This window comes from Gossypium arboreum, chromosome 4 (assembly GCF_025698485.1).
Source record: "Gossypium arboreum isolate Shixiya-1 chromosome 4, ASM2569848v2, whole genome shotgun sequence".
Taxonomy (NCBI): domain Eukaryota; kingdom Viridiplantae; phylum Streptophyta; class Magnoliopsida; order Malvales; family Malvaceae; genus Gossypium; species Gossypium arboreum.
The window spans coordinates 115,937,977-116,010,065 of NC_069073.1; the positions used below are offsets into that span (position 1 = coordinate 115,937,977).

Below are 72,089 nucleotides of genomic sequence, written 5' to 3' on the forward strand. Positions count from 1 at the left end.
ATCGTACAGGATTCAAATGATGTTCTCGTTTAATTATATTGAAAATAGACTCATTTATAATTCTAAGCATATAAACTTAAGCCCATAATTATTTTTCTCCAATTTTTTATTATTTTCCAAAATCAGAATAGAGGAACCCAAAATCATTCTGACCTTGTCTAACTAAATTTGTTATATCTCACAATTTACAATTTCATTGCTTACACCGTTTCTTCTATGAAAATATAGACTCAATAAAATTTAATTTCAAATTTTTATTCAACTTCTGATTCGATTTCCACAATTTTTGGTGATTTTTCAAAGTTCGACCACTGCTGTTGTCCAAAACTGTTTTAGTGCAAGACATTAATTTCCATGTTTATAATACCCCTATTTTCTTTCTCTACACTATTTCTCATCACTTTCTCTTATTTTCTCTTCACTAACATATCAATAACATAGGACCATATGTAAGGAAACTCTATATTAACATCAATCCCATGCTTTTTCAATAATATCAAACTTAAAAATATATTGGAATCCTGATGTTCTTACCTTGTTCTATTGATTTCAATTCTTCATCTTGATTTTCTCTCTCCTTCAGCTTCCATTTCTTGAATCTAACTTAATATTCTAACTTCCCACAGTCTCCTTAACATTTTTCTCTCTGGGTAGCTACGGAAATTCTTTTGATTTTTGGGTGAAAATGGTGAATTTTTTGTAGAAGGACCAAATTGTAAAGAAATAAAAACTTCTTTTATTCTTCTTCTTCTCATGTTGGTTTTGCATGGGAAAGATGGATGAGAATTCCTCATCTTTCTTTCTTTATATACTAATAAAATAATAATAAAATATCTTATTAAAATATTAATAAAATAATATTTATCTAATTAAATAATTATAAAATATCAAAATATCTCTAGCATCATTATTGCCTTCTAGAATTCTCTCTCTTTCCAATTGACCATTTTGCCCTTTATGATCTTTTAAAATTCCATCATTGAGTCATCATTTAAATTTGGTAAAATTACAATCTAGTCCCTCATAATTCTTCACCTATTTAATTTGGTCCTAATTCATCCATTTTTCTTAGTTTCTAGATCATTCCACCCTTAAAATATTTGCACTATTAGTCCCTCAAATTTTTCATATTTACACTTTAACCCCTTAAATTTTGAGTATTTACTCTTATGCAACAAAATTTTTCTCACTTTTACAATTTAGTCCTTTCTTAAATTAATATATCATAATATACTTCCCAATATTGACATAACTCAAAATTTCCCTTTTTGTTACTAAATTTCCTTATTTTACTATATCAAGGATAATATCTTACTGTAAAAAAAATTTCGAGATATTACAATACTCACATGTCGTGATATCCGTATCTTAGCTATTCCTAAGGTTCAACCGGGATTTTTGAGACGCCAACTTTTGTCGAGTCGTCATTGAGACATCATGAATCAATTTCATAAAGAGAAATGCATATACATATAAATTTCATGCAATATTTAAGCATTAAACATATAATAATAACATGTTGCATTATTTTCATACAAACTTACCTCGATACTAAAAATGCCGAAAAGAGAACTAACCGTTAAATACTCGTTTTCCCTCTTTCTAAGTCCATATCTCATTTTTCTTGATCTATAATATCACATTAAGCTTATTTATTAGTCACATTATTCAATTTGATCCAAAAATCACATTATGACAAAATTATGTTTTGGCCCCTAAAGTTCCACATATTTACACTTTTACCCTTAGGCTCGTAAAATGATTTTCATTCAATTTATTTGTTCTTTAAGCCTAGCTGAATCATTTTCATAAATATATAAGATCACAATTTCCACTGAATCACACTTTTATGACAAATTTTATAACTTTTACAAATTAGTCCCTTTTACATGCAACAAACATTCATGTTCCTCCCTTAAACATCAAAATACACACATGTAGAATGGGTAAATTTTTAAACATCAACCCTAGCTCATATAAATGGTAGAAATAGATAGATCTTGTTACGGGGATTGCAAAAATGTAAAAAGAATTAAAAACGAGGCTAGAACGGACTTACAATCGAGCTTGGAAGCTTGAAAAACCCTAGCCATGGTTTCTCTTTGCAATTTTCGACCGTAGCTTGAAGATGGAAAAAAATTAGCTTTTAATTTTGTTTTTAATTCATTTTAATTACTAAATGACCAAAATGCCCCTAACTTAAAAATATTTTATTTCACCTATTTCATGTCCATTTTTGTCCAAAAAATAAACCAATGGCCTAATTACCATATAAGGACCTCCAATTTAAAATTTCATAACAATTGGACACCTCTAGCATGTAGAACTCAACTTTTGCACTTTTTACGATTTAGTTATTTTGGCTAAATTGAGTGTCCAAACGTCAAAGTTTTCAAACGAAATTTTCAAAAAATCATTTCGTGAAATTTTAGACCATAAAAATATAATAAAAATAAATTTTCTTATGTTAGATTTGTTGTCTCGAAACCACTGTTCCGACTAGGCCCAAAATCGGGCTGTTACATCAGCTATGAATTTTGGGTTCCAAAATTGTATTTCAAAAAGAATTGGTTTTACAAATAATTTGAATAATTTGAGAAAGCATGTGGTATACCGAGTCTCTGGTGCCGATCCTATAAATATTTCTAAATTTAGATAGAAAACTCTGAAAACATTATAGTTAGTACTTTCTGAAACTGTACTGAAATAATTAGATACTGGAACCTCTGAAAAACATTTTTGAACTTCTGATAAATTATGCATAAAATATCTGCTAATAAATACTGGAACTGATGCATAAAATTTTAAAATGTAAATAAAATCTAAATTATTCAATGAGCACTCGTAGAACTCGTGGACTTGATATTCGTGCCTGTGGTAGAGGCCGTAAGAGGGCTCGAACTGAGTCTTCTTCTCTAGGTAGCATACCAAATTTAGACATGAGTGACACCGATTTCACCTGCTACTGAAACTGAGTCTCAAAGCCATTCGGTTGGGGACCCCATTCTGGATCTGGGGGCCGTGGGTCTGTAACTGAACAACTTTGGTCCAATGGTGCTGAGCTGTTTAGGGGTATTTCTAGAGTCACCCCTACTGTGGCGAGTATTGCTTAAAGGTCACTGAGAGGATCATGAATGATTTAGACTATACTCTCGAACAGAAACTGAAGGGTGTTGTCTCTTTGCTTCGTGACGAGGCATATCAGTGGTAGTTAACGGTTGAGAAGGGTACTCAGCTTGATCATCTGAACTTGGATTTCTTTAAGACCATCTTCCACGGTAAGTACATGAGGGCGAGCTATGTAGATGCTCGTAGGCATGAGTTCATGAACTTCACGCAAGGTGATAGATCAGTGGCCGAGTATAAGGCTGAGTTTTTGAGGTTGAGCCACTACGCGAGTGGCATGGTGGCGTCTGAGTATAAGAAGTGTGTCCTTTCTTAGGACGGTTTGAGGGACAGTTTAACGGTTCTGATTGCTCCACAGAGGGAGCAAGAGTTTGCAGTTCTGGTTGATAAGGCGAAGATCGCCGAAGAGGTTAAGCGCATAAAGCACTAGAATAGGGACAGTGAGAGAGGTAAGAATAAGAGAGAGTCGGAACCATCTAGTTCTGTTCAGAGGCCTAAGAAAAAGGCCAGACCCAATGTGCTGGTTAGAGTGGGGGTTCCTGTTGCTCCTACTGGGATTCAACCGTGAAAAGATTGTGGTAAGCGCCATTCGGGCGAGTGTTGGAGGAGGTTAGGGGCTTGCCTTATGTGTAGGTCAATAAAGCATCAGATTCCAGAGTGTCTACAGTGAGCTGATCAGATGAAAGCTTCGGGACCGGGTTCTATACAACTTCAAAAGCCAGTTCAGCAGCCACGTAGAGGTTATGGACCAGCTAGGGGTGGTAATGGTATGGGCCGAGGGTAGAGAGCACCGGACAGAGATGCAAGTCAGATTGAGGCGAGGTACCCTACACTGGTTTATGCTGCACGACGCCGAGAAAATAGAGATACTCCTAATGTTATTACTGTTACGTTCTTTATTTTTGATGTACCTTACACTACTCTGATAAATATAGGTTCTACACACTCTTATGTAGCTAGTATTGTATCTTAAAACTTGGGGATTTCTATTGAGCACACTTCTAGTGAGATTATTATACTGAGTCCATTGAGGCAAATTGTTCGGGTTATTAAACTTTATGGAGATGTTCTGTTAGAGGTACAAAGGACTATATTTTTGACAAATCTGATAAAGCTTTCGTTTGGGGAGTTCGACTTAATTCTGGGTATGGACTATTTAGTTGAGCACCGAGTAAGCTTGAATTGCGCAACTAAGAGGGTTATTCTGAGGACCGAGGATGACAGGAAGGTGGTTGTGATCAATGAGCATCGAGATTATCTATCCAATGTAATCTCCGCTCTTGTGGCTGAGAAACTAGTTTAGAAAGGGTGTGAGGCGTATTTGACTTACATCGATGTTTCTGTTTCTGAGGACTCTTCTATTAAGGATATTAGAACAGTGAGAGATTTTTCAGATGTATTTCCTAAAGAGTTATCGAGTTTACCTCTGAATCGAGAAGTTGAGCTCAACATTGAGCTTTTACAGGGTACAGCTCCGGTGTCCATTGCTCCCTATTGAATGGCACCAATGGAGCTTACAAAGCTTAAGACTCAACTTCAAAAACTTTTGAATCGTGGTTTCATTCGCCCTAGTGTGTCTCTATGGGGGGCACTGGTTCTGTTTGTAAAGAAGAAGGATGAGACCATGAGGATATGTATTGATTTTCGGCAACTCAATAAGCTGACAGTGAAGAACAAGTATCCACTTCAGAGGATCGACGATCTGTTTGATCAGCTCCGAGGGGCTTTAGTGTTCTCAAATATTGATATTTGTTCTGGATATCATCAGCTTAGAGTAAAGGAAGCTGATGTTCATAAGACTACTTTTAGGACTCGTTATAGACACTATGAGTTCCTAGTTATGCCTTTAGGTTTGACGAATGCTCTAGTTGTATTCATGGATCTAATGAACCGAGTCTTTCAGCCATATATAGATCAGTTTGTCGTGGTTTTCATTGATGATATTTTCGTTTACTCTAACACCGAGGATGAGCATGATAAATATCTTAGACTAGTGCTTCAGATTCTTCATGAGAAACAGCTCTACACTAAGTTGAGCAAGTGTGAGTTCTGGTTGCGTGAGGTGACTTTTCTAGGGCACGTAGTTTTTGCTGAGGGGATCCGAGTTGATCCAAGGAAGATTGAGGCTGTGCTTAATTGGAAATAGCCTAAGAACGTATCTGAAATTTGTAATTTTCTGGGTCTTGCAGGTTATTATTGGAAGTTTGTCGAGGGGTTCTCCCTGATTGCAGCTTATTTGACTTAGCTTTTGTGTAAGGGTGTTCCTTTTGTCTAGACTGATATGCAAAAATCGAGCTTCAAGAAGCTCAAGTCTATTGACTCAAGCTCCTGTGCCGATACAGTCTATTAACTCAAGCTCGAGGCATTACCAGACTTAACCATACATATAGACGAAAATCGGGCCATAAAATTTCATTTAATTCAAAACTTTTCGAACACATGCATAGACTCATATTTAAAGACATATAACGTGGCATAAATGAGCACTTACACATCCATAATCATGCAATAACATGTCATTCACTTTAAACATATTTGCTTACCATCCTGTATATAATATACATTCTTACATTAACTAGAACTAGACATGCTAAATCTTATTCTCATTGTATACCATCATAACGTAGTTACCAATTTGTCCATTAAACATCCATATTCAAGGCAACATTACTCATTTCAATTTAATTCATGATCCACTAGCCTGCATTTAACTTACCTGATGTATTACCAATCATGCATAACAAACAAAGCTAACTATATCATCACATCAAAACATAGGAAACGGCATGATTAATTAAACTTATAAACCATAATGGATAATGACCACATCTCATGATCATATACGATATCTCAATGCAAACTAATATGTATGGTCAAAATCATAATACTAATACATATCACAAACCAACTTCCTATACATGCCACTCACTTGATATTTCTAATATTTGAATTAATTCTCCCAAAAATAATAGTTTGATAGTGTGATTTTGCCTCCGATGATCTCCAACCCCGAGCCGACCTGCCAATACTAAATAAATGGAGAGGATGGGTAAGCTTTACGCTTAGTAAGTCCATATGAAATTAATAAGCAATTACTAACATACTTTTCAAGATAAAACACTATAATTGTACAATTACACATGTTCAGGTTAAGTTGTTTTATCGAGTTATAGTTACTAAATCATTCATATCTGAAGCTACAAAACTCCAAATTTAGTTTTGTTAATTTTCCTTGAAACTAGACTCATATAACTTTCTCTCATAAAATTTCCAGAATTTTTGGTTCATCCAATTAGTACATTTTATTCATTAAATTTTCCCCTATTTTGCTGTCTAACAGTTCTAACCTCTCTTCACTAGAAATTATTTATCTCATATTTCGGGACTCAGATAATGTTCCCATCCATTCTTCCTTAAAGTAGACTCATTTTAGATTCTATTCATATAAATTATAACTCATAATTATTTTTTTACAATTTTTAACAATTTTTCGAAGTCAGAACAGGGGATCTCTAATTCATTCTGACACTGTCTCATAAAAATTAGAATATCACATAATATAGAACTCTTTTGCTCCCTCTATTTCTTTTATATGAAAATAGGCTCATTAATATTTAATTCCATCATTTTTTTTAAATTTAATTCAACTTACACAATTTTTGGTGAATTTTCAAAATCACGCAACTGCTTCTGTCCAACACTGTTTTACTACTAAAATTCACTCTTACATAATTTCACTTAATCCATTTTGTCTTATCGAAGTTCACTCAAATATCAAGCACATTGCTCATAATTTTCATAAACATATACCTGTACCTATTCATCATATAATCATGTTCACATGTATTTTAACTTAATCGATTTTCCCGTTGAACTCTTCGGAATAATAAATGATACTCAGTTGCCTGCACATATTTTCACACTTGTAGACAAGGCTATCTAGTACGCATAGTAGCCTGCACTTAGTACTACACATGCGACCAATTATCTGGTACATGTATAGCCTGCACTTAGTACTACGTACGTGACCTAACCATCTGATACACATAGTAGCTTGCACTTAATACTACACACATGATCGAAGTTATCAGGTACGCATAGTAGCCTGCACTTAGTACTACACATGCGACCAATTATCTGGTACACGTAGTAGCCTGTAACGCCCCAATTTTCGGGAATTCTGTGAATGTTGACAAAATTTCATGCTTTGATTTTGTCATTTGTGAGTGAAATTATGAAATAGGACCTATGTGAAAATGTTTGAAAATGCTATAGGCTAAATTGAAGTGGCCAAATAAATAGGAGTGCAAATTAGGAGGATTTGCATGATAAACCTCCCATTTTACATGAAATGGCCAGCCATCATGTTGTTGTAGACAAGATGTACACTTGATATCCATAATTTATGGTACAAATTGATACAAATTGATAATGGGTTAGGTAAATGTTTCATGACAATGGATTAGGTAAATATTCCATGATAATGGGTTAGGTAAATGTTTCATGATAATGGGTTAGGTAAATGTTTCATGATAAGAATTTCATGTCTTTTGTATTAAAGAATTAAATGGATGAATTATGAAATTTTATTAAAAGAAAAAGGGGTGAAAAGAACAAAGTTTTGTCCATCTTTGTTCATCATAGCTGAAAGTTAGAGAAGAGAAAGGAGAGGAGAAAGCTCTTGAGTATTCGGTCATTAGGAGGAGGAAAATTGAAGGTAAGTTCTTGGTACCTTGCTTCTATTTTGAGGTTCATGAGTTCTTCTTGATTCTACCTTAACTCTTGAAGTATATTTTGATTTTTAGTTGTGTTGTGAGCATTTAGTCATGAATTAAAATGAAGGAAATGGTTGTTGTTTCATGTTCTTTTGATGAAAAATGGAAGATAGGTGAAGTTGAGCCAAACAAATGAGCATGCATGTGCCTTAGATGCTAAAGGGAAAAATCGGCTAACATGTTGTGCTTTAAAATGATGAAATGGAGATTATACTTAAGTAAAATCATAGATATGTGATGATTGATTGGTGATATACATGTTTAAATAACAAGCATGCAAGATAGGTGTATGAAAGAGTGATTTGGTAATAAATCTGCTTGGGACAACAGCAGTAACGTGACTTTGGAAAATCACCATAAATTGTGGGAGATGAATTAGAAGCTGAATAAATTATGTAATTAAAGCTTATTGAGTCTAGTTTCTAATGAAATAAACAAGAACATATTTTTGAATTCTTTATAATGAGAAATTTGATTCGTAATGAAGAGTGGTCAGATTAGTCAAACAGTGAAACATGGGAAACTTTGAGAAAAATCTGGTATTGATTGGCTAAACCAAAAATTCTGAAAATTTTATGGATAGAAGATATATGAGTCTATTTTCAGGAAAATTAACGGAACTTGATTTGGAGTTTCGTAGCTCCAGTTATAAATAATTTAGTGACTGTTGCTCAGGAAGACAGCTTGCAGTGAAATTATGATTATGTGGTAAACATTGACAAAAATTTGTTAATGAGTTGCTTATTGATTTCTTATAAGCTTACTATGATCTGTAGGTGTGGTTGGCCAAATATTGTAAGGGGTTAATCGTAGTTTGTATTTGAATAGTTAGATTAACGTGTTAGTAATCCAATTGTAGGCGGTTCGTGTGTGGATTTAAATCAACATATCGTCGCAAAGCGGTGTGTAACTAACACCCTCTTTCTTAGTCGGATCGGCAAAAGTCGAAAAGCGAAATGCTGAAAAGCGGTATTTTGTAGATTTGCGAGTGTCGCGAATGCTCGTGAGGTAAATCGATTAATGTTTTTGGTAAACTGCAAAATTTGGATTGCAAAGTGCATGATTTCTGTGCCCTCGATATTTTTGGGCTTAATGGGCCAAAATTGGAATGATGGGCCAACGGGCCTAATTCGGTAAGAACCCTCGGTACGTGATTCTGTAGTACGTGAAAGGTAGGAATATGCATGAAAAACCCTAAAATAGATAAATTATTGAAATACCTTTAAAAGTGGAAAATTTACGCTTTATCCCTAGGAGATAAATTAAAATACCCCCAGGGTTAAATTGACCTAAATGCATGTTTGATTGTTGTTATTTATCGCATGCCATGTTATTATCGATGCATGGGATGGGATATTGACGGAGGAAGTCTGAAAGTAGCTTGTCCACGTCTTGGAGGCTTTGCCTCAATTCTTTGATAATCGAGCAAGCAATCTTTCAAGCTGTGGAGTGTTAAATTTGGGTGGGTTGAGCTATCCCCACATGGAGTGTATGGTAATGCGGGTGGAGTGTAGTGGTTGGTGGGTTGAGTAGTCTCCCAAATGGGCTTGCATATGTTATTAATGTTGCATGTATTTTGAAATGGGCCTATGGGCCATATTGTTATCTGAATAAGGGCTAAGGCCGGTTTATTGTAATTTGAAAAGGGCTCGCCCAGATACCCTTTATTACTGAATGGGCTTAGGCCCAAAAGGCTTGAGTGACTTGGACTTTGAATGGGTTTTCCTTACACACTGAGTTTCCCCAAACTCACCCTTTTATTTTCATCCACGCAGAAATCCCCAACCATAGTGGGCTTGGAGCTGTGAGGGAATTCGGAGTGGCCACCCGTTCTGAAAGTTTGATTTTCTTCTGGTGAACTGGACATCCTTTTATTTACGTTTGAAGTTTTTAGGCTTTTAAATGTAATAAGGCCGCTTAATTATTTTTTTATGGTTTTAATATGTATTACTAAGATAGGTAATACTTATTTTAACTGTTGAAATTGGATAGCTTTAGTAGCGTTTTCAAAAACAACAATTGATTTCAAAATAACACGACAACAAGCAAAGCTTCCGCAATGAAAGTATTTTCCAAAATTAATCACTTTTCCTAAAAATAACTTAATCAAATCGGTTTCCTAGAAATATCCATGACGTTAAGGTGTGGCAATGGCGGTATGCATGTCTAGGATTGGATCCGAAGGGAGCTTGGTACTTAAGCGATCCGATGGACTCACCACCTCTTTTCGGTTTCCTACGGTGCCTGACTTTCATTCACTTTAACCTTTAATGAATTAATCTTTTGAACATCAAGTACGATTTTCTGGACTTAGAATGGATTTTTTTTTTTACGTTTTTAATGTGGCATGCCGGATCCGGCCATAACTTCTGGGCCAGGTTTGGGGTGCTACATAGCCTGCACTTAGTACTACACACGTGACCTCACAATAGATCATTCATATCGTTTCTATTCTGAAGGCTCAATCGGGAAATTCCTCACTTCCAACATGTTACAAATTTATTCATAATCCTTTTTCAATTTGCAATTTACATCAAATAGTCATTCTATAGGCAGCCACATTTCATATGATAACAAAATATAATAAAATAAAAGAATCGATAAATTATTTACGTATAAACTTGTCGAAATCTCATCAGGTACAACCGTGTAGCAATTCATACAACCCAGGTAATAGTAATTTAACACTCAATTCATGTAACAATAATTTGCCATTCAATTTCACATCACACAACAAGCATTACATTTTTCCATATCATACATACCATCCATCAACTTCTCTTAAACATATTAAATCATATAATTTATGCCATATCAATAGAGAATTACAATTCATGCATGGTATTGCATTATTATTAACACACGAACTTACCTCGATCCAGAAACGACAATTTACCATTTTAGCCCATAACCTTATATTTTTCCGATTTAAGCCCGAATCTCGATTTCCTTCATCTATAATATCACATTTAGCCTAATAATTAGTCACATTATTCATACGGGTCCAAAAATCATATTTTTACAAATTTACATTTTGACCTCTAAACTTTTGCATATTTTCACTTTTGCCCTAAGGTTCAGAAATTAAACTTCATCCTATTTTCTTATGTTTTATGACATGCTGGTCATTTTTCCCTTCTATGGAAACATCAAATTCTCACTCTAACATGTACTTATGAACATTAGGTATTTTTACATTATGCTGTTTTACTCGTTTTCACATAAAATCACTTAGCAAAAGTTGTTTAACACAATTTCAACCTTCATATTCTACCATTAAACATTAAAATACATGTATATCATTCATGGGTAAATTTTTAAACACAAACCCTAGCTCAAAATAATGGTAGAAATAGCTAGAACATGTTACCGGGACTTCAAAAATGTAAAGAACATTAAAAATGGGGCTCGGGATCACATAAAAATGAGCTTGGAAAGCTTGAAAACCCTAGCCATGGTGTTTTTCATGAAAAATTCGTCCATGAGGAAAAAGATGAGCAAATTTTGCTTATTTTGGCATTTTTAATTCATTTAATTATCAATTTACTAAAATACCCTTAACGAAAAACTTTTAAAAACCTATCATACCATGTCCATTTTTATCCAAAAACTTCAAAATGGTCTAATTACCATTTAAGGACCTTTAATTTAAAAACTCATAACAATTAGACACTTCTAACATGTAGAACTCAACTTTTGCACTTTTTATAATTTAGTCCTTTTAACCAAATTGAGTGCCCAAATGTCAAAATTTTTGAACAAAATTTTCACGAAATCATTCCGTGAAATTTTAGACCATAAAAATATAATAAAAATGAATTTTCCTCATCAGATTTGTGGTCCTGAAACCACTGTTCCGATTAAGCCCTAAATTAGGATGTTACACTATGCCTCCCTTCAGCTTAAGACACATGAAATGAACTATCCGATGCATGATCTCGAGTTGGCTGCTGTGGTTTTTGCGTTGAAAATCTGAAGGCACTATTTGTATGGTGAGAGGTGTATTATCTACACTAATCATAAGAGCCTCAAGTATCTTTTTACCCAGAAGAAGTTGAATTTTAGATAGCGTCAATGGATTGAGCTGCTTAAAGATTATAACTGCACGATAGAGTATCATCCTAGTAAGGCCAATGTGGTAATCAATGCTCTAAGTCATAAAGCGATGACTGATTTGAGAGCAATGTTCTCTCGTCTTAGTCTATTCGATGATGGAGATTTGTTAGTCGAGTTGCAAGTTAAGCCGACTTGGATTGATCAGATTCTGGTTAAGCAGTTAGGGGATGAGTCTTTGGGTTTGCGGTTTCGTCAGATTGAGAGTGGTAGCACTTTAGAATTTGGGCTGAATAATGATGGTGTTCTGTGTTTTTGATGTCGGATATGTGTACCTAATGATTCTAATTTGAGGCAGTTTATTCTGAGGGAGGATCATTGTAGGCATTATGTTATGCATCCCGGTGGTAATAAGATGTATCATGATCTTCGTGAGTTGTACTGGTGGCTGGGTTTGAAGCATGAGGTTACGAATTTCGTTACTCGTTATCTGACGTGCCAACAAGTTAAGGCTGAGCATCAGTTTCCTTTGGGATTACTATAACCCATTAACATTCCCTTGTGGAAATGGGAAAGAGTAACAATAGATTTCGTTAGTGGCTTGCCCTTGACATCCACTAAGAAGGATTCTGTTTGGGTCATCATGGATCGATTGACCAAATCTGCTTATTTTATTCTAGTTCGGATGGATTACTCTCTGCAAAAGTTAGCGAAGCTGTATATCTATGAGATTGTAAGACTGCATGGGGTTTCTATTTTGATTATTTCTGATAGAGATCCTCATTTCACTTCTCGGTTCTGGAAGAAATTACAGGAAACTCTAGATTTAAGATTGGACTTCAGTACTGCATTCTATCCCTAGATCGATGGACAATTGGAGAAGGAGATTTAGATACTAGATGATATACTTCGAAGTTGTGTGATTAATTTCCAAGGTAGTTGAGAGGATTATCTGTTGCTAGCTGAGTTTGCCTACAATAACAGTTTCCAGACTAGCATCTAGATGGCACCTTACGAGGCTTTGTATTGTCGTAAGTGTCGAACTCCGTTATGTTGGATTGTGTTGGGTGAGCGTCAGGTTTTGGGTCCTAAGTTGGTTTCTAAGACCGAAGATAGGGTTAGACTGATTCTGGATCATTTAAAAGCGGTTTCTGATAGACAGAAATCCTATGCAGATCTGAAGCTGAGAGATATTGAGTACTCTATAGGTGACTTTGTGTTTCTCAAGGTTTCTCCGTGGAAGAAAGTTTTGAGATTTGGTCGTAATGGCAAGATGAGCTCTAGGTTTATTGACCCGTACCAAATTCTGAAGCATGTGGAACCGGTAGCTTATCAGTTAGAGTTACCTCTAGAGTTGGATCGTATCCACAATGTATTTTATGTCTCGATGATGAGGAGATAACGGTCTGATCCATCTCATGTTATTTTTGTCGAGGAGATCAAGATTAGATCGGATTTGACTTTTAATGATGAGCCAATTCAAATTCTAGATCCAGATGTTAAGGATCTGAAGAGGAAGTCCATTCCGTTAGTGAAGGTTTTGTGGCAGAATCATGGTACTGAGGAAGCCACTTGAGAGCCTGAGGACGCGATGCGTCAACAGTATCCTCATATGTTCTGATTAGGTAAATTTCGAGGTCGAAATTTCTTTTAGGGGGTAGAGTTGTAACGCCCTGATAAATTTATTTTTGTTTCTATAAATATTTGACAACTGTGTATCTGCTTTTGTGGTTAAGTGTTTTGGATGTGTGTGTGAGGTATTGGGTCCATCCCCATTTTGGCAAAACTTTGTTATTTTAGGTACAAGCTTTACCTTTGATGAGTGGGCTTATATAAAATTATCTGTTAATTCGTATCAGAATGAGCCTGTTGGTTTGAGTGGTAGAAAAGTTGGTGTGTTGGAGGTCCTGTGTTTCGAATCCCTACGCGGGCGTAGGTTTTGTTTTTGTTCGGTTTTGTGATAGAATTTCAGTGGAATTAAAATTCTGAAGTGGTTGAGATTGAGGAAATAGTGGGGAGTTGGGATGTTGAGGGTTATCGGTTTCTTTTTGTTTTTTTTTCAAAATTCATGTTCTCTCTCCCTCTCAAAAATATTTTTAACATCAGTTGCTTCCCTGTTGTGGAACTCTTGATTTCTACCCTACTTTCATTACCTTTTCACTTCTCGTTCAGACTATTGTTGATCTTTGTGTTGGATTCTATGTCTTTTCTGCTCGAATTGCGTGTTGGTAAATACTTTAGTAGTTTCGCTCAATTGTCAGTGTTTCGATTGTGTTGATATCTATACCTTATTGTTTAGGAGAAGATTAAAGGACTACGGATTGGCAACCGGTGACTTAGTTGTGTGGAATTATCGTTGTTCGTTAGAAGGTAAGGATTTGGTTGTTTGTTGGAATGAACGGAGCTTTGGTTTCGATTTTAGTATAGAATTAGGCATTTAATTTAGTGTTTTGTTGGACAATTTTAGGTTCTGGTGGTCTCGGGGGTGAATTTTGTATCAAAACCGTAATAGGTGTATACCCGAAACGTAAAAAAATGAGCTTCAGCAGAAGCTGAAAAACCCTACTGTCGACGCCACACAGCCGTGTGGTCGACGAAGGCATGGACGTGCACAACACACGACCGTATGTGGTGCGAGTGTAGCCGTGTGGGCCTCACAGGCTAGGCCAAGTTTGGCGTGTGGGCCCACATAGGCACTTCACACAGACGTGTAGGTTATGGGCAAAGCGTGTGGGCCATACAGTTAAGGCTAATCTGGTCGTATGGGCCCACACGGGCATGTGGGCTCATATTTTTAAAATTTTTCCTAGGGTCGTATGGGTCGTTCCGATCGACTGTGGGTTTACCGTAGGGTCGGTAAGGGCTAACTAAACTCTAGATTATATGATTTATTATTCTGATAGTATGCGCTTAGTAGGACATTGTTATGCATGTCTCATTATTCTGCTATATGTTTATCTGATATATGTACCCAAACATGATAAGCATGTTACATCTGTATCTGTACCTGTATTTTGTACCTGTTTTGGGGCGGGATTTATATATGTGGAGAAAGTGTTCTTTATGGCATTCACCACCTATATTCTGGTAGTTTGGCTGCACTTGATCTGATATGTGTCATACTGGCACGATACCGTGTGTAGGGCTAAGTGGGTGTTTTTAACCCCACATGGTGTGATGGGATGGTCGGAGTTAATGTGTAGAGGATAGGGGTAGGATTCTGTTTATCTAATCTACATATTTGTATCTGTTATCCGTATCTGAAATGGACATGAGTCTGAATCTATATCTGACTGTTTATTTTGATTTTTGTATAAATTGTATGTCTATTTCTATTGGGTTACACACTGAGTTTACGAAAACTCACATCTGTTTGTTTTGTTCAGGTTGGTGCAATAGAGCCTCTAGGTGACCACGAGTTTATAATCGGTTAATGATTATGATTTTATATTGATTTAAGGGTTATTTTCGGAGTTCTGTAATTAATGGACTCTCCGGACTGTTTGATTTTATTTTAGGATTTGGTTTTGACTTGACTATTTATTTGCAATAGTTTTTACCAAAACAATGGTTTTCTAAAAAAAACAAACTGGATTATCGAATTAAACGTTAACTGACTTCCGCTGTATTTACGTTTGGGCAAATAAATGAATTAAATAAACGCCTTCGGAAATAGATATAATTGAATATGAGTTTTGAAACTGGAATGTTTTTGACGTAGCGACTCTGGTTTCAAAAACCCTACCATGTGACATTACCGGATTCAGCCATAAAGCCTAGGCTCGGTTTGAGGTGTTACACAACAAATAAGAATTTAATTTATGAAATATCAATTTTGTTTTTAATGAAAAGAAAAAAATCTAACTCAAAAGTTTTTATGGCTTTTATTTTTCATTTTTTTAAGAAAGTGATATATTTACCAAATACAACAATTTTATAAAATTACATGCTAACATTTATAAATTTTATATACTTATGAAATAAAATTAATTAAAAATAATTTTAAATGTAAATATTTTATAAGAAAAATATTCTATAAAATCACTAAATGAAATTTGGCATGTAATATTTTAGGAATAATATATTTAAAATTTAAATTTGATATTATTTTAAATTTATTTTATAAAAATCAAAATATATAGATTTTAAAAATTTTAAAAATAAAACATATTATTTGAAAATAATGCTTGGAGAGGTTGTGAGAGAAAATATAAATTCCAAACTCATTTTTTTAGCAAGGACATGAAAATTAGATGAATTTTTATTAAAATTTCTCATCTCAAAAAGGCTTCAAAAAATCTCCATGTTAAAGCGAAAAATGTCATATGGCCATTTAAGCAGTGTAATAGGTTTGGGTTGATTTTCACAACCTAGTTTAAAATTAATATATAATAAATAATAAAATATAATTTAAAATTAATTAATTATAATAACATATGAAATATGTACGAAAAAATCAATTTAATCTATGTATTAATAAAAAATCAAACAAAACTAAATTTTAACAGAACTAACATTTATTTGTAAAAATGTTATTTACTATTTAACATAATTAATATTTTTAAAGTTTTTATAATTATGCAAATGAAATATTTAGCGAAATATTTCAAAGCTAATTTTAAAGTTATTTCATCAGGGCTCTCCTACTTTAACTAGTGGTAAAGGGTTTGATCATCGTTCTAAGTATAGAATAGCTTTAAAGCTCCCCTCCCTCCCTAATTTTAACCAACCATTCGTTGGTTGTACCCTGTTCAGTATATTAAACAAAACTATTAACATATTTATTGATTCAAATGTCTTTAATACATTTGCTAATGAAATCCATTTATGAATAAAAATATATCGAGTATATAATATTAATAGTTAAAGTTCTTATTTAACACTCAGATAATTTAGATTCAAACCGTATCATCCCTTTCTCTCTCTCCGATATTGTTACGATTAGAAAGTAAATAATAATTAATTTCATAGGAAGCATAACATCTCTTCTAATGCGAATTAGAATATAACTATTGCATTTCGAAATATGTATATGATATTTAATCAATAAATATTTTATATAATAATTTAGTTTTAATAGATAAATTTAGAGTTAAAATTCTATTATAATAAGCATGGGGTCAACATATCAAATTTACAGGAAGATGCCCCTTTACTGCTTGGTCCTGATAATTTAGGAGAGGTGTGGTAGATGGTAATGAAAAGTTAAATGTGGGTAGGGGTAGATGGTCCTGAAAATTTAAATGAGGGTTTAGTAGAAGGTTTATAAGGGGTAGATGAGGTAGGTGTTAGAAAAACATGAAATGTATGCATGGCATAATTTTAATTTTTTTAATACATCTAGTATATATTTGGATAGTTAAGAGCAACAGATCATCAATAATTTAGTATCTAGATGTGCTTTGATTCGCTTTTGCAAGTTAGAGAAGTTGATTCACTACTAATTCTGAACTGCCATATGAACTACAATACTCTTTTACTGAAAGATCCATATCTTGGGTTGTAGAATTCGAACTTTAGTGATTCAGAAACTACGGTAAATATGACATGAAGATCTACAACTTGGGCACAATAATCACCCCAAAAGATGGTTAGAAGGTCTCAGAAAGTCCCATCCAAACTTCCTGTAAGGAATTGAATTGTTTTACAAAAATGAATATATCTTGGATTGCAGACCACAAAATTATGCGATTCAAAAATAACATGAAGCTCACGATTTAGGCACAAGAATTACCCAAAAAGCTAGTTAGAGAGTAACGAATCAATCGACCATTGTTTTATCATTTTTATTATCTACGGAAACAAGGAAGAAAATTAGATTAGTTTGTTTAACTGATAATTTAAATTCAGTTTATAAATAATTTACTTTGAATTTTCACTATTAATTTCTGACACGATTAGATTAATAATTACTTAACTTGTAATTAACTTAATAAACACTGTCGAAACCATTTTTTTTAAAAACGGGTCGACTTTGATTTTAAAAATGAAAACGAAAAAAATGGGATTCGCCACCAATCCGTTTTGATGAGGTGTGATCGGGTCACCTCGTAAAAGTGGTTTTTTTTTAATAAAAGATTTTATTTATTTAAACAACTATTTTGGTCCACGAAATTTAGAAAGACGGGTTTGGGAGTCGGTTACGCACGAGGAAGAATTAGCACCCTCGTAACGCCCAAAATTGGTACCTAGTTGATTAATTAGTGTCTTAGTGTCAAAAATTTGAGAACTTTGAAGAAAAAAATACGATCCATCGTTAAATTATTGATTAATTGAAAATTTTCTAAGAAAAATGACCTATTTCACGTTAATCGAAAAAAAGAATTATGTCCCGTAAGTTAGGATACAATATTTTAAATCCCCAAAACGAGAATAAACACCAAAAATTATTTATTTTTTGAAAGATATTTAATTATCTCGGTTTTAGAAAGAAATCATATTTCCTAAGTTAGAATATGATCTTTTCTTAATACCCGAGAATATTTAAATTCATGCTTCAAAAATGTTCGTTTATTTGGATTCATCGAGAAAACTGAAACCCCGTAAGTTAAGGAACGACTTTTCAAATTTCCAATTGTGTGAAAACGAATATAACATTTGAAATACCCCCTTTTTTTATTATTTGTTATTCGAGACATGATAGAAACGAATAAATATTTAAAAACGGCTCATGGCATGATTGTAATAATAATAAAGTGATGATACATACAAATGAAATGATAATATAACTAAACAATGGCATTAATCAATTAAATCTAATATTAATTAAGTAAAAATGAAATAAAAATAATAAAAATGAAATAAAATGGTGATAAGGAAATAGATAAAATGCATATACATAAAGTTAAATTTAAGTATTTTGAAAACGAAAGAATGAAAAATAAATAAATTAGTATAAACAAATATAAAATTTAGGTAAAAGAATGGACATAAAATATTAATAACAATAATAATAGTAATAGTAAAAATTAGAGGTGTGCATGGGCCGGGCTACCCGGCCCGGCCCGAAGGTCCACCTGAAAAAATGGGAGGGTTCAAGTAAAAATATAGGCCCGAAATATGGGTTTGGGCAAAAAAAAGGCCGGGCTAGGGTAAAACTTTTTTGGCCCGCCCGCCCAATTATATACTAAATATATATTTTTATTTTTAATCATATTTACATTTTATTTTTAATTTTAATATAATCACTTTTACTATATTTTCAATTTATGTATTGTTTTAAGAATTGTTTTAATATCATTTTTATTTGTTTCTTATTTTAATATTTGTTTTAAATGTATTTGATGATTTATTATATTTTAAAATTTTTATTTAATGAAATAAGTTAAAAAATTTTAATATGGGCTGGACCGGCCAAGCTTGGGCTTAACAATTTTCTTTCGGATCGGGCTTGGATAAATTTTTAGGCCCATATTTGGTCGGGTGGGCTCGGCCTAAAATTTTGTTTGAACTCGCCCGCCCATGCACACCTCTAGTAAAAATAATAAAAATAAATAATATAAAATTTGAAAGTATATAAAAGATATAAATAAATATATAATAAAATGATAATAATAAGGGTAAAAGTAAAAATAAAACCAATCTATAAAAATAATAATAAATAAATAAATAAACAAACAAATAAATATTAAATATTAACTAAATCAGTTTAATAGTATAATAATAATAGTAAATAATAATAATAGTGATAATAATAAAATAATAATGTTAAAATTAATTAATTTTATAAAATAGATGAAATAACAAAAAAAGGACTGAATTGAACTTAAAACAAAAGTTTGAGGCAAATCTGAAAATAAATAAAAGAGAAAAGGAACAAATCGATTGCGCGAATAACAAGGAAGGACTAAAGGGGAAAATATCCCCGCCCTCCAAAACGCAACACTTTACACAGGGCTAAAATGAAATCAAAGCAAAATTCTAGGGCAAAATTAGAAATAAAAGAAACTTAATTGCAAAACTATAAAAAAGTGGAAGGGTTAAAAGTGCAATTAGCCCTTCTGTTAAAAAACACTCGAATCCTAGGCCTAGAGCGGGTCGGGTTGAGGGTTAACACTCAAAACGACGCTGTTTTGGGGTTTAATGACCCTGGCCAAAACGACGTCGTTTTATCCCTCTATTTAAGTCACATTTTTTGCAAAAAAAAATTCATTCTTTGTTTTTTTTAAAAAACAAACTTCAAAAAAACTCTGAACTCTCTCCTCCCCTCTCCGAGTCTGGCCTAACTCTGATCGATCACCGCCGTAACGGCCGTCGGTCATCGGTGACTGCGCCGCCTTTTACGACGAACAAAAAATCAAATAATTTTCTTTTCCTCCGATGGTCACAAAAAGGGTGAGCCTTCTTTCTTTTTTTGTTTTTTTTATGTATATATGTAAAAATAGCTTCGAAAAAAAAGAAAGAAAAGAAAAATAATAAAAGAAGAAAAAATAATAATAATAAGGAAGAACCATCTTAATCCGATTCGGCTTGATTTATATTTCTTTGCTCTCTTGGTTTTGTGAATTTTTTGTTTGATTCGATTCATTTTTTTTCAATCTTTTCCTTTTTTTTAATTGAAAAATCTCTGTAGAAATTACAAGATTTATGGTGGCTTTTATAGCCAGATTTACAACACTGTTTGCTACTGTTCATGTACTATTTATTTCCCATTTTTTGCGCTGCTGTTGCGTGTTTATTTTGTTTTGCAGTTGGCAATGGAGATGATAGGAAGGGGCGTCTTTCGTGCTGACGAGGTGTATGGCGCACATGGGCAGCGGCGCCAGAAACCCTATGGTTTTTGGCTTTCTGAAAATTTTTTAAGTTGTTGGGCCTGTTGGGCATTGTAATTTTGGGCTTGTAAAAAACAAATGGACTTGGAATATTTTTTATTTTTTGGTTTCTATTTGGGCCCGAGTAAATTTGGGCCTCTACAAACACATTTACCAATTTGGCAATCCCTTGGGTTCGATCCTTAAAATACTCAAAGTGTTCCATTGTAACACTTATAAATATTACAACTGACCTATCATACTTGTAGTAAAGTCGTTAGATACTTAAGTATAATAGTGTTGATTCATAGCCTCGGTGCACGTACGTCGGGACGCGATCAATGACATAACTTGTGGTTACTTATATATTTTATTTGCAATAATTGGAACACTATATATATTTTAAAAATGCTCCAACAATCTGTCCCATTTTAAGATTTTGATAATCTTAAAAGTCAACTGCAAATGTCTTTTGATTAAACCTTCTCTTCGTGAAAACATGTTAAATTTAATCAAAATTGCATGGAAGACTATGCTTTGAACCAACTATTCCATTTGATAACCGAACACATCTCACACAATGATTTCAACACTAGTCAGTGCACAGTATCCAATGGCATTATTATGACCATGTGTATGTAACCTCTTTTCGTGAGTGATGTTACAAGGGGTGATATATTATTGATACTTTATAGTGTAACGACCCGATGTCAAGGGTATCGAAAAGTATATTTCTGGGACTCCGTTTTCATAAATTAGACTTGTAAATATTTTTAATAAATATTTACAAAGTTAATTGTGTAGTTAATTAGGTTTCAATTAAGCGAATTTACTTGAATTAAAAGTAATTAGGTAGAAGGACTAAATCGCATTTGAGTTAAAAGTTGAATTATAGATTAAAAATTAATTAAAGGGCCAATGTAATAATTATACCTATATATATGTATAGTGGACGACTTATGTTATAAAAATATATTATAATATTAAGAAATCTTAATTAGTAAGTTAAATGTATATATGTATTACATAATAATATTTAGTATTGTAAAAAGAAGAAAGAAAAGAATGAGAACGTGTAACACCCCAAATTTGATATTTCTGTTTTTGTGAATATTGGACACAACTGTGCATTTGGTTCAGTGATTAAGTGTTCTGAGTATGTGTGAAATGTCCCAAGTTCAAGTCTTGCATTTGGCAAATTTTGGTATTTTTCTAACTTAAGCCTTATACTTGTTCAACGAGCTTATGTTAAATTATCTGTAAATTCATATCAGAATGAATCTGTTGGTTCAAGTGGTACGGGAGTCTGTATGTTGGAGGTCTTATGATTGAATTCTTGCATGAGCGTGGATATTATATTGTTGCTCTGTGAACTGATAAAAGTTTCTGTTAAGTTGGGAATCTGATAAAATAGTTGTTAGTGGGATTAGTGGAGAGGAATTATGGATATGTAGGCAGTACTCTTATCTCTCTGTTTTCCCCAAAATTTCCTCTTCTAACGTTTGTTTTTCCTCTATGTTATTCTACTCCCAATTTTAGTTTTTGTTTTCTGACTTCTATCAAAACCTTCCCTTTTCAAATCGCAATTCGTTGGCGTGTCGATCCTTCGTACTGTTGAATAGGTAAGTGGTTCGTGGTGTCTTAGAATAATTATGTTTATGCTTTAGCTTTGTTGGTATAATCGTGGAATTTGATTTTTCTGCCATTATTTTGGGTAGGAGAAGGCTATGAGCAGTGAGTCTTCGCATCGGTTGCTCGATCGATTTAAGTAGGTGTTTTAACACCGGTAAGTCTTGGGTATTACTTCGGGTTTTGTAGCAATTTGTAAATTGATTGCTAAAACTGTTGTTGGGTGCTCTTTTCTTAGGTTTCAAGGCCTCGAGTGTGATTTCGCATCAAATCGATATCGGGTGTGTACCCGAAACACAAGAAAATGAGTTTTTAGCAAAAGCCGAAAGCCTTACTATCGATGCCACATGATCGTGTGGTAGGCCATGTGCGACGACACGACAGTGTGATGGCCGAGGTCCACACGACCTAAATCAAACTAAGAGTGTGGGCTATATGGGCATGCGGCCCCACACGGGTAGTCCACACAGGCATGTGAAATTTGGGCCAGACTGTGTGTTCCACACGGCCAAGGCCAATATGGGCCAACACGGACAAACCACATGGGAGTATTGACCTATTTAACTAAAATGTTTCCTAGGGTTGCACAGGTCACCCAAGTCGACTGTGAACCTACTGTAGGGTCGGTAAGCGCTACTTAGACTCTAAATCGTGCGATCTGAACATGCAATGTATGTATTGAGCATGTTAAATTTATGCAGGTTTTTACTGATTTATATGTATAACTGAAAACTGAATAATAGCATATAAGCATGTATTTCTGTATATCTGCATTGAGCATGTTTAGTTGCATCTGCATTAGGGTGGGATAATTTATTATTGGAGGAAGTGTACTGAAAGGCTTTTATGCCTATTAATTGGCAGCTCAGCTGCAATATTACTGATATGTGCCGCATTCGGTACGACTTGGTGTGTAGGGCTGGGTGGGTGTTTTAAACCCCATATGGTGTGTAGGGATGGTCAGAGATGATGTGTAGAGGCTGGTGGGTAGGATACTAATTTCTGTTACTGTATGTATATTGTATCTGAGATGGGCTAAGGCCGTAATTTATAACTGAGACTGTATCTGAATGGGCTAAAGCCTAAACTGTATTTGAATATGTAATGGGCTTAGGCTCAAACTACATTTGACTGATAATTGTTGTTTGACTATATGCCTGCCTTTTGTGGGGATTACACACTGAGTTTATGAAACTCACCCCTTTTTGTTTATCTGTATAGGTAACCCCCAAACATAAACGGATCGATGCGGCGGAGGACTCAATGGTGACCTAATGACTATTGAACTGTTTTAATTCCTTTTAAGGTTTTTAATTCCTATTTTTGGAGAATTTTTGATGTAATTTGGACTTTTGGACTGTTGCCGTTACTTTGGATTTTAACTGTTTACATGGACTTTTAAACTACAACACACAATGAAAACTCGGTTTTATTAAATGAAACGTTTTTCCTAAATGCAAACGATTTTCTTTAAATATCACGATTATAAAAGCTTCTATTACAGAATATGTTTTTAAACGAATTAAATTAATGAGAAAATAGCTTTGAAATTGACGAAAGATAAATAAGAGCTAACAAACGGAAACAGTTTTAACTTGATAAGTTCGATTTCAAATTCCATTCCATGTGACATCACTAGATTTGGCCATAATGTCTAGGCCAGGTTTGAGGTGTTACAGAACGCATGGCCTTAGAGTTTCTAAGGTTCAAAATTTTAATTGTTTAGTCAATTTAGTCCATTTTCTTTTAATTTTTATATTTTTGGAATCCCGGTGTTAAGTACTACTCGACCCATGTTGAAATTTTAGCAATTATTAAGGTTTTAAATGTCATTAATGTTGAATAGTTTTAGTATTAGGGATTAAATTGATAGATTTTTAAGCTAGAAATGGAAAAGGATTAAATTGTAGAACAAATTGTAAAATTTGTGTAATAGGGACTAAATTGTGAAAAATTTGAAATTTAAGGGTTTAATTGAAAATGGGAGTTAAATTTATTTTAAAGTGAAATTTGTATGAAAATATAGAATTAAATGTAAAGAATAAAAATAGTCTCAATTTAGGGACTAAATTGGAATTTAGGCTAATATTGAGTAAAAATGAAATATTCAATATGAAATTGAATTATGTTGTATTGATTAATTGTAATTGTTTTAATTCTGTAACTAACGTTGTACCAGAATCCTCAACTAAAAAGGTTTGTATTTTTATAATTCGAACTTAGTTGTTAATTGTTGTAATTCGATTTAATACATATGGTAAGTGTTTAAGGTGAGTATTTGACATTTTAATAGTTGATTGAAATGGATTGAATTGGTGTATAAATTATGAATGTATTGATTATTGAATTGAATTCATGTGTATATGTGATTAAATGAAATTTTTATATTGGATATTGGTTGTTTTTGAAATGTGAAACTAAACCCTATTAACTGTATCGGGCTAAGTTGGATATAGATGGTATGCCATACGACAGAACGAGTTCAGAGATTTCTTCGACTTTGAGTCGATAAGGTATTGGGTGCCAATTTGCTTCGGTTTAACCGATGAGATACTAGGTGTCAATGTATATAGTGCTAGGCGCAATTATTACTTCGGATTTATCCGATGAGGCACTAGGTGCCAAACTAGTGTGTTGGTTGGATCTATGTATCCGTCCGAGTCTGAGTCTGAGTCGTGTTAACAGGTGTAATTAAATAAAACAGTTCTATAATTGATATTGGATGATATTGTATGTGAATTGAAATTGGGATAGAGATTTGAAACATGAAAATGAGATATTTTGTCACTAAATGAGATACATGAGTTATGTACTCATGAATTGAGTATTGAATGGCTAATGCCAATGTATAAACAATTGTGGTTTGATATGTAAATAGCTATTTATATAGCAATTGTGTGAATTGGGATATTGTTAATCAAATAAAAGATGTTAGCATGTGCAATTTGAGTATATTATGAAATGATGTTGAAATGATGTGCTAATATGCATGAATTCAAAAGATTGACATATGATAGTTGTGATCTTAGTCATTAATATGTGTTTCATTAAGTTTTACTCAGCGTACGATTTTGTTTTTCGTGCACAGGTTAAGTACTTCTCTTTTGATCTTTGATTCAGCATCCAGCAACAATCTCGAACTCAAATGTGGTGATGTTTATCTTTTGTGTCGGCATGTACTTAGGATGTCTAGATGATAGTTATTTTGTGGATGGATTATAAATGAGGTTATAAGTGTAATGTCAGTTTGGTATATATATAAACATGTGTTTGTGTTTGAATCCATAGTATGGTACGACCATGTGAACCCTATAGTTAAAATTTTTTTTATTTTTCCTAAAATTTTCAAATGTTCTCGATTTAGTCCCAAATCATTTCTAAAGTGATTTTAAGCCTTCAAAGGCTTTAATAAGGGACTCTATGCATGTTAATGATGAATTATATTATGATTTTTTTTGAAATGTTTGAAAATGAATGATTTAGATTACAGTTACACGGTAATACTCTGAAACCTTATTCGGGATACGGGTACGGGTTAGGGGTGTTACATATAGTGCTAGGAGCTCAACTAGTCAGCTTGGGTGAAAAGTGTTAATAATATTAAGGGTATAATACTCATTCTTTTGCTCATCATTACAAGTGCCTAACATTTTTTTACCCAAGGATGATATATTATTAGTATTTTATAATGCTAGCAGTCACTTACTGATAATATACTTTGTCTCATTGAACTTAAGGCTTGACATTATATCAAGCGTTGGATTGAGTTTCCATCATGGGTGACTCAAATATTATGGTCTTGTACCTTATCTCCAAATTTTCAAATTTCCAACACAGTTATGTTAATCATTTATACCAAATGGTAAACTTTATATTTATTCGTGTCTTGAAAGTTCATAAGACCAACATCCCCACCATGTCTAATTATCCGTTCACACTGATCACTTTATTGTTATTATGTTATCTTTTTCACCAAGTTGTTGTAAAGAGACCTCGAATCCCTTAAAACAAGACAACATATTTGCTATTTTTCTTAGCGTCTTTTCATAATCAATTTATGACTTTAAATTTTACTATGATCAAAATCATGTCCATCACCTAAATGGGTCAAATAGCATTCACATTGCTATTTTCATACTCATGAGATCTTTGATTCATTGCTTTTATAGTAAATTTCAAAATTTATTACATATCTCAAAATTTATTAGAACCATGAGATTATAGATCATACCTAAGCCATATATAAAAAACCACAAGCACCATTGTAAATATGCACAGTTTGGTCTCAATTTCAAATATATAAATATCATGTTATATATTCTCACTAGAAGATTTCATACCGAATAGTAATCTTATTATATAAACCAATGTTTTTCACTATTCTATAATTGACTAGAAAAATTAATCGTGCATATGCATATGACTTATTTCATTTCTAGTTAGAACCACTTCTAGTCCAAACTTTATAACATAGAAAAACAAATGTGCAATCATATATAAAATCCATTTAGCTTATGATTATTTAACAAAACAACCAAAATTATTTATATTATACAATCATCTACAAAGTTTCATTTTAGGAATGAAAATAATGTTTCATCAATATCCTCCAAATGCTAGTTACTAATATAATGATTTAAATAAACAAATAAATTCATATCTCAAATTAAATATATCATAAAAAATACTTTTATACTAAGTACATATGTGCCTTAGTGAAAAGTCATAACTTTTCATGTTTGGAAGTTTACTAAATAGACATAGTTATTTGGATTTGAAATTATCAAACAAACATATGTTTTCATTAACTTCCATTAACTTCCTTTCTTTCTCCTTTTCGTGATTGTAAAATATATGCAAATCATATATATGTTATATAATTATGTACCAATCATAATTATTCATGTATATCATGTATATAATAAACTAGAATTTGAGTTTATCAAAAACTAATCCATGAGACACTTATAGTTAGATCACTGACCTCAATATTGTCTCATTATTGATAGCCATCTTCGTAGCACCATGATTGTAGTGGCTTGTGAATGCATGGTGAATAGACACATCTTTAATTTCTCATAATTTGCAAAAATAGAACTTTAAAATTATTAGTGTGTGAGGATAAATTAAATTTATGATAAATTAATAAAGCCTTCAAGGCGTGTATCAATGTCACTTTCTTTAAAGTTCTATATGCCCCCACCTATACTTTGGTGTGCAAAAGAGTTACTGACAAATAAACCTCGATAATACAATGAAGTCCAATGATCGTCGATGTAACAACCCAAAATCCGTGGGCACCAGAAAAGTGTGTTATCGGGCCTCCGTCTTAGTGAAATAAGTTCGAAAATAATTATTAAAAATATTTATGAGTCTAGTAGTGTGTTTAATTAGGTTTTAATTAAGTAAATTTAGCTTAATTTAGAGTAATTAGTAAAAGGATTAAATTGAATAAGGGTAAAAGTTTAATTATAGATTAAAGAAAAATTAGAAGGACTTAAGAGGAAATTAAACCATTTCCTATAGCTGAGGCGGTTTAATGTGGAAAATATCAAAGATTTTATTGATTAAAAAAAATATATATATTTAATAATTAAGTATATTATATTATATTATATTATATTATATTATATTATATTATATTATTATTATATATAAAAGAAACAAATAAGTTAAAAGAAACAGAATGAAAGCAAACGAAACAGAGAAGAACAGGGAGAAAGAAAGGAAAGAAGAAAGAAAAGGGGAAATAAGGTTTATGAAGCTTGGAGTTAATTGGTAAGCTCAATCAAGTCCTTTTCTCATAATTTTGATATTTTAGAAGTCTTAAAACAAGTTTTTGATGAAATTAAGTTGTTAGTTTGGAAGTTCTTAGGTTTTTAAACAAAGTTCATGTTGAATAAAATGATGAAATAGGGGTTTAATTGAATGAAATTCAAGTTAGAATAGATATAAGGATTGAATTGCAAAGTAAGCTATAAGTTTTGTGTTTTAGGGATTAAATTGAGGAAAATTCGGAATTAAGAAAATATGTTGAAAATTTAATAGTTAAATTTGAGTTTAAATGAAATTTGAATAGGAATAAGGTGTGAATTGGTGTTATAAATTTGGTTATTAACATTTTACATCAAAACAGTTTTGGGAAGTAGCAATGGTTTGACTTTGAAAATTCACTAAAATTTTATAAATTGAACTAGAGAATGAACAAAATATGGAATTAAAGCTTATTGAGTCTAGTTTCTTATAGTAGAAACAGTGTAAGCAATTAATTGATGAATCAAGAGATATTTGAAATTTTGTAATACTGGTTTGGGGTGATTTCGAGATGCCCTATTTTAATTTTGGAAAATCATTAAAAATTGTACAAAAATTATTATGGAGTGTAATTTATATATGTGAACTCCTTAATGAATCTAGTTTCAAAATAAATAAACAAGAACCTTATTCGAGTCTTGAACAATGAGATAATTTATTTTTAGTAGAGAGAGGTCAGAACTGTCAAATGAAATAACAGGGGAGTATTTAACGAATAAACTGTATTAAATGGCTGGACCAAAAATTCTGGAAATTTTATGGTTAGAAGATATATGAGTCTAGTTTTAAGGAAAATTTACGGATATTAATTTGGAGTTTCGTAGCTCAAGATATAAATAATTTAGTAACAATGACTCAAGTAGACAGCTTAATGGTGAAATTATATATATACATTAAAAATGGTTAAATTTGCATGTTTAGGCTCATGAATTAAATTGAATCATGTTGTATTGATGATTATAAATTATTATTTTCGTAGCCAACAAAGAACCTGAAGCATCAGCATCGAAAGGAAAGGAGAAAATCATCGAGGACTAAAACGAGAGAATTACGGTGTGTATTACTATAATTCGAATTTTAATTATTATTGATTGCTGAATTTTTATTGTTATGTATGGTAAGTAAGACTTGAGGTAAGTATGTGAAATTGATATGAATATTGAGTGAAAATGAAAGTGATGCAAATTGAATCAAATTGAATTGAATAAGTGAATTATGGAATATGTAATTATTTGAAAAGTGTATTGATTGAAAAATGATTGGTGATTGAATTGTGAATTGAAAGTGATATAGGATTGAGAAAGTGAATTGAATACCCTATTAACTAGTCGGGCTGAGTCGGATATAGTTGGCATGCCATAGGATTGGAAGTGTTCAGGGATTCTTCGACCTCGAGTCGATGAGACACTGGGTGTCACTATATTTCTTCGGATAGATTCGATGAGGTCTGGTACCAACTTTACTTGCTAGGCCGATGAGACACTGGGTGTCAACTATTACTTCGAACTATCCGATGAGGCACTGGGTGCCATATTGGTGTGTTTGGTTGGATCCGTGTATCCGCCAAAGTCCGAGTTACGTTAATAGGGTGAAAAATTGAAATGTGAATTGAGGCATTGAAACGAGAAGAATTATGAATTGAAATGGGAATTGTGATAATAAGAGAAAAGTATGAAACGTATATTCATAAGTGATATAAATTTAAGTTTGAGAAAATACATTGATTTATGAATTAGTACATTTGACATTAATTGTTAGGTATTTTAATATTTATGTTTTTACTATTGTTGATATAATTTGAATTATGGTAATATCACTGAGTATATCCATACTCAAGTGCACGGTTGTTTCCGTCATGCTTGAGTTAGTAAAAGTCAAGTGTCCGGTTCACATCCGAACATTCCGACTCAACACAAATTTGGTGATGTATATTTTTCTTTTGGGTAAAGGTGGCATGTACATAGGTGTTGTTTAGTCACCTGAATATGTATATTGTTTTGAGTAGTGAAGGATGAATTATAAGATTTAGATGGTTGAATGAAATAGTAAGAAAAGTACATGATATTTTGATACAGAACATTAAGTTATTAAATGAATGAAGTTTTTAATCAATTTTGAATGATGCTATGATAGTAATTAAGTTAAAATTTTGTTAATGATATAAATATTAGTTATATGAATGTGAAATATTGGTGTTGGTTGTTTTGGTTTGAATTTGCGGAGGGTTAAGTAAAAATAAGCGAAATCTTAGAAATTTTTATAAAAAAATAAATAAAAAATAAAAAAATTAAAAAATTAAAAAAATTTGGAATACGAACAAGTTCCGTTCTTCTTTTAATACGTGTTGAACTTGAGAGTCCAAGATAGTGACTTAATTATTATATTATACTATGAAAATTTTTAATAATTGTAAATTATTCGTAAGTTGTCCGATATGTCCGGTAATGCCTCATAACCTCGTTTCAGTAACGGTTTGGGGTTAGGGGGTGTTACAATTGTTGGTATCAGAGCTATCAGGTTTAGCCGATTCTCGGGCTAAATTGGGCTCGGAAGTGAGTTTAGAAGTACATGCCACTGTCGAGTCGAAATCGAGTCGGGATTTTTGGATGCTAATGTATTTATTTGATTTTGTTTTATAAATAAAATGTCAGATGAAAGAATGGATAATGTTGAACAGGAAATGTATTTCGAAGTCGAGAATTAGAAGAAAGCTGAATTTGCTACACCTAGTGTGAATCAGTTAAATAATCAATCTCCTAACGTAGGGAGAGAAAGAAATACCTCACAAGTGTTAAGAGATATAGCTGATGCATTACAAAGATATAGTGAGAGCTATACCGCTACTACATCTGTACCTATTGTCGACAGCCCCGATTAAAGAGCTACGAAAATATGGTGCCACGAATTTCGTGGATTAAAAGGAGCTGATCCATCATTGCTGAAAATTGGATAGAAACAACAAAAGAGTTTTGCAACAATTAGACTGCACCCCGAGAGAGTCGATATGTCTTTGTATCAACATTACAAGGAGAAGCGTATCTCGGTGGGAATCGTGGTTAGACATTTGCGGATGATCGTGTAACACTGGACTTGTTTCAAAAAGAATTTCGAAGAAATATATTGGGAATTGTACATCGAAGAGAAAAAGCAAGAGTTTTTAGTGTTGAAACAGGGGAATATGTCAGTATTGGATTATGAGCGAGAGTTCTCTAGATTGAGCAGGTATGCTTTAGAATATGTTCCAACCGAGGCTGATAGTTGTAAACGATTTCTACGGGGACTACGAGATGAAATCAAGATTCAATTGGTAAGTCTCAGAATTACTGAATTTGTTGATCTGGTCGAGCGAGCAAAAATGATAGAACAAGTACTAGGCCTGGATAAAAAATCAGAAATTGGTAAATCAGTTGGGAAACGTATGGGAACTACTAGTTCTAATCCATTACCGAAGAGATTCAAAGAATCAAGAAGTGACTGGAAATCTAGTTTTAGTTCGATGAGGTGGTAGAAGAAGAGGTAAGCGGATGACAAGTAACTACTAGCAGTGTGAGAGGTTCATCTCGAGGTGTAGAAATTCCAGACTGTGAGCACTGTGGAAAGAAACACAGAGGAGAATGTTGGAAAGTAACTAGAGGTTGCTTCAGATGTGGCTCTACAGACCATTTTATCGAGACCGTCCAAGAATCGATAGTAGTCGCACTGTATCATCACAAAGATCGAGATCATCGCTAGAGGCGAGAGGTCGTAGAGGTAATTCGGCTTCGGAGGAGGTCTTTGGTAGAAGGAGCAGTGATATTGCTACTCAGCAATCTGAAGCCAGAGTACCAGCTAGAGCTTATGTGGTCAGAAAACGAGAAGAAGGCGATGCACATGATGTTGTTACAGGTATATTTCTATTGTATTCTGAGCCTATTTATGCTTTAATTGATCCGGTTCGTCACACTCTTATATAAATTCAAAACTAGTCGAATCGGGAAATTAGAATCAAATGTCTAAAGTTTCTATAGAAGTGTCTAGCCCTTTGGGACAAACGGTGTTAGTAGATAGAGTATGTCGGAGGTGCCCGTTAATAATACATGATAAAATGTTTCTTGTGGACTTGTTGATCATGCCTTTTGGTGATTTTGATATCATTTTGGGTATGGATGGCTATATGAACATGGGGTAGTTTTGGATTGCTATAAAAGAGGTTTAGTATTCGATGAAAATGGGGATAGAATTGAAGTGAATGGCATCTGTATCATTGGTTCGACACGCATTATTTCAGCGATGAAGGCTAATAAATTCTCGCAGCAGGTTGTCCAAAGATACTTGGCATATGTTATTAATTTCGATTCGGTTGGGAGTCGGTGCAGATCAAATTAGAACTGACGTGAGTTTCGGATGTATTCCCGGAAGAATTACAAGCTTACCACCGACAGAGAGGTTGAATTTGCTATTGAGGTGCATCCAGTACAACACCAATTTCTATACCTCCGTATCGAATGTCGCCCACTGAGTTGAAAGAGTTGAAGGTGCAGTTACAAGATTTACTAGATCGTGGATTTATTAGGCCAAGCATTTCACCCTGGGGAGCTCCAGTATTGTTTGTTAAAAAGAAAGATGGTTCTATGCGGTTATGTATTGATTATCGACAGTTGAATAAAGTGACGATCAAGAACCGGTATTCGTTGCCTCGTATAGATGATTTGTTTGATCGACAAGGGAGCTTCATATTTTCAAAAATTGATTTGAGATCCGGTATTATCATTTGAAGGTGAAGGAAAGTGATGTGTCTAAAAGCGCTTTCCGTACTCGTTATAGCCATTATGAATTTTTGGTAATGCCATTTGGATTGACCAATGCCCCACCGCTTTCATGGATCGATGAACCGCATTTTCCAGCCGCTTAGATCGGTTTGTAGTGGTTTTCATTGATGATATATTGGTATATTCAAGACGAGGCGAACATGATCAAGATCTTGAATAGTTCTACAAATTTTACGAGAAAAACAACTATATGGAAAGCTCAAGAATGCGAGTTCGGTTATCGAAGTGGTATTTCGGGACATGTAGTATCTGCAGATGGAATCCGAGTTGATCCTAAAAGATCAAGCAATTATTCATGGAAGACGCCAAAGAATGTATCGAGGTACGCAGTTTTCTTGGTTTAGTGGGTATTACAGGAGGTTTGTAAATGGATTCTCAAGATAGCATTACCAATGACTAAACTACTGCAGAAGAATGTTCCTTTTATTTGGGATGATCAGTGTCAGAAAAGTTTTGAAACATTGAAGCGAATGTTAACCGAGGCACCAGTTTTGACATTGCCAGAATCGGGTAAAGATTTTGTAGTGTATAGTGATGCTTCTTTGAATAGTTTGGGTTGTGTATTGATGCAGGATGGAAAGGTAATAGCCTATGCATCTCGTCAATTGAAATTACATGAAAGGAATTATCCCACTCATGATCTTGAGTTAGCAGCTGTGATTTTTGCATTGAAGATTTGGAGACATTATCTTTATGGTGAAAAATGCTACATCTATACTGATCATAAGAGTTTGAAGTATCTTCTTTCTCAGAAGGAATTGAATTTGAGACAAAGGCGTTGGATTTAGCTTCTGAAAGATTATGATTGTGTTATAGACTATCATCCGGGAAAAGCTAATGTTGTAGCTGATGCATTAAGTAGAAAAGCTGTAATTGAATTAAGAGCAATGTTTGCACGACTTAGTATCAGTGAGGATGGGAGTCTTTGGCGAATTGAGAGTAAACCGGTAATGTTTGATCAGATTAGATCATTTCGGTTGGAGGATAACAAATTATTGAAGAAAAGAGATGGTGCAGAATGGCACAAAGAGAAAATTTTAGTATTGATGATTGTGGATGCTTGAGGTTTCAAAATCGATTTGTATTCCAAATACTTCGAGCTTAAAAGTTGATTCTACGAGAAGCTCATGATAGTTCATTTGCTATGCTACGGAGGCACGAAAATGTATCGAGATTTAAGAGAATTATCTTTGGTGGCGTGGATGAAAAGAGACATAGTAGAATTTGTAAGTAAATGTTTAACTTGTTAACGAGTAAAGGCAGAACATCAAGTTCCTACTGGATTGCTTCAGCCTATTAATATTCCTGAATGGAAATGGGATCGCATCACGATGGATTTTATTACGGGATTACCGTTGTCGCAAGCAAAAGAATGCTATTTGGGTGATAGTTGATAGACTTACCAAGTCAAGACATTTTATAGCGATCGGGATCGATTGGTCGTGCGAAGCTTGCAGACGTGTATATTCGAGAAATTGTTAGACTACATGGCATTCCGATATCAATAATTTCAGATCGAGGTCCTCGGTTCACATCGAGATTTTGGAGACAGTTACATGAGTCGTTGGGTACTAAACTTAGTTTCAGTACAGCTTTTCATCCCCAAACTGACGGACAGTCCGAACGGGTAATTCAGGTACTAGAAGATATGCTTCGAGCTTGTATTATTGAGTTTGAAGCAGGTTGGGAGCGATATTTGCCACTAGCTGAGTTTGTCTATAATAATAGTTTCCAATATAGTATTCAGATGGCTCCGTATGAAGCGTTATATGGTCGAAAATGTAGATCACCAGTATGTTGGACGGAGTTGAATGAAAGGAAAGTAATTGGGCGGAATTGATTCAAGAAAGCGGAGAAGCAGTTAAGAAGATCAAAGATGATTGAAGGTCGCTTTTGACGGACAAAAGTCTTATGCCGATTTAAAACGTCGAGACATTGAATATTCAATCGGAGACAAGGTATTTCTTAAGGTTTCTCCTTGGAAAAAGTATTAAGATTTGGCGAAAAGGAAAGTTAAGTCCTCGGTTTATCGGACCATATGAAGTTATAGAGAGTTGGACCGATTGCTTACCGATTAGCTTTACCTCTAATTACAACAAATTCATGATGTTTTCATGTTTCCATGTTACGAAGGTATCGATCGGATCCATCTCATATTATCTCTCGAAAACATTGATATTAGACCGATTTGTCATATGAAGAGGAACCAATTCAAATACTAGCTCGAGAAGTGAAAGAGTTAAGAAACAAACGAGTCCCTCGGTAAAAGTCTTGTGGAGAAGCCATAGTGTAGAAGAAGCAACGTGGGACCCAGAGGAAACTATGAGATCACAAGATCCTCACTTATTTTCGTAAAATTTCGAGGACGAAATTTTTTAAGGGGAGGAAATGTAACAACCCAAAATCCGTGGGCACCGAAAAGTGTGTTATCGGGCCTCCGTCTTAGTGAAATAAGTTCGAAAATAATTATTAAAAATATTTATGAGTCTAGTAGTGTGTTTAATTAGGTTTTAATTAAGTAAATTTAGCTTAATTTAGAGTAATTAGTAAAAAGGATTAAATTGAATAAGGGTAAAAGTTTAATTATAGATTAAAGAAAATTAGAAGGACTTAAGAGGAAATTAAACCATTTCCTATAGTGAGGCGGTTTAATGTGGAAAATATCAAAGATTTTATTGATTAAAAAATATATATATATTTAATAATTAAGTATATTATATTATATTATATTATATTATATTATATTATATTATATTATTATTATATATAAAAGAAACAAATAAGTTAAAAGAAACAGAATGAAAGCAAACGAAACAGAGAAGAACAGGGGAGAAAGAAAGGAAAGAAGAAAGAAAAGGGGAAATAAGGTTTATGAAGCTTGGAGTTAATTGGTAAGCTCAATCAAGTCCTTTTCTCATAATTTTGATATTTTAGAAGTCTTAAAACAAGTTTTTGATGAAATTAAGTTGTTAGTTTGGAAGTTCTTAGGTTTTTAAACAAAGTTCATGTTGAATAAAATGATGAAATAGGGGTTTAATTGAATGAAATTCAAGTTAGAATAGATATAAGGATTGAATTGCAAAGTAAGCTATAAGTTTTGTGTTTTAGGGATTAAATTGAGGAAAATTCGGAATTAAGAAAATATGTTGAAAATTTAATAGTTAAATTTGAGTTTAAATGAAATTTGAATAGGAATAAGGTGTGAATTGGTGTTATAAATTTGGTTATTAACATTTTACATCAAAACAGTTTTGGGAAGTAGCAATGGTTTGACTTTGAAAATTCACTAAAAATTTTATAAATTGAACTAGAGAATGAACAAAATATGGAATTAAAGCTTATTGAGTCTAGTTTCTTATAGTAGAAACAGTGTAAGCAATTAATTGATGAATCAAGAGATATTTGAAATTTTGTAATACTGGTTTGGGGTGATTTCGAGATGCCCTATTTTAATTTTGGAAAATCATTAAAAATTGTACAAAAATTATTATGGAGTGTAATTTATATATGTGAACTCCTTAATGAATCTAGTTTCAAAATAAATAAACAAGAACCTTATTCGAGTCTTGAACAATGAGATAATTTATTTTTAGTAGAGAGAGGTCAGAACTGTCAAATGAAATAACAGGGGAGTATTTAACGAATAAACTGTATTAAATGGCTGGACCAAAAATTCTGGAAATTTTATGGTTAGAAGATATATGAGTCTAGTTTTAAGGAAAATTTACGGATATTAATTTGGAGTTTCGTAGCTCAAGATATAAATAATTTAGTAACAATGACTCAAGTAGACAGCTTAATGGTGAAATTATATATATACATTAAAAATGGTTAAATTTGCATGTTTAGGCTCATGAATTAAATTGAATCATGTTGTATTGATGATTATAAATTATTATTTTCAGTAGCCAACAAAGAACCTGAAGCATCAACATCGAAAGGAAAGGAGAAAATCATCGAGGACTAAAACGAGAGAATTACGGTGTGTATTACTATAATTCAATTTTAATTATTATTGATTGCTGAATTTTTATTGTTATGTATGGTAAGTAAGACTTGAGGTAAGTATGTGAAATTGATATGAATATTGAGTGAAAATGAAAGTGATGCAAATTGAATCAAATTGAATTGAATAAGTGAATTATGGAATATGTAATTATTTGAAAAGTGTATTGATTGAAAAATGATTGGTGATTGAATTGTGAATTGAAAGTGATATAGGATTGAGAAAGTGAATTGAATACCTATTAACTAGTCGGGCTGAGTCGGATATAGTTGGCATGCCATAGGATTGGAAGTGTTCAGGATTCTTCGACCTCGAGTCGATGAGACACTGGGTGTCACTATATTTCTTCGGATAGATTCGATGAGGTCTTGGTACCAACTTTACTTGGCTAGGCCGATGAGACACTGGGTGTCAACTATTACTTGAACTATCCGATGAGGCCTTGGGTGCCATATTGGTGTGTTTGGTTGGATCCGTATCCGCCAAAGTCCGAAAGTTACGTTAATAGGGTGAAAAATTGAAATGTGAATTGAGGCATTGAAACGAGAAGAATTATGAATTGAAATGGGAATTGTGATAATAAGAGAAAAGTATGAAACGTATATTCATAAGTGATATAAATTTAAGTTTGAGAAAATACATTGATTTATGAATTAGTACATTTGACATTAATTGTTAGGTATTTTAATATTTATGTTTTTACTATTGTTGATATAATTTGAATTATGGTAATATCACTGAGTATATCCATACTCAGCGTACGGTTGTTTCCGTGCGCAGGTTAGTAAAAGTCAAGTGTCCCGGTTCAGCATCCAGAACATTCCCGACTCCAACACAAATTTGGTGATGTATATTTTTCTTTTGGGTAAAGGTGGCATGTACATAGGTGTTGTTTAGTCACCTGAATATGTATATTGTTTTGAGTAGTGAAGGATGAATTATAAGATTTAGATGGTTGAATGAAATAGTAAGAAAAGTACATGATATTTTGATACAGGAACATTAAGTTATTAAATGAATGAAGTTTTTAATCAATTTTGAATGATGCTATGATAGTAATTAAGTTAAAATTTTGTTAATGATATAAATATTAGTTATATGAATGTGAAATATTGGTGTTGGTTGTTTTGGTTTGAATTTGCAGGAGGGTTAAGTAAAAATAAGCAGAAATGCTGCCGAAATTTTTATAAAAAAAATAAATAAAAAAATAAAAAAAATTAAAAAAATTAAAAAAAATTTGGAATACGCGAACAAGTTCCGTTCTTCTTTTAATACGTGTTGAACTTCGAGAGTCCAAGATAGTGACTTAATTATTATATTATACTATGAAAATTTTTAATAATTGTAAATTATTCGTAAGTTGTCTGATATGTCCGGTAATGCCTCATAACCTCGTTTCAGTAACGGTTTGGGGTTAGGGGGTGTTACAATTGTTGGTATCAGAGCTATCAGGTTTAGCCGATTCTCGGGCTAAATTGGGCTCGGAAGTGAGTTTAGAAGTACATGCCACTGTCGAGTCGAAATCGAGTCGGGATTTTTGGATGCTAATGTATTTATTTGATTTTGTTTTATAAATAAAATGTCAGATGAAAGAATGGATAATGTTGAACAGGAAATGTATACTGGAAGTCGAGAATTAGAAGAAACTGAATTTGCTACACCTAGTGTGAATCCGTTAAATAATCAATCTCCTAACGTAGGGAGAGAAAGAAATACCTCACAAGTGTTAAGAGATATAGCTGATGCATTACAGCATATAGTGAGAGCTATACCTGCTACTACATCTGTACCTATTGTCAGACAGGCCCCGATTAAAGAGCTACGAAAATATGGTGCCACGGAATTTCAGGGATTAAAAGGAGCTGATCCATCTGTTGCTGAAAATTGGATAGAAACAACAAAAAGAGTTTTGCAACAATTAGACTGCACCCCCCGAGAGAGTCTGATATGTGCTGTATCACTGTTACAAGGAGAAGCGTATCTCTGGTGGGAATCTGTGGTTAGACATTTGCCGGATGATCAGGTAACCTAGGACTTGTTTCAAAAAGAATTTCAGAAGAAATATATTGGGGAATTGTACATCGAAGAGAAAAAGCAAGAGTTTTTAGTGTTGAAACAGGGGAATATGTCAGTATTGGATTATGAGCGAGAGTTCTCTAGATTGAGCAGGTATGCTTTAGAATATGTTCCAACCGAGGCTGATAGTTGTAAACGATTTCTACGGGGACTACGAGATGAAATCAAGATTCAATTGGTAAGTCTCAGAATTACTGAATTTGTTGATCTGGTCGAGCGAGCAAAAATGATAGAACAAGTACTAGGCCTGGATAAAAAATCAGAAATTGGTAAATCAGTTGGGAAACGTATGGGAACTACTAGTTCTAATCCATTACCGAAGAGATTCAAAGAATCAAGAAGTGACTGGAAATCTAGTTTTAGTTCAGACAGAGGTGGTAGAAGCAGAGGTAAACAGATGACAGTAACTACTAGCAGTGTGAGAGGTTCATCTCGAGGTGTAGAAATTCCAGACTGTGAGCACTGTGGAAAGAAACACAGAGGAGAATGTTGGAAAGTAACTAGAGGTTGCTTCAGATGTGGCTCTACAGACCATTTTATCAGAGACTGTCCGAATACCGATAGTGCTGCACCTGTATCATCACAAAGATCGATATCTCTTGCTAGAGGCGAGGTCGGTAGAGGTAATTCGGCTTCGGAGGAGGTCTTTGGTAGAAGGAGCGTTGATATTGCTACTCGACAATCTGAAGCCAGAGTACCAGCTAGAGCTTATGTGGTCAGAAAACGAGAAGAAGGCGATGCACATGATGTTGTTACAGGTATATTTCTATTGTATTCTGAGCCTATTTATGCTTTAATTGATCCGGGTTCGTCACACTCTTATATAAATTCAAAACTAGTCGAATCGGGAAATTAGAATCAAATGTCTAAAGTTTCTATAGAAGTGTCTAGCCCTTTGGGACAAACGGTGTTAGTAGATAGAGTATGTCGGAGGTGCCGTTAATAATACATGATAAAATGTTTCTTGTGGACTTGTTGATCATGCCTTTTGGTGATTTTGATATCATTTTGGGTATGGATGGCTATATGAACATGGGGTAGTTTTGGATTGCTATAAAAGAGGTTTAGTATTCGACGAAAATGGGGATAGAATTGAAGTGAATGGCATCTGCACAGTGGTTCGACACGCATTATTTCAGCGATGAAGGCTAATAAATTATCTGCAACGAGGTTGTCCAAAGATACTTGGCATATGTTATTAATTTCGATTCGGTTGGGAGTCAGTGCAGTCAAATTAGAACTGTACGTGAGTTTCCAGATGTATTCCCAGAAGAATTACCGGGCTTACCACCTGACAGAGAGGTTGAATTTGCTATTGAGGTGCATCCAGGTACAACACCAATTTCTATACCTCCGTATCGAATGTCGCCCACTGAGTTGAAAGAGTTGAAGGTGCAGTTACAAGATTTACTAGATCGTGGATTTATTAGGCCAAGCATTTCACCCTGGGGAGCTCCAGTATTGTTTGTTAAAAAGAAAGATGGTTCTATGCGGTTATGTATTGATTATCGACAGTTGAATAAAGTGACGATCAAGAACCGTATTCGTTGCCTCGTATAGATGATTTGTTTGATCGACAAGGAGCTTGATATTTTCAAAATTGATTTGAGATCCGGTATTATCAATGAAGGTGAAGGAAAGTGATGTGTCTAAAGCGCTTTCCGTACTCGTTATAGCCATTATGAATTTTTGGTAATGCCATTTGGATTGACCAATGCCCCACCGCTTTCATGGATCGATGAACCGCATTTTCCAGCCGTACTTAGATCGGTTTGTAGTGGTTTTCATTGATGATATATTGGTATATTCAAGACGAGGCGAACATGATCAGCATCTTGAATAGTTCTACAAATTTTACGAGAAAAACAGCTATATGGAAAGCTCAAGAATGCGAGTTCTGGTTATCAGAAGTGGTATTTCTGGGACATGTAGTATCTGCAGATGGAATCCGAGTTGATCCTAAAAGATCGAAGCAATTATTCAGTGGAAGACGCCAAAGAATGTATCGGAGGTACGCAGTTTTCTTGGTTTAGCTGGGTATTACAGGAGGTTTGTAAATGGATTCTCGAAGATAGCATTACCAATGACTAAACTACTGCAGAAGAATGTTCCTTTTATTTGGGATGATCAGTGTCAGAAAAGTTTTGAAACATTGAAGCGAATGTTAACCGAGGCACCAGTTTTGACATTGCCAGAATCGGGTAAAGATTTTGTAGTGTATAGTGATGCTTCTTTGAATAGTTTGGGTTGTGTATTGATGCAGGATGGAAAGGTAATAGCCTATGCATCTCGTCAATTGAAATTACATGAAAGGAATTATCCCACTCATGATCTTGAGTTAGCAATTGTGATTTTTGCATTGAAGATTTGGAGACATTATCTTTATGGTGAAAAATGCTACATCTATACTGATCATAAGAGTTTGAAGTATCTTCTTTCTCAGAAGGAATTGAATTTGAGACAAAGGCGTTGGATTTAGCTTCTGAAAGATTATGATTGTGTTATAGACTATCATCCGGAAAAGCTAATGTTGTGGTGATGCATTAAGTAGAAAAGTCAGAATTGAATTAAGAGCAATGTTTGCACGACTTAGTATCGATGAGGATGGGAGTCTTTGGCCGAATTGAGAGTAAAACGGTAATGTTTGATCGATTAGATCATTTCGGTTGGAGGATAACAAATTATTGAAGAAAAGAGATGGTGCAGAATGGCACAGCAGAAAATTTTAGTATTGATGATTGTGGATGCTTGAGGTTTCAAAATCAGATTTGTATTCCAAATACTTCTGAGCTTAAAAAGTTGATTCTACGAGAAGCTCATGATAGTTCATTTGCTATGCATACGGAGGCACGAAAATGTATCGAGATTTAAGAGAATTATACTGGTGGCCAGGGATGAAAAGAGACATAGTAGAATTTGTAAGTAAATGTTTAACTTGCCAACGAGTAAAGGCAGAACATCAAGTTCCTACTGGATTGCTTCAGCCTATTAATATTCCTGAATGGAAATGGGATCGCATCACGATGGATTTTATTACGGGATTACCGTTGTCGACAAGCAAAAGAATGCTATTTGGGTGATAGTTGATAGACTTACCAAGTCAAGACATTTTATAGCGATCGGGATGATTGGTCGTTGCGAAGCTTGCATGACGTGTATATTCGAGAAATTGTTAGACTACATGGCATTCGATATCAATAATTTCAGATCGAGGTCCTCGGTTCACATCGAGATTTTGGAGACGATTACATGAGTCGTTGGGTACTAAACTTAGTTTCAAGATCGACTTTTCATCCCCAAACCGACAGACAGTCCGAACGGGTAATTCAGGTACTAGAAGATATGCTTCGAGCTTGTATTATTGAGTTTGAAGCAGGTTGGGAGCGATATTTGCCACTAGCTGAGTTTGTCTATAATAATAGTTTCCAATATAGTATTCAGATGGCTCCGTATGAAGCGTTATATGGTCGAAAATGTAGATCACCAGTATGTTGGACGGAGTTGAATGAAAGGAAAGTAATTGGGCCGGAATTGATTCAAGAAACGGAGGAAACAGTTAAGAAGATCAAAGACAGATTGAAGGCTGCTTTTGACAGACAAAAGTCTTATGCCGATTTAAAACGTCGAGACATTGAATATTCAGTCGGAGACAAGGTATTTCTTAAGGTTTCTCCTTGGAAAAAAGTATTAAGATTTGGCCGAAAAGGAAAGTTAAGTCCTCGGTTTATCGGACCATATGAAGTTATAGAGAGAGTTGGACCAGTTGCTTACCGATTAGCTTTACCTCCGGAATTACAACAAATTCATGATGTTTTTCATGTTTCCATGTTACGAAGGTATCGATCGGATCCATCTCATATTATCTCTACTGAAAACATTGATATTAGACCAGATTTGTCATATGAAGAGGAACCAATTCAAATACTAGCTCGAGAAGTGAAAGAGTTAAGAAACAAACGAGTCCCTCTGGTAAAAGTACTGTGGAGAAGCCATAGTGTAGAAGAAGCAACGTGGGACCCAGAGGAAACTATGAGATCACAGTATCCTCACTTATTTTCAGGTAAAATTTCGAGGACGAAATTTTTTTAAGGGGGGAGGAAATGTAACAACCCAAAATCCGTGGGCACCAGAAAAGTGTGTTATCGGGCCTCCGTCTTAGTGAAATAAGTTCGAAAATAATTATTAAAAATATTTATGAGTCTAGTAGTGTGTTTAATTAGGTTTTAATTAAGTAAATTTAGCTTAATTTAGAGTAATTAGTAAAAAGGATTAAATTGAATAAGGGTAAAAGTTTAATTATAGATTAAAGAAAAATTAGAAGGACTTAAGAGGAAATTAAACCATTTCCTATAGCTGAGGCGGTTTAATGTGGAAAATATCAAAGATTTTATTGATTAAAAAAATATATATATATTTAATAATTAAGTATATTATATTATATTATATTATATTATATTATATTATATTATATTATTATTATATATAAAAGAAACAAATAAGTTAAAATTATAAATCAAATTATCACAATATATATTCATATTAAAATAATTTACTAATTCATTATATCAATAATGAATTAACTATTATCAAATAATCTAAATCTAATTCAATATATATTAATACATTATAATTCATATTTAATATGATATCAAATTATAGTACTAAGTATTAGATTATTAATATAATTAATATTTTAAATATAGACTTATATTAGTTAATTACTATATATATATATTAATTAATAAAATAGTATTCATTAATTTAATTGAATTTAACTAGACATATTCTTATGAATTATATTATATAGTATTAAGTTATCAATATTTTATAATCTAATTTATAATGTATATATAAATATAATAAATAAATGATGTTATAAAACTATAATGAATAGAATTATGATTCATAATATTTATACATTATTAATTATATCATAGTAGATATTTATATAATTTAATTAGAAGTCTATTATAATTATAATATGTTAAAATTAAAGAATCATTAATATAGAATAAACTTTGAATTAGAATTGAAAATTCAAGATATATCTTAATTAAATTGTTATAATTTAATAAGGTATAATTTTATTTATAATTAAGTATTTATTATTAATTATAGAAAATATTAAGATGTTGAATAGAAAAGTAAATTAAAGATAAGTAATAATTGAAAATGTATAGATCTAATAATTTGTATCACTAAAGTATAATGTATTAAATATATAATTTAATTAAGATTATTAAATTAAAGTATGTAGATTATAATATTAAATTAGTTAATAAATGTTAATGAATACAATTGATAGTGTAAATAGATTGTAAAATAGAAAATATTAAGTAATAATTAGTAAATATAGTAATAAGAATGTATAAAGATTAAATTATTAGTTTAATTGGAAGTATTTAATCAAATTATATTAAGATAAATTATAATTAAGAGTAATTATAGATGTTATAATATATTAATGAATTAGATTTAAGATATTAGTTATTGAATGAATAAGTTAAATAATTAAATTAAAATATTAAGTGAAAATTATGGAAGATTTATAGTGAAATATTGATATTAAAATAATATTAAAATAGTTAATATTTAAGGTTATAGAATTAATTAAATTATATAATTTATGATAAAGTTTGATATATATTTATAATAATTATGAATAAATTAATGATTAAAAAATATATATAGATATGATTAGAAGAGAACGAAATGTAATTGTAATAAGTAATTTGAATGTTTAAAGTTGATAATTGAATAATAGAATTTTATGATTAATATTAGTAAATATAATTAATAATAAATAATAATTATGTTAAATATTAAATTTGGAATTTTAGAATATAAATGTTTTATGATAAAATGTATATAATTTGAAAATTTATGAAATTTAAATTGTTGTATGATTAGATATATTGAAGTAAATAGTTAATTGACTGTGAATAACTAGATTGAAATATAATGAATTTAGATAATTGATTAAATTTGATGAATTAAATGAATTAATGAAAAATTGAATTCAATTAAATGAAATGTAATTAAATTGATAATAGAGAATAGGTTTGTTGAATGTAATATTTGTAAATTGAAGCTAATTGTAAAAATGAATTAGAAGTATGATTAGTACATTTGATATTATGTATAGTAATATGAATTTATAAGAATTTAAATAATGAATTGATATGAATTGAGAATGATATAATATTGAAATATGTTAATTGAAGTAAGAATTAGATGGTATGAATAATTATAAATTAATTATGTAATGAATTTGTAATATATATTCAATGATTGAGAATAATATGATAAATTTAGGATATAAATTAATAATTCTAATTATGAATTGAGTAATTGATATAGAATAAATGTAGAAAATATAATATTGAAATATTGAATAATGATTGATTAATGAAATTGATATAGATAAGATTAAAATATGTAGATGAATTATGAAATTATATTTCATGAATATATGAACATATATGAAGTATGTATGAAAATTATTATATTATACTATGAAAGTTATATTAATTGTAAATTATTAAGTAAGTTATACGATATGTCCGGTAATGCCTCATAACCTCGTTTCAGTAACGGTTTGGGGTTAGGGGGTGTTACAGTCGATGTTTTGCACTAACGGAAATAGTCCACTTAGCATTAAGTGGAGCATAGCAAGAATATCAATTTCTATAAAGAATTTCTGCAATAATTCTTTATAGAACAAACTAGAAATATAAAAAAAAATTGGTGGGAGAGTAAAAAGAAATTTTGTTTCTATGTTTTCTTGGGTGTGTCATACAAATGAAATTGCACTTCTATTTATAAGAAGTGTTATGTCTCTTTATAGGGACATAATTATCCAAATGAATAGTCATATCTTCAACAAAAATATAATTATTCAATAGTTATATACATAATTATAATTATTTGTTAATAATCATATGACATAACTTCGAATTTAAGATACATAGTTTATAACTATAAACAATAACAACTTTTGGTTATTAACCTAGTGACATAACTTGTGATTACTTATAACTTTTCATTTGCTGCTATTAAAAATATATATAATGAAAATGGTCCAACAATTTTAAGAACATTGAATGGAATGATTCTTAAAAATATTATTTATAAAATTTAATTAATTAAAATATTTAAAACAATAGATAACAAAACTTAACCCAAAAAAAATCATCTATCACAATTTAATTACAACATGATAGTATGAACAAAATTAAATAACTTTTGTTTAGTTTGAACTCTCATCATTTAATTACGAAATAAGAGAATCTTGGCATTTAAATGATTGGGTAAATGAACAAACTACACAATTGGATCCTTTTAGTATTTAATTATTTAATTTAAGCAAAAAGTATACTATTAAATTCTCTGCACAAAATTCACGCCTTCATTCCCAAAGTAAAAATGCACATATATGCCTAAATTAATCTCCAAAATTTAGGCATTAACATTCTCATCTCTTCTAATTACAAACTTACCGACCCATTAACTTGGAAAATGTTATTTGTATATTTATAAATTGTCGTGTTCAAATTTACACATATAATACATCATATATCACATCTATTCCTCTTCTATAAAAAAAACAGAGTAAATTATACTATTAATTATTAAATTATGAATAAATTTTAATTTAGTTATTTAATTAAAAATTATATTTTAATCATTAAACTATTTAAAATTTTTATTTAAATCATTAAACTGTTTTTTTTCTTTTTAAAGTTTAGCTAGAGATCTCCTAGCGACAAGTTAGTGATCGAGACCTATCAATAAGTACAAAACATAACTTAGATCTATGTAGATATTATCGTCAGTATTGAAAATTAGTTAACAAGTTATTTGAATTTTAGTTTACTTTGTGACATCTAAAATTATTTTATAAAAAAATAAATTATATAAAAGAAAGAAGAAAAATTTTTAATTGATGTAAACTGTATAATAAAAAAATTATATAACATCAATTTTAACATATTGATATCTTAATTTTATTTTTTTAATTTCACCACGAAATAAAACTTACACATAATTTTGGTGCATTACAGTCATTGTTTAATAAAATATAGTAGACAGTAGTTATTGTTATAGGGTATAGTTATAGTTGATCGAATATAGGGTATAGTTATAGATTATACAGATAAGGGGAATACGGGGGCTGTTAATGAAAGGGTAATCCCCACCCCAGCCCTATGCAGCAACCACCTCCATCCGACATAGCAGACATGCCTGTCAGTCTCCGGCTCGATTCCCAAAATATTCCCCCAACAGTTAAACTCTAACGCTACATTGATTTATCTGATTAACTCCTTAAATCCATTCTTTCTTAATTAATAACCCAATCTCTACAACTACAAGTCTAGAGCCTTGAGCTATAGTTCTAAAAGATTGAGCATTGAGCACAATTTTGGATGCATTGCAGAGTTCAATTTTTTTTCTCTCTTGAAATGGCCTTCACGTGCAATGATCACATAACCTTTTTCACCCCTTGGATCCCAAGTCCAACTTCCCTCACCAAACTCACAATGGAAACCCGACCCAACCAACATCCTATCTTCACTAAACCAAACCAAAACACACCCCGTTTCAAATTTGCTGGTTTTTTTTAAGCTCACTCTACTAATTTTTGCTTTTCTCCTCCTAGTACAAAAACAAAATGTGTTATGTGGGGAAAGCAACAAAGATCTTCATCTTCATAGTTACAGCGTTGGTGGTATTGGGTCTTGTCTTGGGATTCGGGCTGCTTCGTCACCATAAGTCGCACTCACACAAATGCTCCGGCGGCGACTCTTGTCCTCCTCCTAATTTCTTCCCTAACCCTATCTCCACCCCTAATTCGCCACCCTTTTCTTCTTCTTCCTCCTCTTACAACCCTCCTTCTCCTGCCATTGGGTCTAACCAGCCCACCTCCCCTAACTCACCACCTACCTCAATCCCTACTGCTAACCCACCACCAACACCATCCACCCCACCAGCTGTCCAGGACCCTACTCCTACACCTCCGCCGCCTGACGCTAACCCAAATCCTCCACCACAATCTCCTCCTCCTCCTCCTCCTCCTGCAGTGCTGCCAGTGCCACCCTACAATCAGCCTACTCCGGTACTGGTGGCTCCAGGTCCTGTGCATGCTTAGACTAGCTGGTTAGTTCCATTAAAAAATAAACGTTTTTTTTTTTTTCTACTTTCAATTTTCTTGAATTAAGTAATTTTTTTAGATGGGTTGTATAGTGGTGGGGATGATAATGGGTGAGATTTGGATTAGATTTTGATAATGGTGAATTTTGTTTTTTATTATTATTCATATTGAGAATTTAGTGATTTACCTACACAACCCACTTATCAGATGTAATGAATTGTGCATCTTGTCTGAAAAATTGACAAAAATGGTTGTCGATTCTTTTGAATCTGGTGTTTTATCTTAGAATTTTATTCTTTATTGGATCAAATTTAGGCTGTAACGTGAAGCCATTGTTGTTGATTAACATGGGTAACTTTAACAATGATGAATTGTTGGTGAATTTTAACAAATTATAGGTGAAATGGTTTTCTCCATTGTTGTTGGTACGATTGGGAACCTGTAAATCATACCGCCCTCCGTTGGTGGTGACTCACTTTCTTGTTTTGGTAATTGGTAATTTTACAATTGAGTTGTGTGTCTCAGGCGATATTAACTCAATTAGCGGTGCCACACTCATGATATTGGTGAAATGAATTGTGTAACAAATATATTTAATTAAATTATGCTTTGGTTGCAATATTAAAGTTCATAATATTTTTTTAAATAAGTAAATTTTATTGATTTATAAAATATAAAAATTAAAATAAAAACACACTCATAATAATATAATTTATTATATATATATATATATATGAATATTTTGATAATTTTTTTATACAAATATGCTTAAGAGTTAAAGAGCTTAAATAACTAAATATAATTAGGGACAGAGTCAAGGATTGGTAAGGGCTCGATCTTCTCTAAAATGAAAAATTTCACCTTTAGTTTTTGTATAATTTTAAAATTTTAAATTAGTATATGATAAAATTATACTTTGGTCCTTAAAAATAAAAAAAATAATTTAATCCTCTAAAGTTATAAAGATAAAGGTTATAAAAATAGTAAAATTTTACTTTTATTATCGTAAAAATATATTTTTAATTTCGAAATTTTAAGAAATTTAAAAAAATTGCCTTTGAGTATAATATAAATGGATAGATAAATGATTTAATACTTGATTTGACGGTCTACATAAAAGGTAAATTATTAGTTTAGTATTTGGAGAATTTTTTTTTTTTTTTGTAGTATTTTTCACTCAATCCACCATGTTGATATCTCTCCCCCTTCTTGTTGTCATTACAAAAAAATCACCCACGAGGCTTGGAAAACCAACCAAATATTGCCACGTATAAAAATTGTCAATTTCGTGCCATATCAACAATGCTATCTCATAATAAATGGAAAATTATATAAAAAATCATTGAAAATGAAAAAATTTAATTTTAGAATTATAAAAAAAATAACTTTGAACTTGTTATTATGCTTAAATTAAAAAAAATCTAAAAAGTAACTAAAATGCAAGAAATTTGTAAAAAAATTAAATTTAAAAACATAAAAATCTAAATTTTGAGTTTTTATTTATAAAATTATGATTAAAATCGAAAAAAATTAAAAAATCTTTAAAATTTTGAAAATTCCAAAAAGAGTAAATTGTTATAAAATAAAGAGAGATGGAGAGAATAAAAATAAAGAAAATATGAAAGTAATAGAGAATGTGCTTTATTAATCAAAGGAGTAATTACAATGCTTAATCGAATCTTTATTTATAAGCATAAGAAGTATAAAATAAGTAGAGATCTAATTCTAATAATTATTAGAATTTAAAGTATATTAAAACTTTATCTTGATAATGATGGACATCCACTTAATAAAATATTCATAATACTCCCCATTGGATGTCTATTGATAGATAATGTGCCTCGTTAAAACCTTATTAAACCTTATTAGGAAAACCTTATAGGATAAAAACTTAATGAAGGAAAAAGAGTACACAATCTATAATACGCATAATATGTTGCCTCATTAAAAACCTTACCAGGAAAACCCAATGGGACAAAACCTCGATTAAGGGAAAAAGAGTGCAACGCGTATTTACTCTTCCTCATGAAAACATCACATGTTTTCTAATATTCTACATATTCAATCTTGAATACTAGTTTTTCAAATGACTATTTGAATGTATTGCTAACCATTTATATCACCATTCTTTTAAAAGTCATGAGTGATGAAAATTTAGGGAAATATATTTTTATCTCTTCAGAAGATTCAACAATAATCATAACAAACTTTAATTATGATTCTTTTATAAAAACACAAATAGGTATTTTGGATCATTTTATAATCCTCCTTCAACTATTATTCACTAAGTCAAATTTACCACAAATGTTCAATTATTTCAATTCATATAAATGAATAATTTCCGAGATTTTAATATGCTTCTAGCATCCTAAATCTTTCAAGGATTTTAATATAAACTTTACTATATAGTGATTCATAAAAGGCTATAACAATAACCATTAGACTCAAGTTAAATCTTTTATAAATTGTCAATTTAATAATATATCTAAAGGTTTATTGCATCCACCACAAAAGAATATTATATATTTTAATAATCAATGCCAGGACTTAGCGAAAAACTTCATATTTTTATTATGCTTTTGCAAAAATACTTTAATTGCACCCTCACTGGCTTTATACCTTTAGATATTTGGACTACTGGTCAAAAACTCCAAAAATTTAATTGTACATGAGTTGCGTCTTTCAATTTTGATCAATTTATTCTATATCTATATTTCTAAATAGATTTATTCAGGATCCTCCTTTTATTTTATTATTTCAATAATAATATTGCATGCAAAATCATTATCGGCCACTTATTATTCGGTTCCACATTTTATCAAATTGACATAACTTATCGAGATCTCTTAAGTTCTTTATTTTAAAATTCAGTTTCAGGTACTTGAATCTCTTCTGAAATTTTACTATTAGTTATTGTTGTAGGCCAATTTTGGCCCAAATACAACCAAATACCCACCCCAATTTCATCAGCCCAACATCATCAAACCTAATCTAAACCAACAGCCCACCTAAACTAACCCACTAACCCTAGCCCACCATCACCAAACATTTTCCAGCAAAGAAAAAAAACAGCACACCCCTCAACCTTGGCCAACACTCTCCCATGCTGTCTGCCACCAGCACCACTCCCACTCTCCCATGTTGTCTGCCACCAGCACCATCACACACCCCACCGTCCATGCCCATGCCCTGCAAACAAGCAAAACAGAAGTAAGAATAGAAAATAATAATAAAGTATGTAAAAATTAGGCTATATAAAGCCATCCAAACAACAAACGTAAAGGGGGGAGGATGTACAAAAAGTTTGTATCAAAAGCAAAAGAAAAAAGAAAAACTTAGAAGGTGAACTTCAATTTTTTTCTCTGTTATCTCAATCTTTCTGTTTATCTTTGCTTTGTTTTTTTATTTCATTAACTTACTTTAAAACAAAAGAATCAAGGAAGAAAAGAGTCTTACCGGATCTACCCCGTGGCCGCTCCCCTCTCCGTTCGGCACGGTGAACCGCCGGCGATGATGGGTGTTGAAACCTTAGCTGAAGAAAGGAGGAAGAGATAAAAAGGGGAGGGGTTTAAGAGCAATTTTTCAGAAAAAAAAACATATAAAGGTTAAAATGGTTTTAAATAAAAAATTTGAAAAGTCAAAAGGAAACGGCGCCACTAACAATGATTTGTATGTTTCTACTTTTAGGGATATTTGTCCCCCTGGTCCCTCAACCTCTCCAGTGCGCTGCAATTTAGTACTTTAGTTACCTTTTTCCTATGATTTTGCAATTTGGCCACCTAATTCTCTGAGGTTTTCAATTTAGCCCCGTACCAAGCACTGCGTCTTAATGATTGGGGATATTTCTGTTTTCGGTCCTCCCATGTTGCGCGCATATTGCAATCTAGTCCTCTCCTCCTTATTTTCTTTTCAAATCTGCCCCACAACTTTGTTTTTAGTTTAATTTTAGTCTTGTTTTTGTTTTTTTCGTTTTTTTTATCTAAATATCCTTATTATTATTATTATTATTATTATTATTATTATTATTATGTGCTTTTGTTATATGCGTATATATATATGTATTTGTATTAGGTTTTTTCTATTTTAATATTTCTAATGCTATACTTGCCTTTATATTTCAACATTATTATTATTATTATTACCAATGTTTATATATGTTTTATGTATATATGTATATATATATATATTTACGTATAGGCTTATTTTTACTTTACTTCAATATCTTTATTGTTTTTGTTTTGTGTTTCAATATTATTATTATATTTATTATTATTATCATTATAATAGTGTATATTTCTATTTAAGTACATAGATTTATATATATAGTATTTTTGTTATGTTACATTGTTGTTTTTTGTATTTTAATACCATTACTATTATAATCATTAACCGTAGTATATGTTTTGTTATATACGTATATATTTTATATATTATGTATATTGTTACTTTTAATTATACATATTACGTATATATTAAATATCGTACTATTCATGTATTATATCATATATGCACATATCTTTAATATATATATAAGTATATCTTTATGTAATACTAGTATTATTATTAATATTAATATGTTTTTTAACATCGTAATTATATCAGTATATATTATGTAAAACGTTTTAATATTATATTATATATATGCTTTATATATATTATGAACATGTATTTTCAATATTATTAGTTAAATTTTGTATATATTACCCTATGTACATATTTTAATAATACAAGTTACATATACCTATTTACTATCTTATGTATATACTTCAAACACTATATATAGTATATTTCTAACACTATTACTATTTATATATATATATATATTTTACATATATACTTTTAATTATCTTTATATGTATATTCATCGTGTTCTCATTGTGTTCTCGTATTTCATACTATTGTTACATTTAATATCGCGCGCATTGTCATTGTTTTTAATATTATTGTTGTATGTATTATGTGCCTTGATGTATTTCCAACTATTATCTTTCGTTTCCCGCCCATTTTTATATATTACCCCGTTGTTCATTATTTTAAAATATTTATTCGTGTTTTTATTTATTTCAATAAGCAATGCAATGTACCGATTTAAACACTATGCCATCGATTTCATCGCTATGTTGGGTGAATATCAATCGACTCGTGTTAAAACGGTATATCCTTCTCAATACGAAACGAAACTTGAAATTTCTCGCGTTTTGATCGGATCACGATTCAATGTTATTTTGGACTAGCAAATTTTGAAAATTAAGACAACACTTGTTTATAAGATACCAATTTTGGGTGTCGCGAGGGTGCTAATACCTTCCTCGTGCGTAACTGACTCCCGAACCCAAATTTTTCTCTGGACTTTCACGTAGACCTAAACTTGGCCTTCTTTTTGTTCTAAAATAAATCTAATTGGTGTCCGATCACACCTAGGAAAAAGGATCGGTGCATAGGCATAAGTAAATGAATCTTGTAAATGTTGGCATAGGTTTAATTATGTTAGTGGGCCTCTATGAAAGCCCAAACTTAAAATAGAACCCGACAATTTTAGTTAATTTTTGTTCCATAAGAAAAAGGGGGTGAAATTATGAAATAGAACCTATGTGAAAATGTTTGAAAATGCTATAGGCTAAATTGAAGTGACCAAATAAATAGGAGTGCAAAATAGGAGGATTTGCATGACAAACCTCCCATTTTACATGAAGTGGCCAGCCATCATGTTGAATGTAGACAAAATGTACACTTGATATCCATAATTTATGGTACAAATTGATACAAATTGATAATAGGTTAGGTAAATGTTTCATGATAATGTGTTAGGTAAATGCTTCATGATAATAGGTTAGGTAAATGTTCCATGATAATGGGTTAGGTAAATGTTTCATGATAATGAGTTAGGTAAATGTTTCATGATAAGAATATCATGTCTTTTGTATTAAAGAATTGAATGGATGAAATATGAAGTTTTATTAAAAGAAAAAGGGGTGAAAAGAACAAAGTTTTTTCCATCTTTGTTCATCATAGCTGAAAATTAGAGAAGAGAAAGGAGAGGAGAAAGCTCTTGAGTATTCGGTCATTAGGAGGAGAAAAATTGAAGGTAAGATCTTGGTACCTTGCTTCTATTTTGAGGTTCATGAGTTCTTCTTGATTCTACCTTAACTCTTGAAGTATATTTTGATTTTTAGTTGTGTTGTGAGCATTTAGTCATGAATTAAAATGAAGGAAATGGTTGTTGTTTCATGTTCTTTTGATGAAAAAATGGAAGATAGGTGAAGTTGAGCCAAACAAATGAGCATGCATGTGCCTTAGATGTTAAAGGGAAAAATCAGCTAACATGTTGTGCTTTAAAATGATGAAATGGAGATTATACTTAAGTAAAATCATAGATATGTGATGATTGATTGGTGATATACATGTTTAAATAACAAGCATGCAAGTTAGGTGTGAAAGAGTGATTTGATAATAAATCTGCTGTAACGCCCCCACACCCGAGACCGTCGCCGGAGTCGAGTATGAGGTGTTACTAAGCTTAGTTTAACATTTTTAGAACTTTGGATTATTTGTTTCTACATTCACAGCTTTTAAGCTACTTGCGTCACAGTCACAAGAAAAATCATATCTCCAGTTACGAAACTCGAAATTAAGATCCGTAAATTTTTCCTGAATTTAGACTCATATAACTATATACTAATTTTTTTCTAGAATTTTTGGTTGGGCCAATTAGTACAGTTTATTAGTTAAAGTTACCCCTGTTTCAGGACTCGACTGGTCTGACCTCTGTTTACTACGAACCATATTTCTCTCTGTAAAAAATTCATATGACTATGAGGTTTGTTTATACTAAAACTAGACTCAATAAGGATTCTGAGGATATAAAATACACCACCTAATTATATCTTTAAAATTTATGGTGAATTTCTAAAGTAGGAACAGGGGATTCAGAAACTGCTATGACTCTGTTTCACTAAAATTCAAATATCTTCTAACATATACTTCCTTTACTTGTTTCATTTGTTTCATGTGAAACTAGACATAATAAGATTCAATTTGATATGTATTTCACCACCAAATTCAATTTCTATGATTTTTAGTAAATTTTCAAACTCGCATTAGTGTTGCTGCGGTATTCTGTTTATGGTAAATTTCATCCTTTTTATGAGTTTTTATGCACTAAGTATCTTAATAGTTTTCCTTAACATCAAACATAATCTAAACTAACCATTTTCATAATTTATCATTATCAAGCATTTCCTCAACCATTTCACAACCATACCATAAGATCATTTACACAAAATGGGTATATTGCTATACATGCCATACTTAAATTTACTGAGCCATTTACCAAAAGTCTTCGGATAGTGTGGTGAGCCTTGACCTATCCCGACTCTCGAGCTGGCTTGTCCAAAACTACAATGAGTAAGAAGGAGGAGTAAGCATAAATGCTTAGTAAGTTCATATGCAAATAATAAGTAACATAACAAACAGTTATACCGGTCAACATTAGCATACATCACTAAAACACATATCACATTTTAATCATTCTTCATCATCTTATTACCTTATCGTGGTTGTATCAATACTCAACCCGAGGGTTAAATACATACCTGTCCAAAATATCCATTTCATATCACTTACCAATACGTCTCTTTACATCTCGAAATTTTCCTCCATTTGAGTAGAACTTTACCCGTTGAACACATCGGAATATAATTCGGATACATGGATAACTTGCACATAAGTGCCATATATACAATCAAGCAATCATGTAACCGCCCATAAGCGAACTCGGACTCAACTCAACGAGCTCAGGCGTTCGCATCCATAAGTGAACTCGGACTCAACTCAACGAGCTCGGATGCCTAGTTACATCTCACGAACTCGGACTCAACTCAACGAGTTCGGACATTCGCATCCATAAGTGAACTCGGACTCAACTCAACGAGTTCGGATGCTCAACCATCCTAGTGACATGTCACTTGTATCCTAATCTATTCCTAAGGTTCAAACGGGCTTTTTCCTCGAACACTTATCCTTGCCGTCTTTCGTAGAATGCCGAAATCAATACTCGGTAACAATTATATTTAACAAGTAGTTCACATAATTTACATATTATTTGAAATTAACCACAAAGCATACATTTCATAATAAAATTCAGCGTAACACATAATTAATATCAATAACTTAAAAATAACAATTATGCTACATTATTTACACATGAACTTACCTTGGTACCAAAATACAAAGATTTTGCAATTTAGTCCACAATCTTTTCTTTTCCTCGATTGAGGTCGATTCCACGTCTTTCTTGATCTAAAATAACACATTTAGCTTATTTAATACTCACATTATCAAATTAATCCTTAACTCAAATTTTGGCAAAATTACAATTTTACCCCTAAACTTTTACATATTTACATTTTTGCCCCTAGGCTCGGGATTAAACTTTATTCCTTATTCTTATGTTTTACAACATGCTGATCACTTTTCTCTTCTATGGCAACATCAAATTCTCACTCTAACATGTACTTGTGACTATTAGGTATTTTTCTTGATTAAGCCCTTTTACTCGTTTTTGCTTAAAATCGAGTAGTACAAGTTGTCTAACATAATTTAAAACTTCATATTCTATCATAAAACATCAAAATACACAAATTTCACCTATGGGTATTTTTCTAAATATAAACCCTAGGTTAAATTATTGCTAACATAAGCTTTATCGAGTTACCGGGATCTCAAAAACGTAAAAATCATTAAAAACGGGGCTTGGAATCACTTACTATGGAGCTTGGAAGCTTGAAACAAACCCTAGCTATGGAGAACCCTTGAAATTTCGGCCTAATGAAGAAGATGGACAAAAATTGGCTTTTAATTTTGTTTTTAATTCATTTTAATAACAAAATGACCAAAATACCCTTACTACTAAACTTTCCAAAAATTCCTTCCATGTCCTAATTTGTCCATGAACTTAAAATTGGTCAAATTGCTATTTAAGACCTCCTCATTAATATTCCAAAACAATTTCATACTAAAAGCTTCTAGAATGCAAGTTTTGCAACTTATTCGATTTAGTCCCTACTTTCAATTTAAGCACTTTAGGCATAGAATTTCATCACGAAATTTTCACACAATCATACAATCATATCATAAACATCAAAATCATTGTAAAATAATTATTTCTATCTCGGATTTGTGGTCACAAAACCACTATTCCGATTAGGCCCTGATTCGGGATATTACAACTCTCCCCCCCTTTAAGGATTTTCGTCCTCGAAAATCTTACCTGTAAACAAATGTGGGTATTGATTTCTCATAGTTTCTTCGGATTCCCATGTAGCTTCTTCTACTCCATGCCTTTGCCACAACACCTTCACAAGTGCAACACTTTTATTTCTTAGTTGTTTGACTTCTCGAGCTAAAATCTTAATCGGTTCTTCTTCATAAGTCATATCCGGTTGCAGTTCAATTTCTGTCGGTGAAATTATATGTGAAGGATCCGAACGATACCGACGTAACATAGATACGTGAAACACATCATGAATCTTTTCTAATTCAGGTGGTAATGCTAGCCGATATGCTACCGGTCCAACTTTTTCAATTATTTCATACGGTCCAATAAAACGCGGACTTAACTTGCCCTTTCGTCCAAATCTAAGGACTTTCTTCCATGGAGACACTTTCAAAAATACCTTATCACCAACTTGAAACTCAATGTCCTTTCGCTTTAGGTGCGCATAAGATTTACATCTATCTGAAGCGACTTTCAAACAATCTCGAATTATCTTCACTTTTCTTGATTTCTTTTATTAAATCAACTCCATAAATCTGATTTTCCTTGAGTTCAGTCCAATACAAAGGCGTTCGACACTTGCGACCATACAATGCTTCATAAGGTGCCATTTTCAAGCTCGTCTGATAGCTATTGTTGTAAGCAAATTCTACCAACGGCAAATATCTTTCCCAACTTCCTTGAAATTCCAATACACAACATCCGAGCATGTCTTCAAGAATCGAATTACTCTCTCGATTGTCCATCGGTTTGTGGATGAAAAGCAAGATCGAAATTTAACCGTACCTAACGCGTCTTGCAACTTTTGCCAAAACCGCGAGGTAAACCTTGGATCTCTATCTGAAATAATCGATAATGGTATTCCGTGTAATCTAACAATTTCTTTAATATACTGATTCAGCCAACTTGTTAAGAGAATAATTAAACGCATCGGATAAAATGAGCCGACTTAGTTAATCTGTCAACTATTACCCAGATGGCATCTTTCTTTCCCGGAGTCAATTGCAATCTTGAAACAAAATCCATAGTAATTCGATCCCATTTCCATTTAGGAACCATAATAGGCTGGAGTAATCCTGAAGGTACTTGGTGTTCGGCTTTCACCTGTTGACAAATTAAGCATTTGGACACAAACTCTGATATATCTCTTTTCATTCCATTCCACCAATACATTTTCTTCAAGTCATTATACATTTTCGTACTACCCGGATGAATCGAGAAATAACCACTATGTGCTTCCTGTAGGATCTTTTGAATCAATTCCTCATTCTTCGGTACACAAATCCGATCTTTAAACATTAAGCACCCATCAGAACCAATTTTGAAATCTGACTCTGTATCTACTTCACACTGTTTTCTCTTGGCTTGCAAATCTTGATCATCTTTCTGAGTTTCAGAAATCTCTTGTAAAAACATTGGTTTTGCTCTTAACTCTACTAGAATCGAGCTATCATCTGACACGTTCAACTGAGTGTTCATAACTCTCAAAGCAAACAACAACTTTCTGCTCAAAGCATCAGCAACCACATTCGCTTTTCCCGGATGATAATCAATAACAAGCTCGTAATCTTTCAACAACTCCAACCATCTTCGTTGTCTCAAATTCAAGTCTTTTTGTGACATCAAGTACTTAAGACTTTTGTGGTCGGTATATACCCGACATTTTTCACCATACAAATAATGTCGCCAAATTTTCAAAGTAAACACCACATGACCAATTCCAAATCGTGAGTAGGATAATTCCTCTCATGAGGTTTTAAGCGCCTCAAGCATATGCCACCACTTTTCCTTCTTGCATGAGCACACACCCCAAACCATTTAGAGAAGCATCACTATACACCACAAATTCTTTACGATTCGGCTATACTAACACCTGGTGCCTCTGTTAATAACTTTTCAATTCTTCAAAACTCTGTTGACATTCTTCCGTCCATTCAAATTTAACATCCTTTCGGAGTAATCTAGTTATAGGAGCAGCAATTATAGAAAATCCATTTACAAACCGCCGATAATACCCAGCTAGCCCCAAGAAACTTCTAACTTTAGTTACGTTTTTCGGTGGTTTCCAATCAACAATGGCTGAAATTTTACTAGGATCAACCCGTATACCATCACCTGAAACAATATGACCCAAAAATCCAACTTCCCGGAGCCAAAATTCACTTTCACTAAACTTAGCATACAGCTGCTTATCTCTCAAAGTTTGCAAAACTATCCTCAAATGCTCGGCATGCTCGTCTCATCTTTTGAATAAATTAAAATATCATCTATAAACACCACAACAAATTTGTCCAAGTATGGCTGAAATATGCGATTCATTAAATCCATAAACACAAGAGAGCATTTGTCAATCCGAATGGCATAACTAAAAATTCATAATGACCATACCTTGTTCTAAAAGCGCTTTTAGGTACATCCGACTCCTTTACCCGCAGTTGGTAATACCGGATCTCAAGTCAATCTTTGAAAACCATGTCGCTCCTTTTAGTGATCAAACAAATCATCAATTCTCGCAACGGATACTTGTTTTTGATTGTCACCTTGTTTAACTGCCGATAATCAACACATAATCTCATAGAACCATCCTTCTTTTTCACAAATAACACGGGAGCACCCCAAGGTGAAAAACTCGGTCTCACAAATCCTTTATTAGTCAACTCTTGCAACTGCGACTTTAATTCTTTCAACTCTGTTGGTGCCATTCTATATGGAGCAATCGAGATCGGAGCTGTTCCCGGTATCAAATCAATACCAAATTCTACTTCCCTGACTGGAGGCAAACCCGGCAATTCTTCTGGAAATACGTCCGCAAATTCATACACAACCGGCACTGATTCAACTTTCTTTTCAACTTCTTTTGTATTAATTACATACGCCAAATAAGCTTCATAACCCTTTCTCAGATATCTTTGAGCCGACATTGAAGAAATCACACTAGGCAATGCCTCGATTTATCCGATTCAACCCGCAGAGTTTCACCATTTCCACACTTTAATTCTATAACCTTTTCTTTGCAATTTACTATAGCATCATGCAATGTCAACCAATCCATACCCAAAATAACATCAAATTCATCAAACGGCAACAACATCAAGTCGGTAGGAAAGTAATGATCCCGAATCATTAAAGGACATTTCTTACATACTTTATCAACAATCACACATTTGCCTAACGGATTCGACACTCTAATCATAAATTTCGTATTCTCAACGGTATATTCATACTAGACACCAATTTCATGCACACATATGAATGAGTAGAACCGGGATCAATCAAAGCAATAACATTAACATTATAGAGGAAAATGTACCGGTAATCACATCGGTGAGGAAGCATCTTCACGCACTTTAATAGCATAAGTTCTAGCGGAGCCCTTCCTTCAGTCTAAGGTGCATCCTCAGCTACATTCTTATCGCTTGTTTCACTTCCACTTTTCTCGGATACCTTCCTTGAATCTGCACCACTAGCTTTTACATTCAAATTTTTCTTTCTCGGCTCTCTCTAGGCGTCTCTAATAAAATGATCCAGGAGAACCACATCGAAAACATTCATTTGCTCTGACGGACCAAAATGATTTCTACCACACACCGGCACTTTCGGGTTTAACAAATCTCGTATTTCCCACACTAGTAGTAGAAGTAGTCCGAGATTTAGGACCCACATTTCGCTTCTTAAAATTTCCATATGATTGCCCAAATTGAAACTTGGGAACGAGGATTCATATTTCTTGACTTTCCGGTTTCTTTGTGAGGGTGCATTACTCATTGGTCTTTTCTTCCAATTTCGTGTTTGATTCTACCTTTTCTTTTCCTTGATAATTCTTCACCTTGCAAGCTCGATCGACAAGTACCACCATTTCTTTTAGTTCAAGGATCCCAACAAATACCTTAATGTCTTCATTAAGCCCGTCTTCAAATCGTCGGCACATCTTGGCTTCAGAGGAACATATTCCCCGCATACTTACTTAATCGAACAAACTCTCTTTCATATTCTCGAGACTGTCATATTACCTTGCTTCACTCAAGAAACTCTTTACATTTCGACCAATAAATCTTTCACTAATATATTTCTTCCAAACTCTTCTTGAAAGAATTCCTGTGTTACCCTCTCTTTCGGTACCACGAAATCAAAGTCTTCCACCAATTATAGGCTGAATCTCTCAACAAAGATGTAGCACATTTCAAACATTCTTCGGTGTACAAGATAATTCATCAAATACCGGATAGAATTTTCAAGCCGAACTCGCTTTCTCGCATCATCATCAATATTTGCTCTAAATTCTTCAGCCCCTTGTTTACTTAATTCTATCAACGGGGTTCTGTGAAATTTTATCATATCCACTCCTTGAGGCATTGGAGGCATAGGTTGAGGAATTGGGGGAGGTGGGGGAGGTTGTACATTTGGGTTCGTACGAACGAACTCAGTGTACCATGCACTCATCATTTGGAGAAAGGCTTCCCGACCCCTTTCTCCTCCTCCCTGACCAACAGCAGGAGGTGGATTTTTAGTCGGCGCTGCTCCTTCAGTCGGAGCTGGCGCATTACTCTCTACTTCATCTGCCACAGCTGGATCGGGATGCATTTACTATAAAAAAAATCATTTAAAAAGGTCAGAAGTCGTCACACTATCACAATTTATACATATGGCATGTATAGCAAAATCCGTACATACAACAAGTAGTCCGAGAACCGACTAAACCTGCTCTGATACCACTAAATGTAACGCCCCCACACCCGAGACCGTCGCCGGAGTCGAGTATGAGGTGTTACTAAGCTTAGTTTAACATTTTTAGAACTTTGGATTATTTGTTTCTACATTCACAGCATTTAAGCTACTTGCGTCACAGTCACAAGAAAAATCATATCTCCAGTTACGAAACTCGAAATTAAGATCCGTAAATTTTCCCTGAATTTAGACTCATATAACTATATACTAATTTTTTTCTAGAATTTTTGGTTGGGCCAATTAGTACAGTTTATTAGTTAAAGTTACCCCTGTTTCAGGACTCGACTGGTCTGACCTCTGTTTACTACGAACCATATTTCTCTCTGTAAAAAATTCATATGACTATGAGGTTTGTTTATACTAAAACTAGACTCAATAAGGATTCTGAGGATATAAAATACACCACCTAATTATATCTTTAAAATTTATGGTGAATTTCTAAAGTAGGAACAGGGGATACAGAAACTGCTATGACTCTGTTTCACTAAAATTCAAATATCTTCTAACATATACTTCCTTTACTTGTTTCATTTGTTTCATGTGAAAATAGACATAATAAGATTCAATTTGATATGTATTTCACCACCAAATTCAATTTCTATGATTTTTAGTAAATTTTCAAACTCGCATTAGTGTTGCTGCGGTATTCTGTTTATGGTAAATTTCATCCTTTTATGAGTTTTATGCACTAAGTATCTTAATAGTTTTCCTTAACATCAAACATAATCTAAACTAACCATTTTCATAATTTATCATTATCAAGCATTTCCTCAACCATTTCACAACCATACCATAAGATCATTTACACAAAATGGGTATATTGCTATACATGCCATACTTAAATTTCTGAGCCATTTACCAAAAGTCTTCGGATAGTGTGGTGAGCCTTCGACCTATCCCGACTCCTGAGCTGGCTTGTCCAAAACTACAATGAGTAAGAAGGAGGGAGTAAGCATAAATGCTTAGTAAGTTCATATGCAAATAATAAGTAACATAACAAACAGTTATACCAGTCAACATTAGCATACATCACTAAAACACATATCACATTTTTAATCATTCTTCATCATCTTATTACCTTATCGTGGTTGTATCAATACTCAACCCGAGGGTTAAATACATACCTGTCCAAAATATCCATTTCATATCACTTACCAATACGTCTCTTTACATCTCGAAATTTTCCTCCATTTGAGTAGAACTTTACCCGTTGAACACATCGGAATATAATTCGGATACATGGATAACTTGCACATAAGTGCCATATATACAATCAAGCAATCATGTAACCCGCCCATAAGCGAACTCGGACTCAACTCAACGAGCTCGGGCGTTCGCATCCATAAGTGAACTCGGACTCAACTCAACGAGCTCGGATGCCTAGTTACATCTCACGAACTCGGACTCAACTCAACGAGTTCGGACATTCGCATCCATAAGTGAACTCGGACTCAACTCAACGAGTTCGGATGCTCAACCATCCTAGTGACATGTCACTTGTATCCTAATCTATTCCTAAGGTTCAAACGGGCTTTTCCTCGAACACTTATCCTTGCCGTCTTTCGTAGAATGCCAAATCAATACTCGGTAACAATTATATTTAACAAGTAGTTCACATAATTTACATATTATTTGAAATTAACCACAAAGCATACATTTCATAATAAAATTCAGCGTAACACATAATTAATATCAATAACTTAAAAATAACAATTATGCTACATTATTTACACATGAACTTACCTTGGTACCAAAATACAAAGATTTTGCAATTTAGTCCACAATCTTTTCTTTTCCTCGATTGAGGTCGATTCCACGTCTTTCTTGATCTAAAATAACACATTTAGCTTATTTAATACTCACATTATCAAATTAATCCTTAACTCAAATTTTGGCAAAATTACAATTTTACCCTAAACTTTTACATATTTACATTTTTGCCCCTAGGCTCTGGATTAAACTTTATTCCTTATTCTTATGTTTTACAACATGCTGATCACTTTTCTCTTCTATGGCAACATCAAATTCTCACTCTAACATGTACTTGTGACTATTAGGTATTTTCTTGATTAAGCCCTTTTACTCGTTTTTGCTTAAAATCGAGTAGTACAAGTTGTCTAACATAATTTAAAACTTCATATTCTATCATAAAACATCAAAATACACAAATTTCACCTATGGGTATTTTTCTAAATATAAACCCTAGGTTAAATTATTGCAAACATAAGCTTTATCGAGTTACCGGGATCTCAAAAACGTAAAAATCATTAAAAACGGGGCTTGGAATCACTTACTATGGAGCTTGGAAGCTTGAAACAAACCCTAGCAATGGAGAACCCTTGAAATTTCGGCCTAATGAAGAAGATGGACAAAAATTGGCTTTTAATTTTGTTTTTAATTCATTTTAATAACAAAATGACCAAAATACCCTTACTACTAAACTTTCCAAAAATTCCTTCCATGTCCTAATTTGTCCATGAACTTAAAATTGGTCAAATTGCTATTTAAGACCTCCTCATTAATATTCCAAAACAATTTCATACTAAAAGCTTCTAGAATGCAAGTTTTGCAACTTATTCGATTTAGTCCCTACTTTCAATTTAAGCACTTTAGGCATAGAATTTCATCACGAAATTTTCACACAATCATACAATCATATCATAAACATCAAAATCATTGTAAAATAATTATTTCTATCTCGGATTTGTGGTCACAAAACCACTATTCCGATTAGGCCCTGATTCGGGATATTACATCTGCTTGGGACAGCAGCAGTAACGTGACTTTGGAAAATCACCATAAATTGTGGGAGATGAATTAGAAGCTGAATAAATTATGTAATTAAAGCTTAATGAGTCTAGTTTCAAATGGAATAAACTAGAACATATTTTGAGTTCTGTACAATGAGAAATTTGATTCGTAATGAAGAGTGGTCAGATTAGTCAAACAGTGAAACATGGGAAACTTTGAGAAAAATCTGGTATTGATTGGCTAAACCAAAAATTCTGAAAATTTTATGGATAGAATATATATGAGTCTATTTTCAGGAAAATTAACGGAACTTGATTTGGAGTTTCGTAGCTCCAGTTATAAATAATTTAGTGACTGTCGCTCGGAAGACAGCTTGCAGTGAAATTATGATTATGTGGTAAACATTGACAAAAATTTGTTAATGAGTTGCTTATTGTTTTCTTATAAGCTTACTATGATCTGTAGGTGTGGTTGGTCGAATATTGTAAGGGTTTAATACGTAGTTCGTATTTGAATAGTTAGATTAACGTGTTAGTAATCCAATTGTAGGCGATTCGTGTGTGGATCTCGTCAGCATATCGTCGCAAACAGGTGTGTAACTAACACCCTCTTTCTTAGTCTAGATCGGCAAAAGTCAAAAAGTCGAAATGTCGAAAACCGGTATTTTGTAGATTTACGAGTGTGCGAATGCTCGTGAGGTAAATCGATTAATGTTTTAGGTAAGCTGCAATGTTTGGACTGCAAAGTGCATGATTTCTGTGCCCTCGATATTTTTGGGCTTAATGGGCCAAAATTGGAATGATGGGACAACGGGCCCAATTCGGTAAGAACCCTCTGTAGTGATTCTGTTAGTACGTGAAAGGTAGGAATATGCATGAAAACCCTAAAATAGATAAATTACTGAAATACCTTTAAAAGTGGAAATTTTACAGTTTTACCCCTGGGATATAAATTACCGAAATACCCCTAGGGTTAAATTGACCTAAATGCATGTTTGACTGTTGTTATTTACTGCATGCCATGTTGTTATTATCTGATGCATGGGATGGGATATTGACGGAGGAAGTCTGAAAGTGGCTTGTCCACGTCTTGGAGGCTTTGCCTCAATTTTTGATAAGAATCGAGCAAAGAAAGTCAGCAATGTGGAGTGTTGAAATTTGGGTGGGTTGAGCTATTCCCACATGGAGTGTATGGCTGGTACGGGTGGAGTGTAGTGGTTGGTGGGTTGAGTAGTCTCCCAAATGGGCTTGCATATGTTTCTTGATGTTACATGTATTTTGAAATGGGCCTATGGGTCATCTGTTATTCTGAATAAGGGCTAAGGCCCGCTTTATTATAATCTGAAAGGGCTCGCCCAAGACCACTATTACCCAAATGGGCTTGCATATGTTTATTGATGTTGCATGTATTTTGAAATGGGCCTATGGGCCATATTGTTATCTGAATAAGGGTTAAGGCCCGTTTATTGTAATCTGAAAAGGGCTCGCCCAATATCTTTATTACTTGAATGGGCTTAGGCCCAATGGGCTTGAGTGACTTGGACTTTGAATTGGGTTTCCTTACACACCGAGTTTCCCCAAACTCACCTTTTATTTTCATCCACGCAGAAATCCCCAACCATAGTGGGCTTGGAGTCTGTGAGGGAATCGGAGTGGCCACCCGTTCTGAAAGTTTGATTTTCTTCTGGTGAACTGGACATCCTTTTAATTACGTTTGAGGTTTTGGGCTTTTAAATGTAATAAGGCCGCTTATTTATTTTTGATGGTTTTTAATATGTATTACTAAGATAGGTAATACTTATTTTAACTGTTGAAATTGGATAGCTTTAGGGCGCGTTTTCAAAAACAACAGTTGATTTCAAAATAACACGACAACAAGCAAAGCTTCCGCAATGAAAGTATTTTCCAAAATTAATCACTTTTCCTAAAAATGACTTAATCAAATCGGTTTCCTAGAAATATCCATGACGTTAAGGTGTGGCAATGGCGGTATGCATGTCTAGGATTGGATCCGAAGGGAGCTTGGTACTTAGCAATCAGATGGACTCACCACCTCTTTTAGGTTTCCTACGATGCACGACTTCCATTCACTTTAACCCTTAATGAATTAATCTTTTGAACATCAAGTACGATTTTCTGGACTTAGAATGGAATTTTTTTTTACGTTTTTGATGTGGCATGCCGGATCTGGCCATAACTTCTAGGCCGGGTTTGGGGTGCTACATTTAGTGGTATCAGAGCCTAGGTTGCAACAACTCGACTGTGGAATGGGTTTACAAAAACAAAGATTTTCAAAAGCAAAAATTTTATAAAGAATGCGAAAAACTCGATTTTCAAAATTTAGATCTTTAGAAGGTGGCATTCCGAATCTCCAGCCCAAGCCTGTAAGTATTACTCTGAACTCTTCTGAATATTTTTCTAAATTATCATGCATCAGATGAAACCCTACTAGGATACTCTAGATAGGATTATTCTGAAACCATAGGAAAATCTGATAAGAGACTGAAACTGTAGCTAGACTTCGATTCTGCGAAAATAAACTCTGAACTACTGTCTGATTCATAAAACATCTGTAATAAACACTGGAATATTAATTGATGCATAAAAATTCATAATCAAGATAATACGATATGAGTACAAGAGGCCGTGGTCGAGGCCGAGGTAGTACTCAAGCTGGATCTTCGTCTTCTGAACACATACCCACTGGAGTAGCACGACCACCACCGATGGATGAGAATGGGCCGTATGATAGAGCCGCCGAAGATGATGCCCTGTCACAGGCAATGCTTCGTGTTCTGGAAAGGGTTGCCGGAGCAAATTCAGGCAATGAAATTCAGGGATCTATTTCTGAATGACTTCGGGACTAACGGAACGGAGATCTTTAAGGGCATGTCTGGTATAGCCTCGAATGTGGCGGAATATTGGTTGGAGGCCACAGAACGGATTATGGACAACTTGGACTGCTCTAAGGAGATTGTGAGTGGGGTATCTGTACTAAGTCCTTTGGGTAACTCGGTTAGGGTAGACAAACTGTATAGGGATGTACCCTTAGAAACTCAAGGTAAGATTTTCCCTGGAGATCTGATGGAGTTACCGTTTGGAGAGTTTGATCTCATTTTGGGAATGGACTGGCTTGTTAAGCATAAAGCGACTCTGGATTGTGCTGCTAAACGAATGATGTTAAGGGCCACAAAGGATGAGGAGGTTATGGTGATAGGTGAGCGAAGGGATTATTTGTCCAATGTGGTGTCGGCATTAAGAGCCGAAAAGTGGATTCGGAAAGGTTGTGAGGTCTATTTGGCATTTGTAAGTCAGTCAGAAGAGGAGGGACTGACAGTGGATAAGGTTAGGACCATAAAAGAGTTCCAAAATGTTTTTCCGGAGGAGCTTCCAGGATTGCCTCCGAACCGAGAAGTTGAGTTTGGAATAGATTTGTTGCCTGGAACGGCGCATGTGTCCATCGCACCGTATAGGATGGCACCGAAGGAGTTAGTGGAGTTAAAGGCTCAAATTCAAGAGTTGTTGGATAGGGGCTTCATTAGGCCAAGCGTGTCTCCATGGGGAGCACCGGTGCTATTCGTGAAAAAGAAGGATGGTACGATGCGGATGTGCATTGATTATCTCCAGTTGAACAAACTGACGATTAAGAATAAGTATCCACTGCCAAGGATTGACGATCTGTTCGACCAGCTTAGAGGAGCTTCTATATTTTCCAAGATCAACCTCCGATCTGGATATCATCAGTTAAGGGTCAAGGAGGCAGATATCCATAAGACGGCATTCAGGACTCGGTATGGTCATTACGAGTTTCTGGTTATGCCATTTGGATGATTTAACGCCTCTGTAGCGTTTATGGATCTGATGAATCGTGTGTTCCAACCATGTTTGGATCAGTTCGTAGTCGTCTTTATTGACGATATCCTGGTATATTCTGAAACTGAAGCGAAACATGATGAGCATCTCCGTATAGTGCTGCAAGTGTTAAGGGAGAAGGAACTCTTTGCGAAGTTCAGCAAGTGTGAATTTTGGTTGAGGGAGGTAACCTTCTTAGGACATGTGGTCTCTGCTGAGGGGATTAAGGTGGACCCTCGAAAAATTGAAGCGATTTTGGAGTGGAAGCCGCCTAGGTCAGTGTCGGAAATACGGAGTTTCCTAGGATTGGCAGGATACTACAGAAGGTTTGTAGAAGGTTTTTCTGTGATGGCAGCACCTCTGACAAAACTCATAAGGAAAAGAGTACCTTTTGTATGGACTAAGAAGCAGCAAGAAGCTTTTGAGAAGTTGAAGAAAGTTCTGACTGAAGCACTTGTGTTAATTTAACCGAAGTCTGGGAATGATTTTACTGTGTACAGTGACGCATCACACGTGAGTTTGGGCTACGTGTTAATGCAAGAGGGTAAGGTGGTTGCATATGCATCACGATAGCTTAAGCCTCATGAGGGGAACTATCCGACTCATGATTTGGAGTTGGCAGCAGTGATATTCGTACTTAAGATTTGGAGACATTACTTGTACGGAGAAAGGTGTATTATATAGACTGACCATAAGAGTCTTAAGTATTTGTTAACTCAGAAGGAGCTGAACCTTAGGCAAAGGAGATGGATTGAGTTGCTTAAGGATTATAACTGTTCGATCGAGTATCACCCAGGCAAGGCTAATGTAGTAGCCGATGCTCTAAGTCGAGAATCAGATTCGATCTAAGAGCAATGTTTGCTCGTCTGAGTCTGTATGATGATGGAAGTCTGTTGGCTGAGTTGCAAGTGAGGCCAACCTAGGTGGATTAGATTAAGGAAAAAACAGTTGAACGATGAGTCTTTGGTCGCTCGTTTTCAACAAGTTAAGGAAGGGGAAACTTCTGAGTTTGGGAGCCAGAAGAGACAATGCAACAGCAATACCCTCATCTGTTTGGATTAGGTAAATTTCGAGGACGAAATTTCTTTAAGGAGGGTAGAGTTGTAACGCCCCAATTTTCGGGAATCTTGTAAATGTTGGCATAGGTTTAATTATGTTAGTGGGCCTCTAGAAAGCCCAAACTTAAAATAGAACCCGACAATTTTAGTTAATTTTTGTTCCATAAGAAAAAGGGGGTGAAATTATGAAATAGAACCTATGTGAAAATGTTTGAAAATGCTATAGGCTAAATTGAAGTGACCAAATAAATAGGAGTGCAAAATAGGAGGATTTGCATGACAAACCTCCCATTTTACATGAAGTGGCCAGCCATCATGTTGAATGTAGACAAAATGTACACTTGATATCCATAATTTATGGTACAAATTGATACAAATTGATAATAGGTTAGGTAAATGTTTCATGATAATGTGTTAGGTAAATGCTTCATGATAATAGGTTAGGTAAATGTTCCATGATAATGGGTTAGGTAAATGTTTCATGATAATGAGTTAGGTAAATGTTTCATGATAAGAATATCATGTCTTTTGTATTAAAGAATTGAATGGATGAAATATGAAGTTTTATTAAAAGAAAAAGGGGTGAAAAGAACAAAGTTTTTTCCATCTTTGTTCATCATAGCTGAAAATTAGAGAAGAGAAAGGAGAGGAGAAAGCTCTTGAGTATTCGGTCATTAGGAGGAGAAAAATTGAAGGTAAGATCTTGGTACCTTGCTTCTATTTTGAGGTTCATGAGTTCTTCTTGATTCTACCTTAACTCTTGAAGTATATTTTGATTTTTAGTTGTGTTGTGAGCATTTAGTCATGAATTAAAATGAAGGAAATGGTTGTTGTTTCATGTTCTTTTGATGAAAAAATGGAAGATAGGTGAAGTTGAGCCAAACAAATGAGCATGCATGTGCCTTAGATGTTAAAGGGAAAAATCAGCTAACATGTTGTGCTTTAAAATGATGAAATGGAGATTATACTTAAGTAAAATCATAGATATGTGATGATTGATTGGTGATATACATGTTTAAATAACAAGCATGCAAGTTAGGTGTGAAAGAGTGATTTGGTAATAAATCTGCTTGGGACAGCAGCAGTAACGTGACTTTGGAAAATCACCATAAATTGTGGGAGATGAATTAGAAGCTGAATAAATTATGTAATTAAAGCTTAATGAGTCTAGTTTCAAATGGAATAAACGAGAACATATTTTGAGTTCTGTACAATGAGAAATTTGATTCGTAATGAAGAGTGGTCAGATTAGTCAAACAGTGAAACATGGGAAACTTTGAGAAAAATCTGGTATTGATTGGCTAAACCAAAAATTCTGAAAATTTTATGGATAGAATATATATGAGTCTATTTTCAGAGAAAATTAACGGAACTTGATTTGGAGTTTCGTAGCTCCAGTTATAAATAATTTAGTGACTGTCGCTCAGGAAGACAGCTTGCAGTGAAATTATGATTATGTGGTAAACATTGACAAAAATTTGTTAATGAGTTGCTTATTGTTTTCTTATAAGCTTACTATGATCTGTAGGTGTGGTTGGTCGAATATTGTAAGGGTTTAATACGTAGTTCGTATTTGAATAGTTAGATTAACGTGTTAGTAATCCAATTGTAGGCGATTCGTGTGTGGATCTCGTCAGCATATCGTCGCAAACAGGTGTGTAACTAACACCCTCTTTCTTAGTCTAGATCGGCAAAAGTCAAAAAGCCGAAATGCCGAAAACCGGTATTTTGTAGATTTACGAGTGTGCGAATGCTCGTGAGGTAAATCGATTAATGTTTTTGGTAAGCTGCAATGTTTGGATGCAAAGTGCATGATTTACGTGCCCTCGATATTTTTGGGCTTAATGGGCCAAAATTGGAATGATGGGACAACGGCCCAATTCGGTAAGAACCCTCGGTAGTGATTACGTTAGTACGTGAAAGGTAGGAATATGCATGAAAACCCTAAAATAGATAAATTACTGAAATACCTTTAAAAGTGGAAATTTTACGTTTTACCCCAGGATATAAATTACCGAAATACCCCAGGTTAAATTGACCTAAATGCATGTTTGATTGTTGTTATTTATTGCATGCCATGTTGTTATTATCGATGCATGGGACTGGGATATTGACGGAGGAAGTACTGAAAGTGGCTTGTCCACGTCTTGGAGGCTTTGCCTCAATTTATCGAATGGCGAAGCAAGCTGCAAGTCGTGGAATGTTGGAAATTTGGGTGGGTTGAGCTATTCCCCACATGGAG

General features: G+C 33.3%; 2 protein-coding genes and 3 long non-coding RNA genes across 5 annotated transcripts; 4 read left to right on the top strand and 1 right to left on the bottom strand.

Moving 5' to 3' along the window:
- The first annotated feature begins 14,247 nt into the window (after positions 1-14,247).
- On the top strand, positions 14,248-15,543 carry LOC128291450 (uncharacterized). Its single transcript, XR_008281240.1, has 2 exons — positions 14,248-14,324; positions 15,341-15,543. It is a non-coding gene; the product is annotated as an uncharacterized LOC128291450 (long non-coding RNA).
- A 20,200-nt stretch (positions 15,544-35,743) lies between these two features.
- LOC128291421 (uncharacterized) lies at positions 35,744-38,003 on the top strand. Its single transcript, XR_008281195.1, has 3 exons — positions 35,744-35,846; positions 36,864-36,937; positions 37,742-38,003. It is a non-coding gene; the product is annotated as an uncharacterized LOC128291421 (long non-coding RNA).
- Positions 38,004-38,555: 552 nt separating this feature from the next.
- LOC128291610 (uncharacterized) lies at positions 38,556-41,070 on the top strand. Its single transcript, XM_053026807.1, has 4 exons — positions 38,556-38,984; positions 39,081-39,795; positions 40,296-40,520; positions 40,850-41,070. Exons 1-4 carry the CDS (start codon positions 38,556-38,558, stop codon positions 41,068-41,070), a joined length of 1,590 nt encoding a protein of 529 aa, XP_052882767.1.
- Positions 41,071-47,373: 6,303 nt separating this feature from the next.
- LOC108459576 (sulfated surface glycoprotein 185-like) lies at positions 47,374-48,456 on the top strand. Its single transcript, XM_017758967.2, has one exon. The coding sequence runs from the start codon at positions 47,709-47,711 to the stop codon at positions 48,183-48,185; it is 477 nt and encodes a 158-aa protein (XP_017614456.1). The 5' UTR covers positions 47,374-47,708; the 3' UTR covers positions 48,186-48,456.
- A 2,610-nt stretch (positions 48,457-51,066) lies between these two features.
- Positions 51,067-51,772, bottom strand: LOC128291703 (uncharacterized). Its single transcript, XR_008281523.1, has 2 exons — positions 51,645-51,772; positions 51,067-51,377 (listed from the first exon to the last, which is right to left on the bottom strand). It is a non-coding gene; the product is annotated as an uncharacterized LOC128291703 (long non-coding RNA).
- Positions 51,773-72,089: the final 20,317 nt, after the last annotated feature.

Coding starts and splice junctions, on each gene's coding strand:
- LOC108459576 (XM_017758967.2), top strand. CDS start 47,709: ATGTGTTATGTGGGGAAAGCAACAAAGATCTTCATCTTCATAGTTACA.
- LOC128291610 (XM_053026807.1), top strand. CDS start 38,556: ATGGATAATGTTGAACAGGAAATGTATACTGGAAGTCGAGAATTAGAA. Junction 38,985..39,080: donor GACATTTGCCGGATGATCAG/GTAACCTAGGAC, acceptor GTGTTGAAACAG/GGGAATATGTCAGTATTGGA. Junction 40,521..40,849: donor GTTTGTTAAAAAGAAAGATG/GTTCTATGCGGT, acceptor GGTATATTCAAG/ACGAGGCGAACATGATCAGC.